Here is a 59,810-nt window from a genome sequence, read left to right as displayed (position 1 = left end):
CACCAGCGGAACACCGTCACACCACATACACACACTCTATACGCCGTACACACCTCACACTCACACATGCAGCCTCTTGCACGGTAGCACCAGCGGTACACCGTCACGAACACGGCGCTGCCAGGATCAGCCGAATGATTCACTGACTGCCGCCATGTTTGTACAGGAGGAGAGCATGCGCAGTTTTAATGTGACCGCCACTATCTGCACAAAGATGGCGGCGGTCTGATTTACTGCGCCTGTGTGAATTCCGCACAGGCGCAGTGAATCATTCGGCAGCAGATGCACAACGTATCTACAGGCAGAAGAAGCCGGTCACGTTAAAGGTTTTCCCACGAACTAAAGTTCATTTAAAAATTGTGTCTGACCGTGTACCAATCATACTATATAGCTCCTGGGCAGGGGAGGAAGCAAAAGACAATACTGACATTACAGCAGGGGATCACAGAGGATTCATTTTATGAGGTAAAATATTTCACTGTTTTTTTAAAAATATTTGACCTCACAAAATGTATCCTCTGCGATCTCTTGCTGTAATGTCAGTATTGTCTTTTGCTTCCTCCCCTGCCCAGGAGACGTGGTATGTTCGGTACACAGTCAGACACAGACAATTTTTAAACGTGAGAAAACCCCTTTAAAAAGCAAATATCAACGCCAACATGGCTCCTCCTAAAAAGTATGCCAATGACAATGAAAGGAAAGCAGCAAAGGCACAATGTTGAAGACACCAACAGGCAAATGAGACTCTTGAAGAGCAACAGCATCGCTGGGACAAAAACAAAGCATATAAGCGTAGGCGCCAAGCACATGAGTCCCCTGATGCAAAAGTTTAAATTATCACATGATGCCATTAGGCAACAACAGTGCTACATGCCTAGCCCCCATCGTGACATTACCGCCCTCCTGATGCGATAGCATCAGGCCTCCATCTAGTATATTAATAATTAAAATGTATATAAACTTTTATATAGCAAGTCGCCATGGACTTCCCCTGACGAAGCTGCTTTGGGCAGCGATGCGCTGGGCAGAGCGGCTCTGGTGAATCTCCACTAGGGAACTATGGTCATATGTATTGGCTATTTATCTTGGGGACCTCATGAGGTACATATGTCTTAAAGGAGTATAATATAGTGAGGCTACCATTGATATCCAGATGGCGACTTGCTATATAAATATATACATTTTAATTATTAATATTTACGGGATCTATTGTGATTGGTAATTTTTGCATTTTATTTTCCTTGTGAGTTTCTGTACTTGTATTTGTGCTATGATTGATAATTATTACCTACTGGAGTGTTATTTTTTTTATATAAGTGGCTGATAATATTTCATTATTAAGGAGATTTCTCGAGATTTTCACCAGTCTGCTCACCACTGTTGTGCATGCCGCTCTACACATGGTTTTGTTTTTAATTGTCGTTTTCGGTCTATTTGGCAATTTTGTATCAATAAAGCCCTTTTTTATGTATGGTATATGTTATGTGTGCACTATTTTTGCGCTCTTTCTTCTTGGTTTTACACATTCTTGTTAGCGCATTGAGCTGCACCCGGCTCTATGGGTCACTATTTCTAGTATATTCTGTGGTGCCCACTATTTCTATTGTATCACAGAACCTTATAGGGCGCGATCTCTGGCACGTCGGTCCACATGGCGCACAATGGAGCATTCCATCAGCCTTGTCTGCGTGTATGCTTTCTGCTATTGGATTAACTTGGCCACTACATGGTCGTTTTTTGAGTGGCATACAAAAACCATTCCTTAGTATTATGACCCTTAGTAATCACCTCACATTGATCAAAGATCTAATAGGATGATGAATTGGTGGTACGTTGTGTTGGAGCAGAAACGCAAATCGCTCAACTAACTCATTTGGACTTTTGCCTCAAAACTTCTTCATTCAGGTGCAAAGATTGTGAACATAGCTACATTATTGGGCAAGAATTATCTTTAATGAGGGATTTATGACCATTTTTAAAGCAATGGACTTGATGGGAATGACTATGTGACAGCAAGCGGCGATGTACGCTCACACTCGCGATGAGGCTCGAATAAGTTGCTCGGAGCAGCACTTGACTCCATTTGGGATGACAGATCTCACCGCAGAAAAAAAGGAAGCAGCTCTGCAGGACTTGATTGTGCACAAGGAAGGATCGGTCTATGGTTCTGAAATAGCTGATTGATCAGAAGTAAACATGACTATGTGTAATTAGTACAAAAAACTTGAACGCATTTTTTTTTTTTATAAACCACTTTTTTCAAATCTGTGGCCACGATTGCTCCAGAACCAGTTGGTCACTTGAGTCTGGCTTGTGCACACATTTTCAGTATAGAAGTGCCTGTGTGAAGATACCTTCAAATAGCAGACAGGAAATTTAAGAGAGGAAATGTAAGGGGTGCTGTCATAATGGACTCCTGGAAACACTATTGCCGGTAGGACTAATTACCCGTTTCCAGGACATTCCTCCTGAAAGCAACATTATGAGGTTGATCACGTTGCTGCCCTGCGGATCTTCTAATTTCTCGTATGGTCTACATAGGTTGTTTAGGACCAGATTCCAGTTCCATGCTGGAACAGAGTTTTTATTGAGCGCCTAAATCGGTCTGTGGCATAATCAAATCTTTCAATCCAAGGAAGACTAACTAGTGGATAATGCAGGAAGGCACTTAAAGCTGAAATCTGTACTTTCAGTTTTAACTTTTTCAAACCCTACTGGAAGAAGTCTAGAATAATTGGAATATCTTGACTTGAGATGTCTGACATTAAGTCTCTGTATTGTGAACAAAACTGTTTCCATATTTTCATATTGCCAATGTTACAGGCCTTCTATTTTTCTGGATAGTGGATATTGCTGGATCAAAAAAAACCCTCGATGTCTCAAGATGTCCTTTTCAGGGTCCAGGCTGATAGCTGTAGCAACTCCACATTGGGATGAAATACTGGCCCCTGGTAGAGATTGTGCCCTTAATGGTAAGAGGGTGGGAATGTCCAGAATCATTTGCTTCAGCAGGGGAAACTAGCTTCTCTTGGGCCAACATTGTACTATGAAGATTACTTTGGCCTGATCCTCTCAATTTTTTCTCAGCATTAATAAAGTGAGAAGGGTGTTGCATTGTATGTTAGGAAAACATCTCCAGAGATCCAAGCTTCAGAGACTGGTAGCTTTGGTAGCAACTCCACATTGGGATGAAATACTGGCCCCTGGAATAGATTGTGCCCTTAATGGTAAGAGGATGGGAATGTCCAGAACCATTTGCTTCAGCAAGGGAAACTAGCTTCTCTTGGGCCAACATTGTACTATGAAGATTACTTTGGCCTGATCCTCTCAATTTTTTCTCAGCACTTCCAGAATTGGAGGAAAAGCATGCACCAAACTCATGTTCCATATCTGGGACAAAGCATCTATTTCCGCTGAGCTGGTTCCTGGATTTAAGGAGAAGAATTTCTGAACTTTTGCATTTTCCCGTGGGGCAAATGGGTTTAACTGCGAGATACCCCAGTGATTGATTATCCGATTAAACTCTTTCCAGTTCAGTACCCATTCTGATGTCTGTACTTCCTTTGTGCTGAGAAAATCTGCAACCCTATTTAGAAACCTCTTCAGGTTTATAGATGAAACTGAAAGGACCATCTTCTCTGCCCAACGAAAGATGTTTGTGGCTAAAGCTTGGAGATGGTGATGTTAACTGCATATTTTTTTCTGGCCTTATATTTCTCATCCCATTTTGCTCTAGATTAAAGCTCTCTTGATGAGTGTAGCAAGGCGTCTACCACATATTTGGTAGACAACTTTCTACACTTATCAGGAGAGCTTTAAACTAGAGCAATATGCGATGGGAAATATATGGCCAGATAAAAATATGCAGCTAATTAATTCTTTTGAGAATCTTGCTATTAGAAGTGGACATAAAGAACAAAAACTTCTGAATTTAAACAGAGGAGCAAGAGAAACCGACTACAAACTAAAATGTGTCTATACAATTGCACAGAGCATGGGAAACAAACAAGGAGAATTGTAGTTGCTAATACAGGAAGAGAGATATGATGTCATAGGCATCATTGAAGCTTGTTGGGGTGATACACATGCTTGGAACACAAACCTTGAAGGCTACAACTTATCTATTAGAAACAGCATTAACGAAGTGAGAAGGGTGTTGCATTGTATGTTAGGAAAACATCTCCAGAGATCCAAGCTTCAGAGACTGGTAGCTTTGTATAAACTGTTTGGGTAAGAATTCAAGAAGAGAAGAACAGAAAGGACACTATTGTAGGTGTTTACTATAGGCCACCTGGACAGACTGAAGATATGGATGAACTTTTTTTTTTCTACATTGGATGTCTCTGTTCTCAAAAAAGTACGACATCATAATCATTAGGTTTAAATTTGTTGGGAATCTCTCAGGCAAAAGTACCGGGTCCATAAAATTCTTATATTCTCTTGCTGACAACTTTATCTTTCGAAAAGGTAGAAGAGAGAACAAGAGGATCTGCAATCTTGGACCTAATTCTTACCGACAGGGAGGAAATGGTCGAGGAAGTCAAGGTGGACGGGAATTTTGGAAGGAGCAATCATAATATCCTCAAATTTTGATTACAAGAGGAAGAAGCGAGGACTCAAACTTTAAGGTTGGACTTCAGAAAGGCAGATTTTAATGGACTCAGAAATAGGGTAGGAAAGGTTCAATGGACAGACATGTCCAAGAATGATGGGAGATTTTGCTAAATGAAATTTTCACTTTGCAATCAGTAACAATCCCGAAAAGAAGGAACAATTGGAAGCATTTAAAGAGACCAGGATGGATGAACACAGAACTTAATCACTTGTTAAAAAGAAAAAAAAGAAATGTATATCAAATTGAAGAGGGAGCATATCTAAAGAATATAATGCTGTCTGCAAGGCAAGCATTAGAAGAGCCAAAGCCAGTAATGAAGTGAGGCTTGCAAGGGAGACCACAAGCAATAAAAAAGGATTTGGGGTTATGACAAAAGCACAAGAAAAGGCAAAGATGCTATAGGATTTTTACATGATGAAAAGGGTGAAGTGCTCAGAAATGATGTTGAGAAGGCCGAACTTTTAAATTCTTATTTTGCACATACGTTCTCTAAGAAAGCAATTTTAACATCAATTGATCTTCATGGTGTTATTGAAGGAATAAAAGTCTATAAATGGAAAGATGGTGTGGGAACACTTAGCTAATTGAAATGAATTTACATCTCCTGGTCCAGATGAATTACATCCTAGGGTACCAAGAAGTATCGTTTCTCCTTGTGGAGAGTGACATGTTAAGCATGTCGAGATGAAAAGACTTAAAGCCGCAATGCTCCTCTGGGAAATATGCAAATTGTCTCTTCAGAGAGGAAGAGGACTAGAACTCTAGTGCCACCAATTGGAAGTAGCAATCCTAACAGTCAATGTCGACCCTTTAACGAGTCTTGTCACATGACTTAGGATAAAAGCCAAACCAGAATCTCAATTTGCAGACACTGTGTTTCGGGGTAGGGTACTGAAAGCGTTAGCAGAGGAAATTGCAGGACTACTGGCCAGAATCTTTGAAAAATCCTGGAGAACAGGATAAGTAACAGAAGATTGGAGAAGGGCAAATGTCCCTATCTTCAAAAACGGAAAGATGGAGCCTGGAAATTACAGGTCAGGGAGCCTTACTTCTATACCAGGAAAGATCTGGGAACAAACTATTAAACAGCATGTATGCAAGTACTTGGATAAGACGACAGTAATTAACCAGAGCCAGCATGGGTTTGTAGCAAACAAGTAATGACACACTAATCTAATTTCCTTCCATGATGGAATCATTGACTGGATGGATCAGGAACATGTTTTACAGTATATCTCGACTTCAGAAAACATTTGATTAAGTATGTCATACTATCCTTATTGAAAAAATGGGATGGGATGGGATTGAAAGCCTGCGGTTAGGTGGATTCATAACTGGCTCAGTGATCACATTCAAAGAGTGGTAATAAATGGTTGCACATCCAATTGGAAGAGTGTTTCATGTGGGTTCCACAGGGTTCTGTCCTGGCCCCAGTGTTGTTAAACATTTTTATAAATGATCTAGATAAGGAAACTAAAGGTAAACTGATCACATTTGCAGACGATGTAAAGCTAGGAGGGATAGCTAACACTGGAGAAGACAGAGAAAAGATTCTGAAGGATCTAGATATGCTTGAACAATGTGCATTGACTAATAAAATGGTATTTAACAGGAAGAAATGCAAGATTCTACATCTGGGCAAGAAAAATGAAAATTACATCTATAGAATGGGAGAAAGAGAACTAAGAAACAGCAAGTGTGAAAAAGACTTGGGTATACTAATAGATCACACACTGCACGTGAGTCAACAGCGTGATGCAGCAGCAAAAAGGGCAAACACAGTTTTAGGATATATTAAGAGAAGCATAGAGTCTAGATCACGTGAAGTAATTATCCCCCTCTACTCCTTGGTCAGACCTCATCTGGAGTACTGGGTCTATTTCTGGGCGCCACATTTTAAAAGCCATTGAAAAACTGGAGCAAGTTCAGAGAAGAGCTACCAGGATGGTGAGCAGACTGCAAAGTATGTCCTATGAGGAATGGTTAAAGGATCTGGGAAAGTTTATCTTTAAAAAAAGGCGAATGTGAAGGGCTGTCAGTGTAGAGGGATCATCATTATTCTCTCTTACGCATGCGAAAAGCGAGAAGCAATGGAATGAAACTGAAAGGAAGAAGATACAGATTAGATTTAGAAAAAACATTTTGACAGTGAGGGCGATCAATTAGTGGAACAGGCGGCCACTAGGTGGTGAGTTCTCCTCCAATAGAAGTCTTCAGAGGCTTTACAGACATCTGTCTGAGATGGTTTAGTGAATCCTGCATTGAGTAGGGAGGTGAACACTGACCCTAGAAGTCCCTTCCAACTTCGTCAAGGGGTAGGAAGGAACTTTGTTCCGAAACGCGCATCGAAGTGTGCACATCTCCAGGACCTGGGGGCACCTTAAGGTACAGATCTCCCTTCTCAATTTTTGCACTATGCACAATGCACTTTGATTATTAGGCTGGGGTCACACATGCGAGTTTTACGGACGTAAGAGCGCAGAAACTACGTCCGTAAAACTCGCATTACATACGGCACAATTATTCTCAATGGGGCTGCTCCTATTAGCCGTATATTACGGTTCAGTATTATACGGCTTTCTACGGCCGTACAAAATCGCAGCATGCTGCGTTTGTCAGCGTACTGCGCAAATAATACGCCAATGAAAGTCTATGGGGGCGCGAAAAATACGGATTCCACACTGACCTGCAGTGTGACTTGCGAGAAATACGCAGCGCTGTTAGTGAAAAGTCGGTAATTCAATTGCCGGCTTTTCATTTCTCCTGCACAAACCCGACAGGATATGAGACAGGGTTACATACAGTAAACCATCTCATATCCCCTTTTTTTTTGCATATTCCACACTACTGTTAGTAGTGTGTATGTGCAAAATTTCAGCGCTGTAGCTGCTGAAATAAAGGGTTAAATGGCGGAAAAAATTGGCGTGGGCTCCCGCGCAATTTTCTCCGCCAGAGTGGTAAAGCCAGTGACTGAGGGCAGATATTAATAGCCAGGAGAGGGTCCATGGTTATTGGCCCCCCCGTGGCTACAAACATCTGCCCCCAGCCACCCCAGAAAAGGCACATCTGGAAGATGCGCCTATTCTGGCACTTGGCCACTCTCTTCCCACTCCCTGTAGCGGTGGGATATGGGGTAATGAAGGGTTAATGCCACCTTGCTATTGTAAGGTGACATTAAGCCAGATTAATAATGGAGAGGCGTCAGTTATGACACCTATCCATTATTAATCCAATTGTAGGAAAGGGTTAAAAAACACACACACACATGATTACAAAGTAGTTTAATGAAATAAACACAGCGGTTGTTGTAATAATTTATTGTTCTCCCATTCCATTTCCAGGACCTCGCTTGGCAACATAATAAACGCACAAGATACATACCTTCTGATGTACTGTCAGGTCCCACGAAGTAATCCATCTGAAGGGGTTAACTAATATTACAGGCAGGAGCCCTGCAAATGCAGCTGTGCTCCGTGCTTGTAATCCCCGGGGAATGAATGAAATGTAGGTCATTGACCTACATTTCCTTCAGTCGCGGTGAGGCGCCCTCTGCTGGATGTCCTCATGAACTGCAGCCTGGGAACTTTTTCCCACGCTCCAGGTCATATGAGGACATCCACCAGGGGGCGCATCACCGCGACTGAAGGAAATGTAGGTCAATGACCTACATTTCATTCATTCCCCGGGGATTACAAGCACGGAGCACAGCTGCATTTGCAGGGCTCCTGCCTGTAATATTAGTTAACCCCTTCAGATGGATTACTTCGTGGGACGAGATCTGACAGCAGAAGGTATGTATCTTGTGCGTTTATTATGTTGCCAAGCGAGGTCCTGGAAATGGAATGGGAGAACAATAAATTATTACAACAACCGCTGTGTTTATTTCATTAAACTACTTTGTAATCATGTGTGTGTGTGTTTTTTAACCCTTTCCTACAATTGGATTAATAATGGATAGGTGTCATAATTGACGCCTCTCCATTATTAATCTGGCTTAATGTCACCTTACAATAGCAAGGTGGCATTAACCCTTCATTACCCCATATCCCACCGCTACACGGGAGTGGGAAGAGAGTGGCCAAGTGCCAGAATAGGCGCATCTTCCAGATGTGCCTTTTCTGGGGTGGCTGGGGGCAGTTGTTTGTAGCCAGGGGGGGCCAATAACCATGGACCCTCTCCTGGCTATTAATATCTGCCCTCAGTCACTGGCTTTACCACTCTGGCGGAGAAAATTGCGCGGGAGCCCACGCCAATTTTTTCCGCCATTTAACCCTTTATTTCAGCAGCTACAGCGCTGAAATTTTGCACATACACACTACTAACATTAGTAATGTGGAATATGCAAAAAAAAAGGGGATATGAGATGGTTTACTGTATGTAATCATGTCTCATATCCTGTCGGGTTTGTGCAGGAGAAATGAAAAGCCGGCAATTGAATTACCGGCTTATCACAGATATCGCGCTGAATGAAATCTAAATACAGAATATATATATATGTGTCTCAATGACATATATATATATATATATATATATATATATATATATATATATATATATATATATATATATATATATATATATATATATACTGTATATATGTTTTCCCTAACATTTGAGCACATAAATCCATTAGATGTCGGTTTTGCAAGCCTGCGCGAAAATCTCGCAGTACGGATGCCATACGGATTACATACGGAGGATGCCATGCGCAAAATACGCTGACACACCCTGACTACGGATCAATATTTTGGGGACATTTCTCCGTATTACGGCCGTAGTACGGATGTATAATACGTGGCGTATTTTCTTACGCCATGTGTGACCCCAGCCTTACACGGAGGTTTGGCTGTTTATCTTGTGACACTGCTGCAGGTTGTCTTCTGCTAAATATATATTTTATTATTTATATTTTTTCTTGAACATTTAACTTTTTTGCAAACATTTTACTTCAGAACCATTTTTTTTATTTTCACAAGTGTAAAAACAGAAATTTAACCATAAATTTTGTTGTGCAATTTTTCCTGAGTACGCCGATACCCCATATGTGGAGGTAAACCACTGTTTGGGCTCATGGCAGAGCTTGGAAGAGAAGGAGCACCGTTTGACTGTTTCAATGCAGAATTGGCTGGAATTGAGATCGGACGCCATGTCGTGTTTCCTGAGCCCCTGATGTGCCTAAACAGTGGAAACCCCCACAAGTGACCCCATTATGGAAACTAGACCCGTAAGGAACTTATCTAGATGTGTGGTGAGCACGTTCAACCCCCAGGTGCTTCACAGAAGTTTATAACGTAGAGCCGTGAAAATAAAAAATCGCATTTGTTTTCACAAAAATGATTTTTTCGCCCACAAATTCTTATTTTCACAAGGGTAACAGGAGAAATTAGACCACAAAACTTGTTGTGCAATTTCTCCTGAGTACGACGATACCCCATATGTGTCCCGGGAAGGAACTAAACACTACAACTCCCAGCACGTCCCAGGAAGGAACTAAACACTACAACTCCCAGCACGTCCCAGGAAGGAACTAAACACTACAACTCCCAGCATGTCCTTGTTCTCTGAGGTGAAGAGAATCCTCGGCTCCATCATTTCTCCTCACAGCACAAGCTCCTCCCCCTCAGGTCACATGGTCACCACAAAGGTCCTTCATCCACCACTGAAAATGTCAGCGCTGAGCTCCGCCCCCTCACGTGACTGGTCGCATGGTGATGACGTCATCACAGGCCCTTCACTCCTAGATGACAAGCTGCAAATCAGTCAGGAAAATCTACAGAGAGAAGAGGTAATGGCGGGAGATACATGGGGGCTGTGGGAGGTCAGCGGTGTGGGGGCACTGGAGATACATGGGGGCTGTGGGAGGTCAGCAGTGTGGGGGGCACTGGAGATACATGGGGGCTGTGGGGGGTCAGCGGTGTGGGGGGCACTGGAGATACATGGAGGCTGTGGGAGGTCAGCGATGTGGGGGGCACTGGAGATACCTGGGGGCTGTGGGAGGTCAGCGGTGTGGGGGGCACTGGAGATACATGGGGGCTGTGGGAGGTCAGCGGTGTGGGGGGCACTGGAGATACATGGGGGCTGTGGGAGGTCAGAGGTGTGGGGGGCACTGGAGATACTGGGGGCTGTGGGAGGTCAGCGATGTGGGGGGCACTGGAGATACATGGGGGCTGTGGGGGGTCAGCGGTGTGGGGGGCACTGGAGATACATGGGGGCTGTGGGAGGTCAGCGGTGTGGGGGGCACTGGAGATACATGGGGGCTGTGGGAGGTCAGCGGTGTGGGGGGCACTGGAGATACATGGGGGCTGTGGGAGGTCAGCGGTGTGGGGGGCACTGGAGATACATGGAGGCTGTGGGAGGTCAGTGGTGTGGGGGGCACTGGAGATACATGGAGGCTGTGGGAGGTCAGCGGTGTGGGGGGCACTGGAGATACATGGAGGCTGTGGGAGGTCAGCGGTGTGGGGGGCACTGGAGATACATGGGAGCTGTGGGGGGTCAGCGGTGTGGGGGGCACTGGAGATACATGGAGGCTGTGGGAGGTCAGCGATGTGGGGGGCACTGGAGATACATGGAGGCTGTGGGAGGTCAGCGGTGTGGGGGGCACTGGAGATACATGGAGGCTGTGGGAGGTCAGCGGTGTGGGGGGCACTGGAGATACATGGAGGCTGTGGGAGGTCAGCGGTGTGGGGGGCACTGGAGATACATGGAGGCTGTGGGAGGTCAGTGGTGTGAGGGGCACTGGAGATACATGGGGGCTGTGGGAGGTCAGCGGTGTGGGGGGCACTGGAGATACATGGGGGCTGTGGGAGGTCAACGATGTGGGGGGCACTGGAGATACATGGGGGCTGTGGGAGGTCAGCGGTGTGGGGGGCACTGGAGATACATGGAAACTGGGAGGTCAGTGGTGTGGGGGGCACTGGATATATATAGAGGCTGTGGGAGGTCAGCGGTGTGGGGGTCACTGGATATATATAGAGGCTGTGGGAGGTCAGCGGTGTGGGGGGCACTGGAGATACATGGGGGCTGTGGGAGGTCAGCGGTGTGGGGGGCACTGGAGATACATGGGGGCTGTGGGAGGTCAGCGGTGTGGGGGGCACTGGAGATACATGGGGGGCTGTGGGAGGTCAGCGGTGTGGGGGGCACTGGAGATACATGGGGGCTGTGGGAGGTCAGCGGTGTGGGGGGCACTGGAGATACATGGGGGCTGTGGGAGGTCAGCGGTGTGGGGGGCACTGGAGATACATGGGGGCTGTGGGAGGTCAGCGGTGTGGGGGGCACTGGAGATACATGGGGGCTGTGGGAGGTCAGCGGTGTGGGGGGCACTGGAGATACATGGGGGCTGTGGGAGGTCAGCGGTGTGGGGGGCACTGGAGATACATGGGGGCTGTGGGAGGACAGCGGTGTGGGGGGCACTGGAGATACATGGGGGCTGTGGGAGGTCAGCGATGTGGGGGGCACTGGAGATACATGGAGGCTGTGGGAGGTCAGTGGTGTGGGGGGCACTGGAGATACATGGAAACTGGGAGGTCAGTGGTGTAAGGGTCACTGGATATATATAGAGGCTGTGGGAGGTCAGCGATGTGGGGGGCACTGGAGATACATGGAGGCTGTGGGAGGTCAGCGGTGTGGGGGGCACTGGAGATACATGGAAACTGGGAGGTCAGTGGTGTAAGGGTCACTGGATATATATAGAGGCTGTGGGAGGTCAGCGGTGTGGGGGGCACTGGAGATACATGGGGGCTGTGGGAGGTCAGCGGTGTGGGGGGCACTGGAGATACATGGGGGCTGTGGGAGGTCAGCGATGTGGGGGCACTGGAGATACATGGGGGCTGTGGGAGGTCAGCGGTGTGGGGGGCACTGGAGATACATGGAGGCTGTGGGAGGTCAGCGGTGTGGGGGGCACTGGAGATACATGGAGGCTGTGGGAGGTCAGTGGTGTGGGGGGCACTGGAGATACATGGGGGCTGTGGGAGGTCAGCGGTGTGGGGGGCACTGGAGATACATGGGGGCTGTGGGAGGTCAGTGGTGTGGGGGCACTGGAGATACATGGAGGCTGTGGGAGGTCAGCGGTGTGGGGGGCACTGGAGATACATGGGGGCTGTGGGAGGTCAGCGGTGTGGGGGGCACTGGAGATACATGGAGGCTGTGGGAGGTCAGCGGTGTGGGGGGCACTGGAGATACATGGGGGCTGTGGGAGGTCAGCGGTGTGGGGGGCACTGGAGATACATGGAGGCTGTGGGAGGTCAGCGGTGTGGGGGGCACTGGAGATACATGGGGGCTGTGGGAGGTCAGCGGTGTGGGGGGCACTGGAGATACATGGGGGCTGTGGGAGGTCAGCGGTGTGGGGGGCACTGGAGATACATGGGGGCTGTGGGAGGTCAGCGGTGTGGGGGGCACTGGACATACATGGGGGCTGTGGGAGGTCAGCGGTGTGGGGGGCACTGGAGATACATGGGGGCTGTGGGAGGTCAGCGGTGTGGGGGGCACTGGAGATACATGGGGGCTGTGGGAGGTCAGCGGTGTGGGGGGCACTGGAGATACATGGGGGCTGTGGGAGGTCAGCGGTGTGGGGGGCACTGGAGATACATGGGGGCTGTGGGGGGGCACTGGAGATACATGGAGGCTGTGGGAGGTCAGCGGTGTGGGGGGCACTGGAGATACATGGAGGCTGTGGGAGGTCAGTGGTGTGGGGGGCACTGGAGATACATGGGGGCTGTGGGAGGTCAGCGGTGTGGGGGGCACTGGAGATACATGGGGCTGTGGGAGGTCAGCGGTGTGGGGGGCACTGGGGATACATGGGGCTGTGGGAGGTCAGCGGTGTGGGGGGCACTGGAGTTACATGGAGGCTGTGGGGGGTCAGCGGTATGGGGGGCACTGGAGATACATGGGGGCTGTGGGAGGTCAGCGGTGTGGGGGGCACTGGAGATACATGGGTGCTGTGGGGGGTCAGCGGTGTGGGGGGCACTGGAGATACATGGGGGCTGTGGGAGGTCAGTGGTGTGGGGGGCACTGGAGATACATGAGGGGTGTGGGGGGCACTGGAGATACATGGGGGCTGTGGGAGGTCAGCGGTGTGGGGGGCACTGGAGATACATGGGGGCTGTGGGAGGTCAGCGGTTTGGGGGCACTGGAGATACAGGGAGGCTGTGGGAGGTCAGTGGTGTGGGGGGCACTGGAGATACATGGGGCTGTGGGAGGTCAGCGGTGTGGGGGGCTGTGGGAGGTCAGCAGTGTGGGGGGCACTGGAGATACATGGGAGCTGTGGGAGGTCAGCGGTGTGGGGGGCACTGGAGATACATGGGGGCTGTGGGAGGTCAGTGGTGTGGGGGGCACTGGAGATACATGGAGGCTGTGGGAGGTCAGTGGTGTGGGGGGCACTGGAGATACATGGGGGCTGTGGGGGGCACTGGAGATACATGGAGGCTGTGGGAGGTCAGCGGTGTGGGGGGCACTGGAGATACATGGGGGCTGTGGGAGGTCAGCGGTGTGGGGGGCACTGGAGATACATGGGGTCTGGGAGGTCAGCGGTGTGGGGGGCACTGGGGATACATGGGGGCTGTGGGAGGTCAGCGGTGTGGGGGGCACTGGAGATACATGGGGGCTGTGGGAGGTCAGCGGTGTGGGGGGCACTGGAGATACATGGAGGCTGTGGGGGGTCAGCGGTGTGGGGGGCACTGGAGATACATGGAGGCTGTGGGAGGTCAGCGGTGTGGGGGGCACTGGAGATACATGGGGGCTGTGGGAGGTCAGCGGTGTGCGGGGCACTGGAGATACATGGAGGCTGTGGGAGGTCAGCGGTGTGGGGGGCACTGGAGATACATGGGGGCTGTGGGAGGTCAGCGGTGTGGGGGGCACTGGAGATACATGGGGGCTGTGGGAGGTCAGTGGTGTGGGGGGCACTGGAGATACATGGAGGCTGTGGGAGGTCAGTGGTGTGGGGGGCACTGGAGATACATGGGGGCTGTGGGGGGCACTGGAGATACATGGGGGGCTGTGGGAGGTCAGCGGTGTGGGGGGCACTGGAGATACATGGGGGCTGTGGGAGGTCAGCGGTGTGGGGGGCACTGGGGATACATGGGGGCTGTGGGAGGACACCGGTGTGGGGGGCACTGGAGATACATGGGGGCTGTGGGAGGTCAGCGGTGTGGGGGGCACTGGAGATACATGGAGGCTGTGGGGGGTCAGCGGTGTGGGGGGCACTAGAGATACATGGAGGCTGTGGGAGGTCAGCGGTGTGGGGGGCACTGGAGATACATGGGGGCTGTGGGAGGTCAGCGGTGTGCGGGGCACTGGAGATACATGGAGGCTGTGGGAGGTCAGCGGTGTGGGGGGCACTGGAGATACATGGGGGCTGTGGGAGGTCAGCGGTGTGGGGGGCACTGGAGATACATGGGGGCTGTGGGGGGTCAGCGGTGTGGGGGGCACTGGAGATACATGGAGGCTGTGGGAGGTCAGCGGTGTGGGGGGCACTGGAGATACATGGAAACTGGGAGGTCAGTGGTGTAAGGGTCACTGGATATATATAGAGGCTGTGGGACGTCAGCGGTGTGGGGGGCACTGGAGATACATGGAGGCTGTGGGAGGTCAGCGGTGTGGGGGGCACTGGAGATACATGGAGGCTGTGGGAGGTCAGCGGTGTGGGGGGCACTGGAGATACATGGGGGCTGTGGGGGGCACTGGAGATACATAGGGGCTGTGAGAGGTCAGCGGTTTGGGGGGCACTGGAGATACATGGAGGCTGTGGGAGGTCAGCGGTGTGGGGGGCACTGGAGATACATAGGGGCTGTGGGAGGTCAGCGGTGTGGGGAGCACTGGAGATACATGGGGCTGTGGGAGGTCAGCGGTGTGGGGGGCACTGGAGATACATGGGGGCTGTGGGAGGTCAGCGGTGTGGGGGGCACTGGAGATACATGGAGGCTGTGGGAGGTCAGTGGTGTGGGGGGCACTGGAGATACATGGGGGCTGTGGGAGGTCAGCGGTGGGGGCACTGGAGATACATGGAGGCTGTGGGAGGTCAGCGGTGTGGGGGGCACTGGAGATACATGGGGGCTGTGGGAGGTCAGCGGTGTGGGGGGCACTGGAGATACATGGAGGCTGTGGGAGGTCAGCGGTGTGGGGGGCACTGGAGATACATGGGGGCTGTGGGAGGTCAGCGGTGGGGGCACTGGAGATACATGGAGGCTGTGGGAGGTCAGCGGTGTGGGGGGCACTGGAGATACATGGGGGCTGTGGGAGGTCAGCGGTGTGGGGGGCACTGGAGATACATGGGGTCTGGGAGGTCAGCGGTGTGGGGGGCACTGGAGATACATGGGGGCTGTGGGAGGTCAGCGGTGGGGGCACTGGAGATACATGGAGGCTGTGGGAGGTCAGCGGTGTGGGGGGCACTGGGGATACATGGGGGCTGTGGGAGGTCAGCGGTGTGGGGGGCACTGGAGATACATGGGGGCTGTGGGAGGTCAGCGGTGTGGGGGGCACTGGAGATACATGGAGGCTGTGGGGGGTCAGCGGTGTGGGGGGTACTGGAGATACATGGAGGCTGTGGGAGGTCAGCGGTGTGGGGGGCACTGGAGATACATGGGGGCTGTGGGAGGTCAGCGGTGTGCGGGGCACTGGAGATACATGGAGGCTGTGGGAGGTCAGCGGTGTGGGGGGCACTGGAGATACATGGGGGCTGTGGGAGGTCAGCGGTGTGGGGGGCACTGGAGATACATGGGGGCTGTGGGAGGTCAGTGGTGTGGGGGGCACTGGAGATACATGGAGGCTGTGGGAGGTCAGTGGTGTGGGGGGCACTGGAGATACATGGGGGCTGTGGGGGGCACTGGAGATACATGGAGGCTGTGGGAGGTCAGCGGTGTGGGGGGCACTGGAGATACATGGGGGCTGTGGGAGGTCAGCGGTGTGGGGGGCACTGGGGATACATGGGGGCTGTGGGGGGGCACTGGAGATACATGGGGGCTGTGGGAGGTCAGCGGTGTGGGGGGCACTGGAGATACATGGAGGCTGTGGGGGGTCAGCGGTGTGGGGGGCACTAGAGATACATGGAGGCTGTGGGAGGTCAGCGGTGTGGGGGGCACTGGAGATACATGGGGGCTGTGGGAGGTCAGCGGTGTGGGGGGCACTGGGGATACATGGGGGCTGTGGGGGGGCACTGGAGATACATGGGGGCTGTGGGAGGTCAGCGGTGTGGGGGGCACTGGAGATACATGGAGGCTGTGGGGGGTCAGCGGTGTGGGGGGCACTAGAGATACATGGAGGCTGTGGGAGGTCAGCGGTGTGGGGGGCACTGGAGATACATGGGGGCTGTGGGAGGTCAGCGGTGTGGGGGGCACTGGAGATACATGGGGGCTGTGGGGGGTCAGCGGTGTGGGGGGCACTGGAGATACATGGAGGCTGTGGGAGGTCATCGGTGTGGGGGCACTGGAGATACATGGGGCCTGTGGGAGGTCAGTGGTGTGGGGGGCACTGGAGATACATGGGGGCTGTGGGGGGTCAGCGGTGTGGGGGGCACTGGAGATACATGGAGGCTGTGGGAGGTCAGCGGTGTGGGGGGCACTGGAGATACATGGAAACTGGGAGGTCAGTGGTGTAAGGGTCACTGGATATATATAGAGGCTGTGGGACGTCAGCGGTGTGGGGGGCACTGGAGATACATGGAGGCTGTGGGAGGTCAGCGGTGTGGGGGGCACTGGAGATACATGGAGGCTGTGGGAGGTCAGCGGTGTGGGGGGCACTGGAGATACATGGGGGCTGTGGGGGGCACTGGAGATACATAGGGGCTGTGAGAGGTCAGCGGTTTGGGGGGCACTGGAGATACATGGAGGCTGTGGGAGGTCAGCGGTGTGGGGGGCACTGGAGATACATAGGGGCTGTGGGAGGTCAGCGGTGTGGGGAGCACTGGAGATACATGGGGCTGTGGGAGGTCAGCGGTGTGGGGGGCACTGGAGATACATGGGGGCTGTGGGAGGTCAGCGGTGTGGGGGGCACTGGAGATACATGGGGGCTGTGGGAGGTCAGCGGTGGGGGCACTGGAGATACATGGAGGCTGTGGGAGGTCAGCGGTGTGGGGGGCACTGGAGATACATGGGGGCTGTGGGAGGTCAGCGGTGTGGGGGGCACTGGAGATACATGGAGGCTGTGGGAGGTTAGCGGTGTGGGGCGCACTGGAGATACATGGAGGCTGTGGGAGGTCAGCGATGTGGAGGATTCTGGGTAATGATGATATTGTCTGTGAGGTTCCTGTAAGGTGTCAGGACGTCGCCGTCTATCTCTCCATGGAGCAGTGGGAGGATCTAGAAGGACACCAGGATCGGTACGAGGACGCCGTGATGGAGTCCGGTCAGCCCCGCACATCTCCAGGTGAGAGGAGACCTGTAGGAGGTGACGTCCTGAGCCCCCGTTATGTCATGTAGGGCAGGATATTCTGTGTAGCAGAATTCATCTTGCAGAGTTTTCTTCAGACGTTCCGTGTTTGATACTTTCCTTAGCGCTCTTTCATATGGTGGACTACACTTTTCTCATACCCCAAGATCAGACAACAGAGCAGGTGGAGGCGTTGGTCTGCTCCTTTCACCCAAATGTACCTTCCAAGTTATCCCCCAAGTACCCTCACTTGTATTCCCTTCCTTTGAGGTCCATGCTGTCAGACTCTACGTCCCCTTCTCCATGCGAGTGGCGGTGGTGTATCGTCCTCCCGGCCCCTCTCATCAGTTCCTGGATCATTTTGCCACCTGGCTTCCACACTTTCTCTCCTGTGACACCCCCACCCTTATCATGGGTGATTTCAACATCCCCATTGCTTCTCACCTTTTATCTCTAACCTCCTCTTTCGGCCTCTTGCAGCATACTAACTCTCCAACGCATGAAGATGGAAACTCCCTCAACTTGGTCTTCTCCCGGCTTTGTTCACTGGATGATTTCACAAACTCCCCTCTCCCGCTATCTGACCACAACCTTCTTCTCTTTGTTTGTCCAACAGGGGCAGTATACAATCAGTAGATTTGGTTTCCAGTACCATCTCTATGCTGACGACACCCAATTATACACCTCTTCTCCTGCTTTCACGCCGACCTTCTTAGAAAACACCAGTGATTGTCTTACCGCTGTCTCTAACATCATGTCCTCTCTCTATCTGAAACTGAACCTGTCAAAAACTGAACTCCTCGTGTTCTCTCCCTCTACTAACCTACCTTTGCCTGACATTGCCATCTCCGTGTGCGGTTCCACCATTACTCCCAAGCAACATGCCCGCTGCCTTTGGGTCATCCTTGATTCCGAGCTTTCATTCACCCCCCACATCCGATCACTGGCTCGCTCTTCTTATCTGCATCTCAAAAACATTTTTAGAATTCGCCCTTTTCTTACTGTCTCACTTATTCATTCGCGTCTGGACTATTGTAACTCTCTACTAATCGGCCTCCCTCTTACCAAACTCTCCCCGCTCCAATCTGTCCTGAATGCTGCTGCCAGGATCATATTCCTCACCAACTGTTACACCGATGCCTCTACCTTGTGCCAGTCATTACACTGGCTACCCATCCACTCCAGAATCCAGTACAAAACTACTACCCTCATCCACAAAGCACTCCATGGCTCAGCACCACCCTACATCTCCTCTCTGGTCTCAGTCTACCACCCTACCCGTGCCCTCCGCTCCGCTAATGACCTAAGGTTAGCATCCTCAATAACCAGAACCTCCCACTCCCGTCTCCAAGACTTTACACGTGCTGCGCCGATTCTTTGGAATGCATTACCTAGGTTAATACGATTAATCCCCAATCCCCACAGTTTTAAGCGTGCCCTAAAAACTCATTTGTTCAGACTGGCCTACCGCCTCAACACATTAACCTAACTATCCCTGGGTGGCCTATTAAAAAAAACAAAAAACAAAAACATGTTCCTCACATCATGTTCTCATACACTTTATGCAGTTAATAGCCTCTGTGTCTGTACTGCTACATACTTAGGCTGATAACTGGTTCATGCAGCTTTACATGAACACCCGAGCCTTACACTATGGCCGGTCCAAATAACTAAAGCAATTGTTACCATCCACCTCTTGTGTCTCCCCTTTTCCTCATAGTTTGTAGCTTGCGAGCAGCAGGGCCCTCATTCCTCCTGGTATCTGTTTTGAACTGTGATTTCTGTTATGCTGTAATGTCTATTGTCTGTACAAGTCCCCTCTATAAGTTGTAAAGCGCTGCGGAATATGTTGGCGCTATATAAATAAAAATTATTATTATTATATTATTATTATTGGCGCCAGTGTTTCCCGACATCCAGGACATCAGATCTCGTACATGGAACGTTTCCGCCCATTTGATCTTTATCTCTGGTCTCTGCGGTTCCAGCACTCGGATCACTGGTTGTGGAGTTATATCTTTTACTGGTTTCCACAATGTATGTGTCCATGTTTGTGGATGTGGTGGAGGAATCTGTAATAGGCAGATGGCTCCAGTGAGAATAGTGCGACCTTGTAGTAAAATCTACCTATTAATGAGCCATTTACAGCACATTGCTCAGCGGCGCAGCATAGACACCAACGCGTTTCAACTTACATCTTAATGACGACAATTTAAGTGGCTCATTAATAGCGATATTTCACTACAAGGTCACAGTTTTCTCCCTGCATCCACCCTGCCTTTATCCTGTTCCTACACGGCTGCTATCTGTGCGAGTCCCGGACCTTAGGAATCCATGCAGCAGCCAGGTGTTTTGTGCTTGTGGTGGAGGAATCGCTACAATGGAGATTTATAGAACCTTTATCCAGAGGTTACAGTACAATGTAAATCAATGGGGGGAAAAAAGCTGTGCTGAAAAATCTACACGGAAAATGCAGCAGATTCATAAAAGGAGCACGTCACTTCTTTGTGCAGATCTGCTGCATTTCTGCACCCAGTCCATAATAGAAATCTGCAGTGGGGGGGAAAAAGGAAGAAATCCGCCCAAAAATCTGCAACGTGTGCACAGACCAAAAAAAGGCGCAGATTCTGACCTGCGTTTTCTGCCAAGAAATGCAGAATTTCCACAGAAAATTCCACAGTCGAATCTGCGACGTGTGCACAGCCTTAGAAGCTGTCCATTGTTATAAGACCCCGATAACCCAGGAACAGGAGGTGATGAGAGAAGTGTGTGATAGACGGATCTCCATGGACTCCACCACTGAGTGTCTGTGTCTCCCCCAGATGGATCCAGAAGCCCCCCGGAGAGCTGTCCCCGTCCTCAGTGTACCCCGGACCCTGCAGAGGAGAATCATCAGGTAGGGGGGGCCGAGCTCTAGTGTCTGGACGGGGTCTTTTGTTCTTGTAGTCGTACTTGTCATAAATTATTGTAATCCTCTAGCAAGTAGGAGCGCACAGACCGTTGGTTAAGTGTAAAAATGTAATATTTAATGGAATGTTACCTAAAATGGTAATAAACAATACAATATAATACACAAAGCGAGACGGAAGAGGCCTCAGCACGGGGAGTGCAGGCCACACATACAGTGCCTTGCAAAAGTATTCAGCCCCCTGGAACATTTCATCCTTTTCCCACATATCATGCCTCAAACATAAAGATTCCAAATGTAACTTTTTGGTGAAGAATTTCAGTTTTTGAATTTCCACAAGGATTTAAAGTAACCAATAAATTTCATTCAACTTCACAATTGTGTTCCACTTGTTGTTGATTCTTCACCAAAAATTTACATTTGGTATCTATATGTTTGAAGCCTGATATGTGGGAAAAGGTTGAAAAGTTCCAGGGGGCTGAATACTTTTGCAAGGCACTGTATAAAGCCATGGAAGTGTTCAATAATGATAAAATGTGGATTCAGATCAATAAAATGTGTCAATTTTAAAGTGCAAGTATTCGTGACCTGTAAAGGAAATGATAGGAAGTTTTCTATTTATTGTGAAATAATTAATTTGAACATTGTTCCGTGCATTTGTATTCAGCCCCCAAGTCAAAACTTTGTAGGACCCCATTTTGCTGCAGTTACTTTTGGGGTCTGTCTCCTGATTTTTTTCATCCAGAGGTGACATTCTGCCTCTTCCTCTTTGCACACTCGCTCGGTCAGATTGGATGGAGACATCTGTGACCAGTAATTTTCACGTCTTGTCACAGATTCTCTGGGATTTGGGTCTGGACGGTGACTGGGCCGCTGACACACAGGAATATGCTCTGACCTAAACCCTCCACTGTGGCTCTGGCAGGATGTTTAGGGTCGATGTCCTGGTGGAAGGTGGACCTACGCCCCAGCCTCAGGTCTTGTGCAGCCTCTAACAGGTTTTCCCCAGGATTGCCCTGTATTTAGCTCCATCCATCTTCCCATCATCTCTGACCAGCTTCCCTGCCCCTGCTGAAGAAAAGTCTCCTCCATGTGTGACGGGGATGATGTGCAGTGTTGGATTTCCAACACAGCATTTTCCATTTAGCCATAAAGTTCTCCTTTGGTCTGCTTTGACCAGAGCCCTTTCTTCCACACGCTCGCTGTGCCCCCTACAATACTTGTGTTGTGGCTTTCTTCTTGCCAGTCTTCTATATAGGCCAGATTTGTGGAGTACACCACTTGGGGCTCACTCACGAGAGCCTATAAATTTTACCAGTGCACTTGGCCCAGTGTTACTCTTTGGGACAGTGCAGATCTGCGATTATTTTCTCATGCAGAATCGGCATGCGAAAACAATGGCAGTATGCGGCGAATGGCTGCGAGAATCTGATCGCACGCACTGTGAAACATCACACTGCACTCAGATGTCACCCAAGTGCAGTGCAATTCCTGCAGATGCCTGTAATGGAGGAGATAGAGAAATTAAATTTTCCTTCTCCTCTGCATCTATGCTACATTTTTCTTACGCCAGAGGGTCAGAGCACGGACGCTCGACTCCCTTTCGCAGCAGAGCTGGAGCTGAGTGTCATTAGCATATCACGTTGGATGCTGTACGCTAGTGTGACTCCAGCCTAATAGTCGTCCTGTGGACACGTTCTCCCACCTGACCTGTGCAGCTCCTCCAGAGTGACCATGGGCCTCTTGGCTGCTTGTCTAATTAGTGCTCTCCTTGCTTGAGACGTCACTTTAGGTGGACGGCCATGTTTCTCAGTCGCCCATGACAGCACTACCAGAGAGAGGGGATCCGCCCTTCTGGGACAGGAAACCTACAGGATAAAAGGGCGGTACATCTCCCCTGCATCAGTTTGGTTTCCTGTCCCTGACGGGGAACCTCCCTGGATACCTGCGTAAAGAGCGACCGACGAGGACCGGGGCCGGCCAGTCCGACTTCTGGCAGCAGGGACGCCCCTGCCACGGCTGGTCCAGTATCCGAAGCCGCCACAGCTCCGACTGATGGGTCCGGTAGTGTGTGCGGGGGGAAGCGCAGCCGCCGCTCTGATGGGAGCCTGGGGCTTCATCATGCTGTGTGAATGCCAGAATCCAAGATGGCGCCGTGTTAAATATGCTTATTTTGCACATTTATTTAAATCAGGACTTAACCAGGTGCGTTATTCTTAAAAGAAAAATGTCGTCATATTCTCATAAAAAAGTATAGTGGTTTATTGATTGTCCATAGAAAAATCACTTTGCAGCAAAAACATAAAACAGATGAAAGTAGTTACGAACAGATTGTCCATGTGTAGAGATCAGCATTGGTTACTCATCTTTCCCAAGTTCGGAATGGAAGCCGTCTCTCTGTGTGAAGTTTGAAGGTCATGATGGCAGCTAACAGCTGTTGTTCCTTCCTTCTCGGACATCCATGGAGAATGAGGGTGAAGATGGGAGGTGACAGTCCCACGTGACAAAAGGCCCCACCACCCTCCTAAGAGGTGTTTATATATGGGTCTACAGACCACGTGTTATCCTGTATATGGAGTGGACTTATGCTCTGAGCTCCTATATACATAAATAGCTTTTGTAACGTCAGCAAGAAGCAATATGCTCGGTACAGGATAATTCAATAATTAATATTTAACACGCCGCACCGGAAGTAGTAATGGAACTTCCGGTTCAGGGGCGCCGCTCTGAGTGACTGCACCAAGATGGCGCTGCCCCGGAACCGGAATACTCCATTTCCGGGTTGCTGGCTGCGGGCATGCGCAGTAAGAAGAAAAGAGAAGAAAAAAAAATGGACGCTTCCTCTTTCGTCAGCCACAGGTGAAGGGGGTTAATAGCGTTTATATGGAGAAGGCGACGGAGGCTCCTGGCTGCAGGCTGCTCGACGGTAATACCATGGAGGACAGCGACCAGCAGCTCCATCCGCCGCTGCCGCAGCAGCAACAACAGCGCCGTCGGCAGAAATCGGACGTTCAGGAAAAACGGATTTCTGCAGGCAACCGAAGCTCTCGGTTTGATAGCCGTTCCACTCAGCGCAGTAAAAGCTCCAGTGTGGTAAATCAGCTGCCTCCCACGGATGCTTCTCAGGCGACCCCTCCTCCAGAACTGGTACCTGTGGCTGCGTCAGATTGGTGAGTGATCTTCGTGAAAGTTCACCTTTTGTAATTAGGGTTCCCCTTCTCTATTTATCTTAGGCAAGGAAGAGAACGGGGAAGATGAAGCATAGAACCTGCCCCCTATGTGAAAAAGCTTTGTCACAGACGTGGGATAAAAAGCTATGTGGGTCTTGTATAGAACGAGTCCTCTGTGAGGAGACCCCAAACTTTGCCTCCGAATTACGGTCCGTAATTAAATCGGAAGTTGAGACTGCGTTTAATTCCTTTAAAGTGGGAAGACTACTAAAAAAACAACCTATTTTCCCTGCGGATTCTGACCCTTCCTATTCTGGGAGTAAGAGCTCAGATTCGCATGACTCCTCATCCTCTTCTTCGGATAACGAGAGTGGAGGTCGTCATTGTTTCCCCCTAGAGGAGGTCGATGGCCTTGTTAAGGCGATAAGATCTACAATGGGGGTTCTGGACCCCCGTCCTGACAAAACTGTTCAGGACATTGTTTGGGGGACTATCTCAAAGGAAGCGTAAAGTATTCCCCCTTAACGAAAATATACAGGCATTAATTAAAAAGGAGTGGGAGAAACCGGAAAGGAAAAACGCATCTGTCCCCTCTATTAAAAGGAAGTACCCCTTTGAAGATGAGGCTTCTGCTACATGGGATAAAGCCCCCAAACTAGACGTTGCGGTGGCTAAAGCCTCAAAAAAGTTTGCCTTACCGTTCAAGGACATGGGAACCCTGAAAGACCTTCTCGATAAGAGGGCAGATACCTTTCTCAAAGGGGCCTGGGAGTCAGCAGGGGGTTGCTTAAGGCCTACCATAGCGGCAGCTTGCACGTCACGGTCTCTAATAATCTGGGTGGATAACCTAGAAAAACAGCTCAGAGATGGGGTCCCGAGAAATAAAATCTTAGAGTCTATCCCTATGATTAGAGGAGCTACGGCGTTCCTGGCGGATTCTTCGGCTGACTCAATTAAATTGACATCTACATCCGCAGCCCTTTCAAATGCAGCACGTAGAACCTTGTGGCTGAAAACCTGGCCAGGGGACCTGCAAACTAAACAGAAACTTTGTTCCATCCCGTGTGAGGGCAAATTCCTCTTTGGAGAAACTCTGGATGATATCCTGCAAAAAGCGGGCGATAAAAAGAAAGGGTTTCCCGTCCTTGCCCCAACATATAATAAGCGGCCCTTTCGGAACAGAAAATTTTTTAAAAGGAGACCACCAAGAGAACAAACCCGATGAGATGACGGGAGAAGGAAGGATAGAGGGTTCCTTTTTGGTAACTCCCCTCGCGATAAAAAAAAACCCTCCAAGTGACATCTCTCCCAGGATGGGAGGGAGATTATCTCAATTCCTCCCGGCCTGGGAGAAAATTTCGTCCAGCCCTTGGATTATAAATCTAATACGGGAAGGGCTTCACATAAACTTTCTATCCTTACCCCCAAGGAACTATGTGGTAACACCGCTGAGGTCGTCTCCCCTACAGCAAGAAGCCCTGGAGCTAGAAATCATAAAACTACTAAACAAATCTGTCATCCAAGAGGTCCCCCCTCTGGAGAGGGGAAAGGGATTTTATTCTCCATTGTTTCTGGTGCCCAAACCAGACGGAACCTTCCGAACCGTAATAAACTTACGGAAGTTGAATACCTATGTAAAAAAACAGAGGTTCAAAATGGAGTCAGTAAAGTCAACGATAAAAAATCTGTTTCCAAACTGTTTTATGATAATATGCATCGCTGAGATCTAGAACTATCACGTCCCCATCCACAAGTCCTCTCAGAAATTCCTCAGACTGGCGGTAGTCATGAAGGGACAGACAAGGGAATACCAATACAGGGCTCTTCCCTTTGGCATATCAATTGCCCCTCGCGTCTTCACCAAACTGATAGCGGAGATGATGGCGCATCTGAGAGAGGAAAATGTCTTGATTATTCCATATCTAGACGACTTTTTGATTGTGAGCAATTCGGCCGAACTCTGCTGCCAGCAATGCGACAGAGTCATAGACGTTTTAAAAAAATTGGGATGGTTAGTGAACCTCCAAAAGTCGAAGCTGGAACCAGCCAGGGTTCAAGAATTTTTGGGTCTCATCTTAGACTCAAATTCTCAAATGTGTCTCCTTCCACACGAGAAAAAACAAAAGATAATCCACTTAGTATCGGAAGCGCGTGCGAACCCTACCATGACCCTAAGGAAGGCGATGTCACTACTGGGGTCCCTCTCTGATTGCCTTCCAGCAGTTCAGTGGGCGCAGCTCCACACAAGACCCCTCCAGTGGGACGTCTTAAAAAACCAGAAACTACTGGGAGGGCGGTTAGAAGGTTGCATGACTCTAGATTTGCCTACTATTCGTTCCCTAGCCTGGTGGTTAAATCCCAGCAACTTGTCAAAGGGAGTTCCTTGGGTGATAGAGTCATCTCAGATAGTCACTACAGACGCAAGTCCCACAGGGTGGGGGGCTCACCTAGACAACAAAGTTACTCAGGGGTTATGGACAAATCAGGAGCTCGTGTCTTCCTCAAATAAAAAAGAACTGAGAGCGGTAAAACATGTCTTACTGTACTTTCTAAACGAGTTACAAGGTCACCATGTCCGAGGATTCTCGGACAACAGAGTAGTGGTAGCTTACTTAAACCACCAGGGGGGAACCAGATCCCAAACCTTAATGAAAACCACCTCCGAAATTTTCAGCCTGGTTCAAAACAACTTTCTTTCCCTATCGGCCCTACACATAAAGGGGGTAGAAAACCAGAAAGCGGATTTCTTGAGTCGTACCCAATTAAAACAGGGAGAGTGGTCTCTAAATCAGGGGATTTTCAACAAAATCACATATCTATGGGGAGTCCCTGTGATAGACCTCTCTGCCAACTCTCACAACAGGAAGGTGGAAGCCTTCTGCTCCCTGGACTCTGGGGGGAACCCCCAGGCTGTGGATGCATTCACAATTCCCTGGACACAAACACTGGCATATGCGTTTCCCCCCACCATTCTCATTCCAGCAGTCCTGCGGAAGGTCAGGCAGGACAGATCCAGACTCATCCTAATAGCCCCATCTGGTCCAGGAGAGCCTGGTTCTCATGGCTGAGGATGCTATCAATCACCGATCCCTGGGTCCTTCCGGATCTTCCGGACCTCTTATCTCCGGGACCGGTGTTCCACCCCCAGTCAGAGAATTTACATCTGACAGCATGGTATTTGAGAGGTCACTATTGAGGGAAAGAGGGTTTTCTGACAAACTAGTGTCCACTCTAATGAAAAGTAGAAAACCTGTGACCACAAAAATTTATGGTAAAACCTGGAAAAAGTTTCTATCATCCTTGGGGGTAAGATTGCAGGACGGGGTCCCAATCACTGAAATACTAGAGTTTTTACAAAAAGGGTTAGACCTAGGCCTTTCAGTAAGTACATTAAATGTACAAATAGCAGCTCTGGGAGCCCTATACTGTGAAAACATAGCCGCCAACCCTTGGGTAGTACGATTCGTCAGAGCAGCCGCAAGGTCTAAACCTATAACTGTACGGAGGGTACCATCTTGGGATTTGAACTTAGTATTGTCAGCCCTCACAGAATCCCCGTTCGAGCCTTTAGAATCTCTCCCTCTTAAGATTCTTTCACTTAAAACGGCCCTCCTAATAGCCCTGACTTCGGCCCGTAGAATAAGTGACCTCCAAGCCCTGTCCGCAAACCCTCCATTTACACAAATCCTGGATGATAGAGTTATACTAAAAACAGACCCTGCCTATTTGCCAAAAGTTGCATCCTCATTTCATAGATCTCAGGAAATAATACTTCCTTCTTTTTGTCCAGACCCTAGAAATAAGAAGGAAGAGAAATTCCACACACTAGATGTGAAACGGTGTCTAGCCCAATACCTTAAAATCACCCAGCAGCATAGGAAGGAAGGGTCTCTTTTTATCTGCTTCCAGGGGCCTAGAAAAGGACTCAAAGCTTCTAAAGGCACTATTGCTCGATGGGTGACAGACGCAATAGCCTTGGCGTACTCATCCACCGGAAACGCTGTTCCAGAGGGACTGAAGGCCCACTCTACGAGGGCTATGGCGACCTCCTGGGCCGAAAGGTCGGAGGTACCATTAGATCAAATCTGTAAAGCGGCCACCTGGTCATCACCTTCAACCTTTTTCAGACACTACCGCTTAGACCTAGCCTCTTCATCTGACCTGACCTTCGGAAGAAGGGTTCTGCAGGCTGTGGTCCCTCCCTAAGCAATATCTCTGAAATTCTCTCTGATAGTGCTGTCATGGGCGACTGAGAAAGTCATCGTTACTCACCGATAACGGTGTTTCTCAGAGCCCATGACAGCACCTGCTTATTCCCCCCTCATCACGTGTGCGGTGAGCACATTATTTTGTGTAAAGTGGTTTTCCATATAGACACGGTGTTCACTTGTTATGAGATACGTTAAATTGTATATTTTTTTTGTTGTTGTGACTAACCTGGAGGACCTCCGATGCTCTGTAAACAAAACTGATGCTGGGGAGAGGTACCGCCCTTTTATCCTGTAGGTTTCCTGTCCCTGAAGGGCGGATCCCCTCTCTGGTAGTGCTCTCATGGGCTCTGAGAAACACCGTTATCGGTGAGTAACTGACTTTTGGTCGGTTTGCAGTTGTGCCATACTCCTTCCATTTTTGGATGATGCATTGAATCGTGCGTCATGAGATCTTCAGCGCTTGAGCTATTTCCTATAACCTAATCGTGCTTTACTCTTTTCCCTAACTTTATCCCTGACCTGTCTGTTGGGCTCCTTGGTTTTCGTTTTGCTGTGTTCACAGAACAGTTAGGCCGGCGTCACACTGGCGAGTTTTACGGACGTAAGATCGCAGAAATTACGTCCGTAAAACTCGCATTACAAACGGCACAATTATTCTCAATGGGGCTGCTCCTATTAGCTGTATATTACGGTTCAGTATTATACGGCTTTCTACGGCCGTACAAAATCGCAGCATGCTGCGTTTGTCAGCGTATTGCGCAAAAAATTTGCCAATGAAAGTCTATGGGGGCGAGAAAAATACGGATTACACACGGACCAGCAGTGTGACTTGCGAGAAATACGCAGCGGTGTTAGTGAAACGTCGGTAATTCAATTGCCGGCTTTTCATTTCTCCTTCCCATACCCGACAGGATATGAGACATGATTACATACAGTAAACCATCTCATATCCCCTTTTTTTTTTGCATATTCCACACTACTAATGTTAGTAGTGTTTATGTGCAAAATTTCAGCGCTGTAGCTGCTAAAATAAAGGGTTAAATGGCGGAAAAAATTGGCATGGGCTCCCGCGCAATTTTCTCCGCCAGAATGGTAAAGCCAGTGACTGAGGGCAGATATTAATAGCCAGGAGAGGGTCCATGGTTATTGGGCCCCCCCCGTGGCTAAAAACATCTGCCCCCAGCCACCCCAGAAAAGGCACATCTGTAAGATGCGCCTATTCTGGCACTTGGCCACTCTCTTCCCACTCCCTGTAGCGGTGGGATATGGGGTAATGAAGGGTTAATGCCACCTTGCTATTGTAAGGTGACATTAAGCCAGATTAACCCCTTCCCGACCCATGACGCCTATGCGGCGTCATGGAATGATCGCATCCCTGCAGATCGGGTGAAAGGGTTAATTCCTATTTTACCCGATCTGCAGGGAGAGGGGGAGTTGTACTTCAGCCTAGGGGGGGTGGCTTTGCCCCCACGTGGCTACGATCGCTCTGATTGGCTGTTGAAAGTGCAACAGCCAATCAGAGCAATTTGCAATATTTCACCTATGAAAATGGTGAAATATTGCAATCCAGCCATGGCCGATGCTGCAATAGCATCTGCCATGGCTGGAAATCATGTTCTGGCCCCCCCCCCCACCGCCCCCGATCTCCTCCCCAGTCCTCCGTTCTGTCCGGTACCCCCCTCCGTCCCCCTGTTCGCTCCCCCGTGCTCCTGTCCGCTCCCCCGTGCTCCTGTCCGCTCCCCCCGTCCTCCGATCCCCCCCCCCCCTGTGCTCCGATCCACCCCCCCACCACCCCCTCATACTTACCGATCCTCCCGAAGTCGGTCCGTCTTCTCCCTGGGCGCCGCCATCTTCCAAGATGGCGGGCGCATGCTCAGTGCGCCCGCCGAATCTGCAGGCTGGCAGATTCGTTACAGGTACATTTTGATCGCTGTGGTAGGTTCTACCACAGCGATCAAAATAAAAAAATAATAAATAAACTCCCCCCTTTATCACCCCATAGGTAGGGACAATAATAAAATAAAGAAAATATTTTTTTTTCTTTTTCCACTAGGGTTAGGGTTAGAACTAGGGTTAGAACTAGAGTTAGGGGTAGGGTTAGGGTTACGGGTAGGGTTAGGGTTAGGGGTAGGGTTATGGCATGTGCACACAGAGCGGATCGGCCGCGGATCCGCAACGGATCGGCCGCGGATCCGCAGCGGATCGGCCGCGGATCCGCAGCGGATTGGCAGCGGATCGGCCGCGGATCCGCAGCGGATCGGCCGCGGATCCGCAGCGGATTGGCAGCGGATCGGCCGCGGATCCGCAGCGGATCGGCAGCGGATCGGCCGCGGATCCGCAGCGGATTGGCCGCGGATCCGCAGCGGATCGGCCGCGGATCCGCAGCGGATCGGCCGCGAATCCGCAGCGGATCGGCAGCGGATTGGCCGCGGATCTGCAGCGGATTGGCAGCGGATTGGCCGCGGATCCGCAGCGGATTGGCCGCGGATCCGCAGCGGATTGGCCGCTGCGAATTCGAAGCAGTTTTCCATCAGGTTTACAGTACCATGTACACCTAAGGAAAACCAAATCCGCTGTGCCCATGGTGCGGAAAATTCCGTGCAGAAACGCTGCATTGTATTTTCCGCAGCATGTCAATTCTTTGTGCGGATTCCGCAGCGTTTTACACCTGTTCCTCAATAGGAATCCGCAGGTGAAATCCGCACAAAAAAACACTGGAAATCTGCTGTAAATCCGCAGGCAAAACGCAGTGCCTTTTACCTGCAGATTTTTCAAAAATCGTGCGGAAAAATCTCACACGAATCCGCAACGTGGGCACATGGCCTTAGGGTTAGGGTTGGAATTAGAGTTAGGGTTGGAATTAGGGCTAGGGTTTGAAATAGGGTTAAGATTAGGCTTGTGGTTAGGGTTACGGATAGGGTTAGGGGTGTGTTGGGGTTAGAGTTGTGGTTAGGGTTGGGATTAGGGTTACGGTTGGGATTAGGGTTAGGATTAGGGTTGGAATTAGGGTTACGGTTGTGTTGCGGTTAGGGTTGTGGTTAGGGGTGTGTTGGGGTTAGGGTTGTGATTAGGGTTATGGCTACAGTTGGGATTAGGATTAGGGGTGTGTTGGGGTTAGTGTTGAAGTTAGAATTGAGGGGTTTCCACTGTTTAGGCACATCAGGGGTCTCCAAACGCAACATGGCGCCACCATTGATTCCAGCCAATCTTGCGTTCAAAAAGTCAAATGGTGCTCCCGCCCTTCCAAGCCCCGACGTGCGCCCAAACAGTGGTTTACCCCCACATTTGGGGTACCAGCGTACTCAGGACAAACTGGGCAACAACTGTTGGGGTCCAATTTCTCCTGTTACCCTTGCAAAAATAAAAAATTACTTGCTAAAACATAATTTTTGAGGAAAGAACAATTATTTTTTATTTTCACGGCTCTGCGTTATAAACTTCTGTGAAGCACTTGGGGGTTGAAAGTGCTCACCACACATCTAGATAAGTTCCTTCGGGGGTCTAGTTTCCAAAATGGGGTCACTTGTGGGGTGTTTCTACTGTTTAGGCACATCAGGGGCTCTGCAAATGCAATGTGACGCCCGCAGACCATTCCATCAAAGTCTGCATTTCAAATGTCACTACTTCCCTTCCGAGCCCTGACGTGTGCCCAAACAGTGATTTACCCCCACATATGGGGTATCAGCGTACTCACAACAAACTGGGCAACAAATATTGGGGTCCAAATTCTCCTGTTACCCTTGTGAAAATAAAAAATTGCTTGCTAAAACATCTTTTTTTGAGGAAAGAAAAATGATTTTTTATTTTCACGGCTCTGCGTTGTAAACTTCTGTGAAGCACTTGGGGGTTGAACGTGCTCACCACACATCTAGATAAGTTCCTTGGAGGGTCTAGTTTCCAAAATGGGGTCACTTGTGGGGGGTTTCTACTGTTTAGGCATATCAGGGGCTCTGCAAACGTAACATGATGCCCGCAGACCATTCCATCAAAGTCTGCATTCCAAAACGTCACTACTTCCCTTCCGAGCCCCGGTATGTACCCAAACAGTGGTTTACCCCCACATATGGGGTATCAGCGTACTCAGGAGAAACTGGACAACAACTTTTGGGGTCCAATTTCTCCTATTACCCTTGGGAAAATAAAAAATTGTGGGCTAAAAAATCATTTTTGAGAAAAGAAAAATTATTTTTTATTTTCATGGCTCTGCGTTATAAACTTCTGTGAAGCACTTGGGGGTTCAAAGTGCTCACCACACATCTAGATTAGTTCCTTGGGAGGTCTAGTTTCCAAAATGGGGTCACTTGTGGGGGAGCTCCAATGTTTAGGCACACGGGGGCTCTCCAAACGCGACATGGTGTCCGCTAAAGATTGGAGCCAATTTTTCATTGAAAAAGTCAAATGGCGCTCCTTCCCTTCCGAGCCCTGCCGTGCGCCCAAACAGTGGTTTACCCCCACATATGAGGTATCAGCGTACTCAGGACAAATTGGACAACAACGTCCGTGGTCCAGTTTCTCCTTTTACCCTTGGAAAAATAAAAAAATTTTCGCTAAAATATCATTTTTGTGACTAAAAAGTTAAATGTTCATTTTTTACTTCCATGTTGCTTCTGCTGCTGTGAAACACCTGAAGGGTTAATAAACTTCTTGAATGTGGTTTTGAGCACCTTGAGGGGTGCAGTTTTTAGAATGGTGTCACTTTTGGGTATTTTCAGCCATATAGAACCCTCAAACTGACTTCAAATGTGAGGTGGTCCCTAAAAAAAATGGTTTTGTAAATTTTGTTGTAAAAATGAGAAATCACTGGTCAAATTTTAACCCTTATAACTTCCTAGCAAAAAAAAAATTTGTTTCCAAAATTGTGCTGATGTAAAGTAGACATGTGGGAAATGTTATTTATTAACTATTTTGTGTCACATAACTCTCTGGTTTACCAGAATAAAAATTCAAAATGTGAAAATTGCGAAATTTTCAAAATTTTTGCCAAATTTCCGTTTTTTTCACAAATAAACTCAGAAATTATCAACCTAAATTTACCACTAACATGAAGCCCAATATGTCACGAAAAAACAATCTCAGAATCGCTAGGATCCGTTGAAGCGTTCCTGAGTTATTACCTCATAAAGGGACACTGGTCAGAATTGCAAAAAACGGCAAGGTCATGAAGGGGTTAATAATGGAGAGGCGTCAATTATGACACCTATCCATTATTAATCCAATTGTTTGAAAGGGTTAAAAAAACACACACACATGATTAAAAAGGATTTTAATGAAATAAACACAGCGGTTGTTTTAATAATTTATTGCTCTCTCAATCCATTTGGAGGCCCTCGCTTGGCAAAACAATAAACACACAATATACATACCTTCTGATGAACTGTCACGTCCCACGAGGTAATCCATCTGAAGGGGTTAACTAATATTACAGGCACGAGCTGCGATAAACCACTCGCTCGTGCCTGTAATCCCCGGGTGCTGAAAGGAAAGCTGGATCTGTACTTACATTGAGTCGCGGTGATGCGCCCCTGCTGGATGTTCTCATGAACTGCAGCCTGGGAACTTTTTCCCACGCTCCAGGTCATATGAGGACATCCACCAGGGGGCGCATCACCGCGACTGAAGGAAATGTAGGTCAATGACCTACATTTCATTCATTCGCCGGGGATTACAGGCACGGAGCACAGCTGCGTTAGCAGGGCTCCTGCTTGTAAATTATTTTAACCCCTTCAGATGGATTACATCGTGGGACGTGACGGTTCAGCTGAGGGTATGTATCTTGTGCGTTTATTATTTTGCCAAGCGAGGGCCTGGAAATGGATTGAGAGAGCAATAAATTATTACAACAACCGCTGTGTTTATTTCATTAAAATACTTTTAAATCATGTGTGTGTGTGTTTTTTAACCCTTTCAAACAATTGGATTAATAATGGATAGGTGACATAATTGACGCCTCTCCATTATTAATCTGGCTTAATGTCACCTTACAATAGCAAGGTGGCATTAACCCTTCATTACCCCATATCCCACCGCTACAGGGAGTGGGAAGAGAGTGGCCAAGTGCCAGAATAGGCGCATCTTCCAGATGTGCCTTTTCTGGGGTGGCTGGGGGCAGATGTCTGTAGCCAGGGGGGGCAATAACCATGGACCCTCTCCTGGCTATTAATATCTGCCCCCAGTCACTGGCTTTACCACTCTGGCGGAGAAAATTGCGCGGGAGCCCACGCCAATTTTTTCCGCCATTTAACCCTTTATTTTAGCAGCTACAGCGCCCAAATTTTGCACATACACACTACTAACATTAGTAGTGTGGAATATGCAAAAAAAAAGGGGATATGAGATGGTTTACTGTATGTAATCATGTCTCATATCCTGTCGGGTTTGTGCAGGAGAAATGAAAAGCCGGCAATTGAATTACCGGCTGTTCACAGATATCGCGCTGAATGAAATCTAAATACAGAATATATATATAGGTGTCTCAAATATATATATATATATATATATATATATAAATATATATATATATATATATATATATATATATATATATATATATATATATATATATATATATATATATATATATATATATATATATATATATATACTGTATATATGTTTTCCCGAACATTTGAGCACATAAATCCACATAAATAGATGTCGGTTTTGCAAGCCTGCGAGAAAATCTCGCAGTACGGATGCCATACGGAGGATGCCATGCGCAAAATACGCTGACACACCCTGCCTACGGGTCACTATTTTGGGAACATTTCTCCGTATTTCGGCCGTAGTATGGACGTATAATACGTGGCGTATTGTCTTACGCCAAGTGTGACGCCGGCCTTAAAGTGATAATAAGAAGAAATCACACCCAGGTGGACTCCATGTATGAATTATGTGGCTTCTGGAGGCGATTGGTCCCTCAGGATTTCATTAAGGGGTATCAGACTACAGGGGGCCGAATACTAATGCATCTCACAATTCTCAGCTTTATATTTTTAAAATGTTTAGAAAACCCTGCATCATTTCCTTTACACTTCACAAATACTTGCTGCTTTGAGGTGGACATTATGTTTCTGGCCCCCATTGCCGAGTGTCCATTAGTTGGGGTCTCGGTCCTGCTCAGCCCTTAGCCACATTTGCATAATTTGACATATGGTAAGGTTTTAATAACAGAGTGGAATAGCTTTTACGTTTTTTTTTTTTTTTTTTAATCAAAATGATGTTGCTAAGTATTGAACTATGTGCGTGTAGCATGAGAAAAAGTGGAAAAGTTCACAGGGTGTAAATACTTTTTCAAGACACTATACGGTGGGTACGGAATTTTTTCACTCTTTGTTTCATTGCAGCCATTTGGTAAATTAAAAAAAGTTCACTTTTTTTTCTCATTAATGTGCACTCTGCACCCCATCTTGACTGAAAAAAAAACAGAAATGTAGAAATTTTTGCAAATTTATTAAAAAAGAAAAACTGAAACATCACATGGTCATAAGTCTTCAGACCCTTTGCTCAGACACTCATATGTAAATCCCATGCTGTCCATTTCCTTGTGATCCATGAGATGGTTCTACTCCTTCATTGGAGTCCAGCTGTGTGTAATTAAACTGATAGGACTTGATTTGGAAGGCGCACACCTGTCTATATAAGACCTCACAGCTCACAGTGCATGTCAGACCAAATGAGAATCATGAGGTCAAAGGAACTGGCCAAGGAGCTCAGAGACAGAATTGTGGCAAGGCACAGATCAGGCCAAGGGTACAACAGAATTTCTGCAGTACTCAAGGTTCCTAAGAGCACAGTGGCCTCCATAATCCATAAATAGAAGACGTTTGGGACCAATAGAAGTCTTCCTAGACCTGGCCGTCCACCCAAACTGAGCAATCGTGGGAGAAGAGCCTTGGTGAGAGAGGTAAAGAAGAACCCCAAGATCACTGTGGCTGAGCTCCAGAGATGCAGTAGGGAGATGAGAGAAAGTTCCACAAAGTCAGCTATCACTGCAGCTCTCCACCAGTCGGGCCTTTATGGCAGAGTGGCCGGACGGAAGCCTCTCCTCAGTGCATGACATATGAAAGTCACATAGAGTTTGCTACAAAACACATGAAGGACTCACAGACTATGAGAAATAAGATTCTCTGGTCTGATGAGATGAAGATAGACCTTTTTGGTGATAATTCTAAGCAGTATGTGTGGAGAAAACCAGGCACTGCTCATCACCTGCCCAATACAAGCCCAACAGTGAAGCATGGTGGTGGCTGCATCATGCTATGGGGGTGTTTATCAGCTGCAGGGACAGGACGACTGGTTGTCATTGAAGGAAACACGAATGCGGCCAAGTACAGAGATATCCTGGATGAAAACCTCTTCCCGAGTGCTCTGGACCTCAGACTTGGCCGAAGATTCACCTTCCAACAAGACAATGACCCTAAGCACACAGCTAAAATAACAAAGGAGCGGCTTCAGAACAATTCTGTGACCATTCTTGACCGGCCCAGCCAGAGCCCTGACCTAAACCCAACTGAGCATCTCTGGAGAGACCTGAAAATGGCGTCCACCAACGTTCACCATCCAACCTGACGGAACTGGAGAGGATCTGCAAGGAAGAATGGCCGAGGATCCCCAAATCCAGGTGTGAAAAACTTGTTGCATCATTCCCAAGAAGACTCATGGTTGTACTAGCTCAAAAGGTGCTTCTACCCAATACATGTGTTTCTTATTTTGCTTTATTATTGTATTGTTAACATTGTTACCTATGACTGTTGTGTTTGAAACTGTAAAGCGCTGCGGAACATGTTGGCGCTATATAAATAAAGATTATTATTATTATTATTATTATTAATACTGAGCAAAGGGGCTGAAGACTTATGGCCATGGGACAGTTCAGTTTTTTTCTTTTTTTAAAAATTTGCAAAAATTTCTACATTTGTTTTTTTCAGTCAAGATGGGGTGCAGAGTGTACAATAATGAGAAAAAATGAACTTTTTTGAATTTACCAAATTTGTGCATTGAAACAAAGTGAAAAAATTTAAAGGGGTCTGAATACTTTCCGTACCCACTGTATATTTTGTATTTATAAGGAAGAAAAATGTCATAGATTGAGACGATACCAATAATGCATAGTGTAGGAAAAAAAATTGGGGGGTGGAGGTAGAGGATTCAGTCATTGGGGATGTGACAGTGGTGGGGGTGACTAAGTGGCTACCTGCTTTCATTAGAGCCTCTGATGGTGTGGAGAGGCTTGGCCATCAGGGTAGCGCCAGGTGCCAATCCAGAGCAGTCTGCAGACCCCCAGCAGCTGACTTAAGGGGTCGAAGGTAGAACACAAGGTACAGACAGGCAAGGCACAAACGTGGTCAGGCAGCTCAGGGTCAGAGTACAAAGCCGAGGTCAGGAGGTCAGGAACCCAGAGACCAGACAAGATGATTAAACAAGCTGGGTCGGTAACATGAGGTCGGACCAATACAACACCTTGACAGAGCTCTATAGCAAATGACAAGAGGAGCTAAGCTCAGGCAAGGAGTGGAGGGAGGACCTGCCTAATATACCACCGGCTGGTAGGGGATAGGCCAGGGAAGCAGAACTCTGCAGGACACAGTGATTATCAATTCCTGCAGAGTCTGGCCGTGCCTCCCTATAGCCAGGAGTGGACTCTCCGCAATAGGAGGTGGTAGTATCGCTGGAAAGGTCTGCAAGAGGCAGCCAAGCGAGATGGTGAGACCCTGGGAGGAGCAGAGCGGTGCAGCGCTTACAAGGCATGTCCATCACCGGTGTGACAAAGGTGATAATGTGATTACCTGTTTTGGGTAAATAGATGTCCATTTGTCTTTAACATTTTGTAGCAATGAAGTTGTGATAAGTGAAACTCAGCCAAAAACAAATCCTTTATAGAAGGGGGTGACACGTACTTACAGTCCTCTTCCATTACACTTATGCTGATCTGTTAGATTTCTCCATCTCGCTGCCATATTGTACTGACGTGTTACACCTGGTGCAGCAGGAGGAAGATCTGACTGTTATAACAGTGGAGGTTAAAGAAGAAGCCGATGAGGTGATGATTGATCCACCGAGTATGAGCGAAGGGAAAGAAGGAATTCCTGATGATCACTCCGCAGGTAGGGAATACTGAACTTGGAAAGTGAACTCCTTTCATACATGTGTTTTAAAGAGCAATGAAAACATTTTCTCGATTGCATATACAAGTAATAGTTTTGTTTTTTGTTGTTTTTTTGCGTGATACGTGGGGCTTCACTTTTTATGTGACTGTCATGCGTTTTTTTTTTTCTTTAATGACCATATGGGACCACTAATATATGTCTGAAAACTTGTTTCCCCCTCTGTAACAAATATATTTATATATTAGAAATTTTTGTTTTGTAGTTTTATGGGGGCGAGGCTCCTAACAGCGATTTGAATTGACAGTGGCATTTTTACTCTATAACTTTACACGGTGTGCCTGGAGGTTTAAAGTCTTTTGTTGGTCTGGAGCAGTTAAAGGAGTTGTTCACTTTGGGACACCCCCTTTTATTATTTGTCTTAGTGTGCTGTATAAATAAAAAAAACAAACGTATGCTTACCGCCTCGATCAGCACTGTGTCTTCGCTCTGTGCTGTGTCCCCTGTGTCACATTACAGCTGCAGACAATCGGCAGCTGAAGCCTTCACAACTGTGTCTGAGCAGAATAGTGTTTCTTTTGCTCAGACGTACAGTGCCTTGCAAAAGTATTTGGCCCCCTGGAACTTTTCAATCTTTTCCCACATATCATTCTTCAAACATAAAGATACCAAATGTAAATTTTTGGTGATTAATCAACAACAAGTGGAACACAATTGTCAAGTTGAACGGAATTTATTGGTTATTTTAAATTTTTGTGGAAATTCAAAAACTGAAAAGTGGGGCGTGCAATATTATTCGGACCCTTTACTTTCAGGACAGCAAACTCCCTCCAGAAGTTCATTGTGGATCTCTGAATGATCCAATGTTGTCCTAAATGCCTAATGATGATAAATATAATCCACCTGTGTGTAATCAAGTCTCCGTATAAATGCACCTGCTCTGCGATAGTCTCAGGGTTCTGTTTGAAGCACAGAGAGCATCATAAAGACCAAGGAACACACAAGGAGCACTGTGCAAGCGATCATATTGAAATGGAAGGAGTATCATACCACTGCAAATCTACCAAGACCCGGCCGTCCCTCTAACCTTTCATCTCAAACAAGGAGAAGACTGATCAGAGATGCAGCCAAGAGGCCCATGATCACTCTGGATGGACTGCAGAGATCTACAGCTGAGGTGGGACAGTCTGTCCATAGGAAAACAATCTGTCGTACACTGCACAAATCTGGCCTTTATGGAAGAGTGGCAAGAAGAAAGCCATTTCTCAAAGATATCCATAAAAAGTGTTGTTTAAAGTTTACAACAAGCCACCTGGGAGACAAATGTGGAAGAAGGTGCTCTGGTCAGATGAAACCAAAATCAAACTTTTTGGCAACACTGCCAAATGATATGTTTGGTGTAAAGGCAACACAGCTCATTACCCTGAACACACCATCCCCACTGTCAAACGTGGTGGCAGCATCATGGTTTGGGCCTGCTTTTCTTCAGCAGGGACAGGGAAGATTCTTAAAATTGATGGGAAGATGGATGGAGCCAAATACAGGACCATTCTTGAAGAAAACCTGTTGGAGTCTGCAAAAGACCTGAGACTGGGACGGAGATTTGTCTTCCAACAAGACAATGATCCCAAACATAAAGCAAAATGTACAATGGAATGGTTCACAAATAAACGTATCCAGGTGTTAGAATGGCCAAGTCAAAGTCCAGACCTCAATCCAATCGAGAATCTGTGGAAAAAGCTGAAAACTGCTGTTCACAAACGATCTCCATCAAACCTCACTGAGCTCGAGCTGTTTGCCAAGGAAGAATGGGCAAGAATTTCAGTCTCTCCATGTACAAAACTGATAGACAAACCCCAAGAGACTTGTAATCGCAGCAAAAGGTGGCGCAACAAAGTATTAAGTTAAAGGGGCTGAATAATATTGCACGCCCCACTTTTCAGTTTTTGAATTTCCACAAAAATTTAAAATAACCAATAAATTTTGTTCAACTTCACAATTGTGTTCTACATGTTGTTGATTCTTCACCAAAATTTACATTTGGTATCTTTATGTTTGAAGCATGATATGTGGGAAAAGGTTGAAAAGTTCCAGGGGGCCGAATGCTTTCGCAAGGCACTGTAATTTTGAAGGCTGCTGTCAATCAGCTGTCTCTTGAATGCTTGCAGCGGTCACAAGACTGGCAAAGGATAACATGGCTCAGATTGGAAGAGAAGCGCTAGTTTGGTAGGTAAGTATATATTTTACGCCATATATTGAGGGAATTAATAAGTGGTTGTCCAGTAATGATCCCCATAATATGATTGTTTATATGTTTGTCTGTTTTATGGTTTAAACAGATTTGACAAATATATCTTTAATCTTAACAGAAATCTCCAGTAGGATTTCGGAGGAAATCGTTGTGTTATCGCTAAATTATAAAGAAGATGAAGATATCAATCAGCCTTCCCCAGGAGCAAACCTCGTACATCCAGGACTTCACAGTACAGAGATTTCCTCTAATAATGAAGAACCTAGAATTGTCACAGGGCAGAAACTGTACAGGTGCTCAAAATGTCGGAGATGCTTTACAGATAAATCACATCTTCTTATACATGAGCAAAGTCACACAGAAAAGAATCCATATTCATGTGCTGAATGTGGAAAGCCCTTTACAAATAGAACAAGTCTTGTTATACATGAGAGAAGCCACACAGGGGAGAAGCCATTTCCCTGTTTGGTATGTGGGAAATGTTTTATAACGAAATCAGATCTCGTTAGACATGAGAGAATTCATACAGGTGAGAAGCCGTATTCATGTTCTGAATGTGGTATATGTTTTCTAAATAAATTTAATCTGGTCACACATCAGAAAATTCACACAGGAGAAAAACCATATTCATGTTCTGAATGTGGTAAGTGTTTTATCAAGAAGTCAAATCTTATTACACATCATAAAATCCACACAGGAGAGAAGCCATATTCATGTTCAGAATGTGGGAAGAGCTATAAAGATAAAACAAGTCTTATTTCACATGGAAGAATTCACACAGGAGAAAAGCCGTATTCATGTTCAGAATGTGGGATGTGCTTTAAAGACAGAACAAACCTTAGTATACATGAAAGAAGCCACACAGGAGAAAAGCCGTTTCCATGTTCCATATGTGGAAGACGTTTTGTATATCATTCAAGTCTTTCCGTACATGAGAGAACGCATACAGGAGAGAAGCCATATTCATGTACTGAATGTGGGAAGTTTTTTGCAACAAAATCAATTCTTCTTAATCATCAGAAAATTCACACAAGAGAGAAGCCAAATTCATGTTCAGAATGTGGAAAATGTTTTAAAAATAAACGTAATCTTATTACACATCAGAAAATTCACACTGGAGAGAGGCCATATTCATGTCCACTATGTGGGAAATGTTTTAATGAAAAGTCCCGTCTTGTTTCTCACAACAGAATTCATTCAGGAGCGAAGCCATATTCATGTTCAGAATGTGGAAAATGCTTTACAGATAGAACTAGACTTAGAATACATGAGAGAAGCCACACAGCAGAGAAGCCATATTCCTGTTCACTATGTGGAAAATGTTTTGTAAGTAAATCAAATCTTGTTGGTCATGAGAGAACACACACCGGAGAGAAGCCGTACTCCTGTTCACTTTGTAGGAAATGTTTTACAAGTAAACAAAATCTTGTTAGACATGAAAGAAGTCACAAAGGAGAGAAACCGTATTCATGCTCACTATGTGGAGAATGCTTTACAGATAAATCGAGTCTCGTTATACATGAGAGAATTCACACAGGAGACAAGCCGTATTCATGTTCAGTGTGTGAAAAATGCTTTAAAGATAGCTCAGGTCTTAGCAAGCATCAAAAAAGTCACACAGTAGAATAGCCGCTTTGATCTATGTGTGGAAATGTTTTTCAAATAAATTTTTACTTTTCCAGAATTGACATTGATAAGAAACTGTATTCTTTTTGGGATTGGGGAAATGCTATAAGCAAAAGCTACTTTTGAAGAATTAGTCTCGATCTTCCAAATACCCAAACTATAATCACCTGACGTCAGCTGTGACCAGGATTCTCGGAGAAAATTGTTTTGGCTGAAAAGAAGAGCCTTGTTTACTTTTGTAAGCACTGAGGTTGAAATAACCCTACCACGGGGGGCGTGGCCAGCTGCTGACGGAGCAAGACGTGCGGCCATTAAGCTCCTCTGCTGGCCATTAATATCGGACTTAATCCTCACTTATTTACAGCCCATCTGCCGTTTATAACACATTGGGGCAACCCCACGGTGACTGGGAATCTGCTGGGCCCATTTGCTCCCAGCGACGGACTGTCATTTTCTGGATTGGGCCCCGAGGCCTACATGTGGGCCTTGGTCCTGCTGGACAGAGCACCTCCCAGCTAGGAGCGTGCCGAGCGGTGCTCCTGAATAGAGTGCTGAGCTCGCCTCCCCCTGTGAGCGAAGCGGCTAATCGACGGGAGTGCGGACGAGTGTAGCGGGACCCGAGCTGCGTGTCGGAGGAAGGTGAGGGGACTGACGGAGAAGAGGAGCCCGGATACCCAGTCGCCCCACCCCCCAGCCACCGAACCCACCGCGGCCGCTGCGACCGGAAGATCGACCGGCGAGGACGCGAGACCGTGCTGGTCTATAACCTGCTCCGGAGGATTTGGCCGCAGGCGTGCGACGTTGCTAGGAGCCGCTGCTGGCCCCTTCGTCCCGGCTCGTTCCGCCCGCCTGCTTTCTGCTGCCGCTGGCGTACATAAGAGCCGCGAGTTCTGTGCCTGGCCCCGCTGGTTGAATCCCGATCCTGACTCCGGAGATATAGAGGTGAGGAGTGAGGGCGGGACGGAGCCGGAGAGTTAGAACTCTTATATCGGAAAAGCGCGGGAGTTTTCGTGCCGGCGCCATATTGGAGCCGATCCTGCCACAGAGAGGAAGCCCTGCCATTGCTACTCTATAGCAGCCCAGTATCCAGTGCTATTGGGGGTTAATAACAAGAAAGTGCTCCCACGTGGACAATAAATCAGCTGTACCCATAATGCTCTCTTGCTCATAACTTGAGGGTACACTAAATTTTAGAGGATCAGTGCTGGGTCTGACGGAGCTCCCCTGCATTGTGGCACCGAATGTTCAATTTGAGTATTAACTTGCACGCATCCAACTCTGCTTCATCCTATTGATTTCAGCAGGTAAAGAGCTAAGGAAAAAAGTCACAGCTCACCTCTGCCATCTTCTGGTGAAATATAGAAATTGCTACTAGTATTTTCTCTTTACAATCTACAACGTTATTCTGATGCCTAATATCTATCTGCCCTGATAATTGGATTTAACAAGGCATTTTGTCGCTTTCTTCTCAGATCTTAGAGCGACACCTAGTGGCCACTCGAAAGCATATTCTCAATCTCATTACATTATGTAAATAGTTGTTCTCCTTCATGTCCAAGTTGTGATCGTCGCACTTCACGTTAACACGCAGACTCACAATGGTTAAATCACAGAAAGAACGTGAAAAGTCAGCAAATAAAACCATGGCAGACGATCAGAAAAAAGGTGCTCTTGACTCATATTTGAAAAAGAAAAATGAGGTTTCTCAAACCCCTACTAGGCGATCTCTCAAAAAAGCAATTTCATCCGAGAACATTGATGAATCTGACCCTAGTGAGGCGGACTCTGACAGCGACTCAACTACAGGAGACATTGCCCCTATCTCTAGAGCCTTCATGAGAAAACAGATGGCCCAAAACATGAAGCCACTCATGGAGGAAGTCTCAGGTATGCGCTCAGACCTCCAACATCTTGGCCACAGAGTCGAGTTCCTTGAATCTGCAAATGTCGATATGGTGGAGGCTGTTACTTGCCTAAAAGAACAAGCTCTTAAGCAGCAACAACATCTGAACACAGCACTACTAGCCATGGAAGACCAAGAAAACAGAAGTAGGAGAAAGAACATCAGGATTAGAGGGGTCCCAGAATCCTTCGCCCGAGAAGCACTAGACAAGGTGGCTAAAGAAATATTCATTAACCTTCTGGGACCAGAGAGAGCCTCCAAAGTTACAATTGAAAGGATCCATCATGCTCTAAGGCCTAAACCAAAACCTGAAGAATCTCCTAGAGACATCATATGTGGGCTGCTCAGCTTTGTGGATACAGCCGCGATCCTGGCAAGCGCTAGAGAACAAGACAAAATACTACATGAAAACTCACAAATACAGCTTTTCCAGGACTTAGCCCCCTCCACTTTAACAAAAAGACGAATTCTCAAACCCCTCCTTGCAGCCCTGAAGGCCAAAAACTTGTCATATAAATGGCTATTCCCATTTGGCCTCGCAGTAAACATCGCCAGTCGTCAAATTACGATCCGTACCCCAGAGGACCTTCAAAAAGCCTGGGAAACCCTAGATATTTCACCATTGAACATACCATCCTGGATGCCAATTGACTCCGACTGGAACCTACCTCCAATGAAAAAACCCTCAGATTGGTCGCAAAGGAAGAAATATAATTCGCCTAAAGTGAAGAAACAAGACCCTAAGAAACACCCACCATGAAACCTTATTCCTCTTCTGGCCCTTCATCTGATACATTAGAGTAGTTGTTTGGATTGTTTAGATTTGATGTTTCTTCAGACAACTACCTCTGCCTTATTTTTTTTGGATTTCTATCGTTAAATCACTAGATTGTACTTTTATATAGCTATAGAACAGATCACAACTTGGACTAACCCTCGCCTATGTCTGGGTATTCTTCCCCCCCCCCCCCCCCTGCGATGGGCGAGAATTTAAATGTATATAGTTTGTTATTCATGTTTTTCCCCTCTTCTCCCAGGTACCGTGATGGGATAATCTTCTCCTCAAGACATGATGAGCGCAAATAGTAAGGTGAGCCCCGGGTCCATCACAGTTGCCTCCTTTAATGTCAAAGGCCTTAATACACCGGCAAAAAGGAACCAAATTCTTAATCTCCTAAAAAAACAAAAAACCCAAGTAGCATTCCTCCAGGAAACTCACTTTAAAAGCGGCAGGACACCCAACACCTCCTTCTCCCCATATCCAACGTGGTTCAATAGCTGCAACTCTTCTGCGTCCAAGGGTGTCAGCATAGCACTAAAAAAAGGCTTACCGTTTTCGCCCAAAGATACATTGAGTGATCATGAAGGGAGATACATCTTTGTTAAGGGACACTTAGCTAACACCCTGGTCACATTCGCTAACCTCTATGCACCAAATAAACACCAGGTTCAGTGGATATCGAAAACATTGGAGGTTTTACAACTTTTCACTGAGGGATTATTAATTATAGGGGGAGATTTTAACATTACCTTAAATCCAGAGATTGACTCCTCAAGCGGCCTATCCTTTGTTTCAAAAAAACTAAGGCGTAATCTCCTGAACAAACTATCCACTCTACATCTCATTGACCCATGGCGTATATTTCACCCTACCACTAAAGACTTCACCTTCTTCTCCTCCCCTCACTCATCCTACCATCGTATTGACCTCCTTTTGACACAATCGAGATCCTTAAAGTTAATTAAGTCAGCTAGTATTGGCTTAATCACAATCTCAGATCACGCACCGATCTTCATAGACATTGTCATCGACACCTTACCCCATGCAGCATCATCTTGGAGACTTAACGAATCCCTATTAGATAACCCACAAAACTTAGAGAAAACAAAGTACGCACTTTCACGATACTTTTTAGAAAATATCACAGATGGGTCAATAACACCTAACATATGGGAGGCCCACAAAGCGGTACTCCGAGGAGAATTCATTTCAATCGGAGCCCATGAAAAAAAACAAAGAGATAAAGAGATGATGTCTCTTCTTCACCAAATCGCAACCACGGAGCGCCTACATAAAAAAACTGGCACGCAGGATCTTCAACGGGACTTAGTCGACCTCCGCGTCAGATTAAAAAACTTGCTTAATGTCAAATCGGCTAAGATTTTCATGCATTGTAAACATCGATTTTATATGCACGGGAACAAAAATAGTAAGCTGACCTCCCACCTTCTCAAAAAACAGAAGGAGAGCAAATTTATAAAGCATGTATACAACGATCTGAACGCGAAGGTCGACAGATCCGAGGATATTGCTGAGGCGTTTAGACGCTATTATCAATCCCTCTACAACTTAGAGTCCCCCGAGTCTATGAAAGACTGTATAGCTGCGACAGGCAAGATCCATGATTTCTTGGCGCCTCTCTCCCTCCCAAAGGTTCAATCCAAAGACCATGCAGCTCTTCTGTCTCAAGTTACCAGCCAAGAAATTAGCGACACCTTACAAAATATGGCGACTAATAAAACTCCGGGCCCAGATGGCTTCCCACTGTCATACTATAAAAAAATTTCGGACCCACTCCTACCGCATTTGACTTCCCTGTTTAACTCCTTTCTAGCAGGAATACCCCCATCCAGACAGACTTTAGAAGCACACATATCAGTTATCCCCAAAGAGGGGAGAGATGGCGGTCAGTGCAGCAACTATCGCCCAATATCTCTATTGAACTCTGATCTAAAGCTATGGGCTAAAATCCTTGCATCCAGGATCAATAGTGTCCTTGATTCCCTGATACACCCTGACCAAGTGGGTTTCGTCAGAGGTCGTGAAGGGAAGGACAACACATTAAAAATCCTTTTAGCCATTTCACATGCCAGACGCTCCGGAATCCCGTTGGCTCTACTATCAACTGACGCCGAGAAGGCCTTCGACAGAGTCAGCTGGCACTATATGGTATGCACTCTGAAGAAGTTTGACTTCCCACAACCTCTTATTGATGCCATCATGACTCTGTATTCAACTCCAACCGCTAGAGTTAGTCAACGGGCTACTTTCGGATTCTTTTGGGATAGGAAATGGGACCAGGCAGGGCTGCCCTCTCTCCCCAATGCTCTTTGTGTTGGTTATGGAAACGCTAATACAGAAAATAAGACAAGAAGAATCAATAAGGGGTCTAACCGAAGATCACATAGAATTTAAAACAGCTGCTTTCGCCGACGACCTTATGATCTTGATCTCAAACCCTAAATCCGCATTCCCCTCTATTTCAAATCTTCTCGAGGAGTTTGGAGTTGTCTCCAACTTCAAAGTAAATATGCACAAGTCAGAAGTTATGAACGTCTCACTACCAGACGAGGTCGCCCTACATCTCAAAAGGTCTACCCCCTTCAATTGGCTTACAGATAAATTGAAATACCTAGGTGTCTTTCTCACTGCAAACCCCTACACTCTATACAAACACAATTTTGAGCCCCTCCTGGACAACCTTCAAACACTCCTACAAACCTATGACTTACCATACATTTCATGGATTGGGAGGATAAACATAATCAAATCGTACATCCTTCCAAGGATATTCTATCCAATGAACATGATTCCTATACCTCTCCCCAATACTTTCTTCACATCAATCAATAAAATAGTCAAAAGATATGTCTGGAAGGGTAAAAGACCTAGACTCCCATTCAAAATCCTCTCACTCCCGAAAAAGAAAGGGGGTCTTGGACTTCCACACTTTGAGAGTTACTATCGGGCAATCCACTTGGCCAGGTGGATATCTCTGACCAAACCCAGACTTTCCCATAAAACACCTAGCCTTGAACTCTTACTACTGGGAAGAGGGGCTGAAAAATACCTCTGGACCTCAGCCGTCCCCCCGAAAAATTCCCTTGAAGAAACAACTAGTAAAACACTGTCCATTAGGAGGAAACTGATCCCAAATAACTGGCCATACTGTCTCTTTCTTGATAGCATGCCTCTGGGGGTCGTACCTTGGCTCATTGATCCAAAATATGTAGATGCATTTGACCTTTGGGACTCATTACCGAATCTCCCAGTTTCTCATTTGCTTTCTAATCAAATCAACTGTATAAACAGTTGGCCATGTGAAGCCAGGAAGCGTCCCCGAGACTTCATGCAAGTACACCACGTTCAACACATCATGTCCAAACTAAGGTCAAACATCCAACACAACCCAGATTGGCTTTGGTTCGAACTTATACTAAAACTTAATCCCACACCCCCTAAATTAATATCCAAACTATACCATAATTTAATTTCCCCAAACACTAATTTCAAACCCTTATACCTATCCTCCTGGGAGTCTGAGTTGGGCATTTCTCTCTCCAATAAGGAATCAAATCAAATTTTAGGACACTCACACGGGTTCTCAAGATGTGTCCTGTTACAGTAGAACGCTTTTAAAGTCTTATCCAGATGGTATAGAACCCCCGAATCACTCTATCACCTGGGCCTCTCAGACTCTCCTCTTTGTTGGAGATGCATGAAGTCAAAGGGCTCACTATCACACATATTCTGGTCATGCCCAGATATCACAAAATTCTGGAAAGACGTTTGCGTTCGACTCCGCCAATTGGGATTGATAACTCACAACCTAACACCCCAAGAAACTCTACTGTCACTTCCCACGAAGTCATACAAACCGAAAAAACATGACCACCTCCCTCTTCTAATAGCCGCAGCCAAACACTTGATCTCATTGCACTGGAGACAAAAGAACCCCCCTCATATTGATGAATGGACCAAAAAAGTTCAGGACATTTGTAGGATGGAGGAGTTGTCCAGCTGGGACTCTCATTCCCACGATAAATTCTTTCGGACATGGTTACCATGGCAGATGTTAAATAATCCTTCTTCGCTGCCTTCCACTAGTTGTTCTTCTTAGCTATACAAAATTGTTCCCCTGTGAACTCATCGAGTTTATTGACAATGCACTGTGGTGGACCCGGGCACTATTCGCTCATCTGGTTACTTTAGTTTCACTTAAATATTCTCTATGGCACTCTGCTACAGATGGTCGGAACTACCTGACTAATTTCTGCTGGTTTTAGGGAGTAGTGTGCCGTCCTCTCCAGACGAATGACCTGTACTCAAAAATCTCTACATCGACCACTATCTCCCCTCCGGTATTCCCCCCCCCCCCCCCCCTCCTCTCTTCTCCCCCAGTTTTTGTTGTTCTTGAGTCACATGTTATGTGTTACTATTTTGTTCTTAGCCTTTTGGGTTGCACAACCCGAACCTCGTGACCTAAAATTGCCACCAATATTTTATGCAAATAACTATAGTTATGGTCACCTCGATATTAATATGCAGTTGTATGGTACGTTTTATTCCATTCAGAATTATGTAACACGATGTCTGTGTTTCATGTGTACCATTTTGTTTGTTCATGTAATTTGAAAATTTGAAAATTAAAAATTAAAAAAAAAAAAAAGAAATAACCCTACCACCCTTACTTATTGCTATATTTTTTTTTTTTACTCCCTTATATTGCACCATTAATTTCACATCGCTGTACAGACGTTGTCATTACTTTCCCCATTTGGGGCTCACAATTTCAATTCAATGTGGGAAGAAACTGCAGCACTGATAGAAAACCCAGGCAAACCTGGGGAGAACATACAAACTCTTTGCAGATGTTGTCCTTGGTGGAATTGTAACCCAAGACCCCAGCACTGCAAGCAACAATGCTAACCACGGAGTCACCCTGCTGTAATCGTAATTCATCTACTTTGCAGGAGAATCTAGAGTTGACAGTAAAAAAGTAAGGAATTGGAAGCAAAATATGACGTGTAATAAGGCCATTGCCAAACAATCGATAATCCATGATATGTTAAAAGGTTGGCGTTTATTTGACAACACATTTCGGAGTTGATTTAACACTTTCACCGGGTATCAACAGGAAACAACCATTGATCTTTTATGCTAGACAGCAGAGACATAATATTGCTATCACATCCCCCTATTCAGCTGTATATTAATACCTTCAATCTTTTCAGCAATACATATACTGTTAAAAGATTTTCATAAAAAGGTTCTATATAAAAATAACCAAAAATGTATATCTACAATATACAGCCCTTATTAGAGTTTTAGCACTCATCCGACTCCAGTCGTCAATACAATTACACAATTGCCTGACGATTGATGAGACCACGGCTGCTTTCACTACTAGGCCGGATATTGGGGAGCGTACAGTATATATATTGTAACACGCTAGGAGCATTGTAGGACGCCATGGTCGTGACATAGATGGAAACAGTCCATATAAAGGAAACGTGGGGCTTTAATTTTCAGCCAAAATGCAGCAAACAATAAAGCCTCCAAAAATGCGTTGCCCAGGTAGGCGCTAACAATACATCATATTTTTGACTCCTGCTTATAGGGATGTGCGTGGGGCTTGTCTCTCCAGAAACTCAGTGTCTAGCACATTTAACCGCAGTGCAGAAACACAATATCAGTCTGGAGACTGTGTGTCTCTGAAGGTTTTCCTTCAGCCTTTTCTGTGTCTATAATGAGACAACCTCTCTAAGCCGCCAGCTAAGCCCGTACTGGAGTAGGAGTGAAGATTCCCACTATCAAATCCTACTCATCACTCCAATAAAAACCGTCCCGGAACTACCATGAATAAAACGGGTCAGCACCTAAGCATCAACCAGTACTACCCGGCTTTTAAGATCTCGCCTAGCTTAACTTCCCTGGAGAGTTATATACTCTGCCCAGTTTCCTCGCTGTCGGCCGCCTACATATCCCCCACCTCTTCTCCAGACCAAATGTCTGGGCATTTTGGGTCATCAAACAATAAATTCTAGAAAAATGGTTTGCGTTTTCCTGGTCTATGTTCTATGTCGAAATAAACATTTTGCAGCAAGAGAAACCACCTTGTCACCCTAGTATTTTTTTTTTTTTATTCTGTTTCATCCACATCTGCGGGGCATGATCTCACACAAATGTAAATCTCCTACCCAAAAGGTAGTACTTCAGATTCCAGTGCCCACTTTACAGCTAAGTAGTCATGCTTTACGATGGCTCTTCTCCAGTTAGTGCTTGCAGTTCTGGTCAGAAAAGTCTTTACCCAGATGTTTGCATATCTACAAGAATTCAGCTGGAAAAAAAACCTTCTTGTGGAATCTTCATACCTGCCTCCTACGGTCGAATTGAAGCCGTATATCTACATGTGAATACTGATATATACCGAGGCACTGGAGAAATGATGTCTCAAGCACCCTACACTCTAGCTATGGAGTCAGAAGGTTTGATCAAGCTCCTGCCAATTACAATCCCCAGGTACTTGACCTCCTCAGGCCTTAAGGCACATTTTTCTGGATTTATTGTGAGACTTGCCCCACATCCCCACATGATCACATCCCCAGTCTGCATTGACGACAACCACATCATCTAGGTGAGCTGCTGGGTAACTCTTTATGTAGCCTCAAAATTAAATCCATCAATCTCTGAAAGGTTGTGGTCCCTCTTTGTAGATCAAATGGTAGTTTCTTGTATTGGTACAAACCCTCTGGGGTCGAAAAAGCGTTTTTTTACCTTGGCCCACTTTGGTAAAGGAATTTTCCAATAACCCTTGGTAAGATCAAGAGTTGTTATGTATCTGGCATTACGAAGTTTGTCAATTAATTTGTCTGCCCTGGGCATGGAATATGGATCAAATGTAGAGATTTCATTTAACCCCTTAGTGACGGAGCCACATTTTTGAAATCTGACCAGTGTCTCTTTATGTGGTAATAACTCTGGAACCCTTCAACAAATCCAAGTGATTTTAAGATTGTTTTTTCGCGATACATTATACTTGATAATGGTAAATTTTGGTCAATATGTTTTGTGTTTATTTATAAAAAATTTGAGAAAAATGTTTAACAAATTTGCAATTTTCAAACTCTGAATGATTGTCCCTTTAATCCAGATGGTCATACCACAGCAAACCATTAATAAATAATATTTCTCTCATGTCTGCTTTACATCAGCATCATTTATAAAATGTTTTTTTATTAGCATTATAGGAGGTTTAAAAATGTAGCAGTAATTTTTCATTTTTTCAAGGAAATTTACAAAATTTGTTTTAGCGACCTATCCATGTTTGAATTGACTTTAGGGGTCCCATATACTGGGAAACCCCCAAAAGTGATACCATTTTATAAACAGTACCCCATGACATATTGAAAACTGCTGTCAGGTAGTTTATTAACCCTTCAGGTGATTTTCAGGAATTAATGCAAAGTGGCATGACAAAAATGACAATGTGTATTTTTACCGCCTTAATGCCGCTAACTTCTCAACAGGTTACAACAGCCGTCAGACTCTGAGGCCGCTATTTGGCCATGAATTACCATCGCAACCATCAGGACCACACAATCATGATCTGAGGGCACCAATTGGGATAAAGAGGAAGCCCCCACACTCTGTTAACTATTTATATGATGTAGTCACTACTGACAGCAGCATCTAAGGGGTTAAACAGATTTGGGCGGTGCAATCACTGATCATGGCTGATACAGCAAGTTGTCAGCTATAGTGGACAACCGACAGCTGCTGGATGGTTACCTGTATGTGGAGGCTATTCTCTCATATCTCAGGTCAGTTAAAAGACGAATTGGCTGTCATTGCAAAACCTCCAGGTCCTGTTGGGGGGAGATCATAAAATGTTTGAGTTGGGAGGGACCTCCAGGGTCATGGTGTCCGACCCCCCCTGCTCAATGCAGTTTTCACTAAACCATCTCAGACAGATGTCTGTCCAGCCTCTGTTTGAATTCGTCCAATGAAGGAGAACTCGCCGCCTGTTCCACTCATTGATCATCCTCACTGTCACATTTTTTTTCTAATATCAAATCTTTATCTTCTCCGTTTCAGTTTCCATCCATTGCTTCTTGTGTTTCCATGTGCAAATGAGAATAATGATGATCCCGCTACAATGTGACAGCCCTTCAGATATTTGAAGACCGCTAATAAGTCTCCTCTCAGTCTTCTTTGCAGCTAAACATTCCCAGATTCTTTAACCGTTCCTTGTAGGACATACTTTGCAGTCCGCTCACCATCCTTCTATGAACTTGCTACAGTTTTTCAATGTCTTTTTTTAAATGTGGAGCCCAGAACTGGACACTGTATTCCAGATGAGGTCTGACCAAGGAGGAGTAGAGGGGGATAATTACTTCACGTGATCTAGACTCTATGCTTCTCTTAATACATCCGAGAACTATGTTTTCCTATTTTGCTGCTGCATCACACTGCTGACTCCTGTGCAGTCTGTGATCTATTAGTATACCTAGGTCTTTTTCACACTTGCTGTTACTTAGTTCTATTCCTCCCATTCTGTAGATGTAATTTTTGTTTTGCTTGCCCATATGTAGAATCTTACATTTCTGCTTGATAAATACCATTCTATTAGTCACTGCCATTGTTCAAGCTTATCTAGATCCATCTGAATCCTTTCTCTGTCTTCTGTGTTAGCTATCCCTCCTAGCTTTGCATTGTCTGCAAATTTCATCAGTTTACCTTCAGTTCCCTTATGCAGATCATTTATAAAAATGTTGATGTGAATACTTTTCTGCCCAATGATGACAGAAGATTACAAATAGATTAATCTTGCCTGAAGAAGGAGCCACTGTGCTCTGAAAGCTTGCAAACATACTGTTTTCTGGTTAGCCAATAAAGGTATCACTCCTAGAATACTTCTGTCGTCATTGGGCAGAAAAGTATTCACATCGATTTTTCTGGCTTACACGGTACCACAACACAATTTGTTATTGTACATCATAAAATGTTGAACAACACTAGGGCCAGGACAGAGCTTTGTGGTACCCCTGTGAAGGGACAAATTAAGAAAGATTCTCCATTTTGTGTGTTTGACTCCATTTTCTTGTTGCTTAAAGATAAGTTCTGTTATTTAATTAGGTAAAAGGTTACAGCTGCCATGAAGTAACTTTATCTTGTTGTTCACAAGCCTGTTATTCAACTAGGCTATTTATTATTATTATTATTATTATTTATTGTTATAGCGCCATTTATTCCATGGCGCTTTACATGTGAGGAGGGGTATACATAATAAAAACAAGTACAATAATGTTAAACAATACAAGTCACGACTGGTACAGGAGGAGAGAGGACCCTGCCCGCGAAGGCTCACAATCTACAAGGGATGGGTGAGAATACAGTAGGTGAGGTTAGAGCTGGTCATGCAGCGGTTTGGTTGATCGGTGGTTACTGCAGGTTGTAGGCTTCTCGGAAGAGGTGAGTCTTCAGATTCTTTTTGAAGATTTTGATGGTAGGCGAGAGTCTGATGTGTTGTGGTAGAGGGTTCCAGAGTAGGGGTGATACGCGAGAGAAATCTTGTATACGATTGTGGGAAGAGGAGATAAGAGGGGAGTAGAGAAGGAGATCTTGTGAGGATCGGAGGTTGCGTGTGGGTAAGTACCGGGAGAAGAGGTCACAGATGTATGGAGGAGACAGGTTGTGGGTGGCTTTGTACGTCATGGTTAGGGTTTTGTACTGGAGTCTCTGGGCAATGGGGAGCCAATGAAGGGATTGACAGAGGGGAGAGGCCGGAGAATAGCGGGGGGACAGGTGGATTAGTCGGGCAGCAGAGTTTAGAATAGATTGGAGGGGTGCGAGCGTGTTAGAGGGGAGGCCACAGAGCAGGAGGTTGCAGTAGTCAAGGCAAGAGATGATGAGGGCATGGACTAGGGTTTTTGCAGATTCTTGGTTGAGGAATGAACGGATTCGTGAAATATTTTTGAGTTGAAGTCGGCAGGAAGTGGAAAGGGCTTGGATATGTGGTTTGAAGGAGAGATCAGCATCAAGGATTACCCCGAGGCAGCGAGCTTGTGGGACTTGGGAGAGTGGGCAGCCATTTACTATAATGGATAGGTTTGTTGGGGGGGTCGCATGAGATGGGGGAAAGATGATGAATTCTGTTTTGTCCACGTTAAGTTTGAGAAATCTAGCGGAGAAAAAGGATGAAATAGTGGACAGACATTGAGGCTATGGTTCATAATTGGTATAAAGACCTTGAGTCTTCTGACTCGAGCCAGATAATAGATTCGGGGGTGTATCGCTATACAAGACTGAGGCACCTGTTAGAAAAACACATACTATGCCAAGAAGATATGACCATATATGTAGTTTCCGGTTTTTCTGTATACTCATGGGTATATTTTTAGGTCACTGTCTCCTCCAGGGTGCCAGACACCTCACAGAAGAAAGAAAAATAGCCATCAGCTCCCTTCCTTTTCCAAAAGATGAGACTGAACTCCACCGTTTTCTTGGACTATGTACTTATTGTCGTCAGTGGATACCGGACGCATCCCGCATAATGCAACCTTTCTACAATGCCCTGGAAGACGGTTTAAGATGTGCTGATGAGTTTGGCAGATTCCACATGCTGTTACTACGGAAGATACTGTAGTGCACGGAGCTGCACTCCCCCCCCCTCACTGTCAGCACAAGAAGTAGAACTTCAGGCTCTGTCTACTGCATGTGTTCTGGCCAAAGACAGGCGGGCTAATATATATACGGACTCACAGCATGCATTTGGTATTGTTCATGATTTTGGAGCCCTATGGGCCAATCGAGGGTTTATTACCACCGCTGGGACTCCAGTGAAGAATGCTGAAGCTGTTAAAACCCTCATGGACTCAATCAAATTACCTACCCAGGTGGCCATTATCAAAGTTAAGGTGCACGATTCTAGGAACAGTCCACACACCACACTGTTGGTAACGCCTTTGCGGATTTGGAAGCAAAAGCTGTTGCTTTCCTACCGGTTGAACCGACCATATCAACTATGGTGACCACACGCTCTTAGCGTAAACAGTTACAAGAAACACTGACTCTACAGGAACCTGATGATCTACGCCAGACTGAGGTTTTCTGTCGGACCCCGCGAGACCGCTTAATGACGATGCAGAGAATGTCTCCAAAGGAAGAAGTGAAGCGGTGGAAGGCTGATGGAGCATGTATGGACAATGGTCTCTGGAAAAAGGACCAACTTGTGTGTCTCCTTAAGCGGATGTACCCTGCTATTGCCACGTGGGCACATGGGCCCACACATCGAGGAAAAAAATGTACAAAAATTCTACTGGGCTCCAGGTATTTCTACAGTCCTGACTAGGGTTGAGCGAAACGGGTCGATCATTTTCAAAAGTCGCCGACTTTTGGCTAAGTCGGCGTCTCATGAAACCCGATCCGACCCCTGTGCTTGTCGGCCATGCGGTACGCGACTTTCGCGCCAAAGTCGCGTTTCAATGACGCGAAAAGCGCCATTTCTCAGCCAATGAAGGTGAACGCAGAGTGTGGGCAGCGTGATGACATAGATCCTGGTCCCCACCATCTTAGAGAAGGGCATTGCAGTGATTGGCTTGCTGTCTGCGGCGTCACAGGGGCTATAAAGGGGCGTTCCCGCCGACCGCCATCTCACTGCTGCTGATCTGAGCTTAGGGAGAGGTTGCTGCCGCTTCGTCAGAAGCAGGGAGAGCGTTAGGCAGGGTCCACTAACCACCAAACCGCTTGTGCTGTAGCGATTTCCACTGTCCAACACCACCTTCGGTGTGCAGGGACTGTGGAAGCTATTTTTTTTTTCCTCAGCGCTGTAGCTCATTGGGCTGCCCTAGAAGGCTCCGTGATAGCTGTATTGCTGTGTGTACGCCACTGTGGAAACCAACTGCTTTTTTCAAAGCACATATCCTCTTGTTCCTTCCTTTCTGCACAGCTATCTTTTTTGTTTGTCCACACTTTTTATTTAATTTGTGCATCAGTCCACTCCTATTGCTGCCTGCCATACCTGGCTTAGATTACTGCAGGGAGATAGTAATTGTAGGACAGTCCCTGTTTTTTTTTTTTGTTTTTTTTTTTGTGGGAGATTAAGATTGGCATTTCTGCTACAGTGCCATCCCTGTGTGTGCCATCTCTCACTGAGTGGGCCATAGAAAGCCTATTTATTTTTTCCGTGATTTGTGTTCTAAATTCTACCTCAACACAAAAACACTACATCAATCAGTGGGAGAAAAATATTCGCCTCAGTCAGGGCTTGTGTGCCACTGCTGTGTGTGCTATCTCTCATTCAGTGGGCTATAGAAAGCCTATTTATTTATTTATTTTTTTTCTTATTATTTGGTTTCTAAAGTCTCCCTGAAAAAAAAAAAAACATAAAAAAACAGTGGGAGAGTAATATTGCCCTTTCAGCTTGTGCGCCAGTCTTGACTCCTGGGTGTGCCACCTCTCTCTCTCTAATTGTGGGCCATAGAAAGCCTTTTTTTTGTTGTTTTTTTTTTTGTTTTTTTTTTAATATTATTTGGTTTCTAAAGTCTCCCTGAGAAAAAAAAAAAAATAAATTAGGTGGGAGATTAATATTGACATTAGTGCTTGAGTGACAGTCCTGCGTGTGTGTCATCTCTGTGATTTTGTGCCACAGAAAACAGAGTGTGTAACATTGTGCCTGATTTTCCTTGTGGTCTCACCAACCTGTTAAGGGATATTGAAATCATACTGAAGTTATAGCTCACCGTGTAAGTTGTTTGACAGCAACAAATAAAGTTACTTTGGTTAAGATTTTAAAACAATGAGGAAGTCTGGTGCAAGAGGTCGTCGTGGGCGTTCATTGTCAGCTGGTAATGATGGTAGTGGTAGTGGAGCATCAGGTGGTCGTGGGGATAAAAATATTCCACCTAAGTCTGGAGCTGTGGAGCCAGTTTCGTCGTCAGGCTACACAAGGCCTCGAACGCTCTCTTTTCTGGGAGTAGGAAAACCGCTTTTAAAGGCGGAGCAGCAACAGCAAGTTTTGGCTTACATTGCAGACTCAGCCTCTAGCTCTTTTGCCTCCTCTTCCGAAACTGGTAAATGTAAAAGCAGCGCGTCGCTTGTGGATGTTCACGGTCAGGGACAAGTCGCTTCCTTGTCCTCCTCAGCAAAAACTACAACAAGAGAGAAGGATGCAGCAGGCGACACAACGGGTCACTCCATGGAGCTCTTTACACATACCGTCCCTGGCTTAGAAAGTGAAACATTTAACAGGCCATGCCCATTACAAGTAGATTCTGACATGGAGTGCACTGATGCACAGCCACAGCCAGAGGACTATGCTGCTCCTTTGACTCAGACCACCACATTGCCCTCTCAGGGTACAGATCCACAATCAGACCCTGATGAGACTATGTTGCCCCGCCACGAACGCTATACCACCGACCGACACAGTGACACAGACGAAGTTGCACACGAGCTCGAAGAGGAGGTAATAGATGACCCAGTTATTGACCCCGATTGGCAGCCATTGGGGGAACAGGGTGCAGGCGGCAGTAGTTCAGAAGCGGAGGTGGAGGAGGGGCCGCAGCAGGCATCAACATCGCAACAGGTTCCATCTGCCGGGCCCGTATCTGGCCCAAAACGCGTGTCAAAGCCAAAACCTGTTGGAGGACAGCGTGGCCATCCGGTTAAAGCTCAGTCTGCAATCCCTGAAAAGGGATCCGAGTCTAGGAAGAGTGCAGTCTGGCATTTTTTTAAACAACATCCAACTGATCAGCGCAAAGTCATCTGTCAAAAATGTTCAACTAGCTTAAGCAGAGGTCAGAATCTGAAAAGTCTAAATACTAGTTGCATGCATAGACACTTAACCACCATGCATTTTCAAGCCTGGACTAACTACCAAACGTCCCTTAAGGTTGTAGCACCCTCGGCCAATGAAGCTAGTCAGCAACGCAACATCCCTTCCGTCACTGTAAGGCCACCATTTTCCGCACCACCGGCAGTATCTGTGCAGGTTTCTTTGCCAGCCAAAAGCAGTCAGGGTCAGGGAACCACCAGTTTTGTAGGAGGAAATATTGCATCTAGGGCACCGGCGGAAACAATACCGTCTCCAACCGTCTCTCAGTCTGCCATGTACACCGGCACACCCGAAAGTTCCACGATCTCCAGCTCTCCAGTCCAGCTCACCCTACATGAGACTCTGGTTAGAAAAAGGAAGTACTTATCCTCGCATCCGCGTACACAGGGTTTTAACGCCCACATAGCTAGACTAATCTCGTTAGAGATGATGCCCTACCGGTTAGTTGAAAGCGAAGCTTTCAAAGCCCTGATGGAGTACGCTGAACCACGATACGAGCTACCCAGTCGACACTTTTTTTCCAGAAAAGCCATCCCAGCCCTGCACCAGCATGTTAAACAGCGCATCGTCCATGCACTCAGGCAATCTGTGAGTACAAAGGTGCACCTGACTACAGATGCATGGACCAGTAGGCATGGCCAGGGACGTTATGTGTCCATCACGGCACACTGGGTGAATGTGGTGGATGCAGGGTCCACAGGCGACATCAATTTAGGGACAGTTGTGCCTAGCCCACGGTCTAGGAAACAGTTGGCTGTAGGCGTTCGCACCCCCTCCTCCTCCTCCTCCTCGTCCTCCTGCAGAAGCTACAGCTCTTCCACAGAACGCAGTCTGCCAACCACTCCATCGGCAGATGACACTGTTGCACACCAGTTGTCCCATTATGGGCCAGCTACTGCCAAGCGTCAGCAGGCTGTATTGGCTATGAAGTGTTTGGGCGACAACAGACACACCGCGGAAGTTCTGTCCGAGTTCTTGCAACAAGAAACGCAGTCGTGGCTGGGCACAGTAGATCTTGAGGCAGGCAAGGTAGTGAGTGATAACGGAAG

General features: G+C 46.8%; 1 protein-coding gene across 3 annotated transcripts; it reads left to right on the top strand.

Moving 5' to 3' along the window:
- The first annotated feature begins 10,288 nt into the window (after positions 1–10,288).
- LOC143783124 (uncharacterized) lies at positions 10,289–42,250 on the top strand. 3 transcript variants are annotated; one of them, XM_077271414.1, is made up of 5 exons: positions 10,289–10,400; positions 17,845–17,968; positions 20,794–20,867; positions 38,246–38,363; positions 40,733–42,250. In XM_077271414.1, exons 2-5 carry the CDS (start codon positions 17,884–17,886, stop codon positions 42,241–42,243), a joined length of 1,788 nt encoding a protein of 595 aa, XP_077127529.1. In that variant the 5' UTR covers positions 10,289–10,400; positions 17,845–17,883; the 3' UTR covers positions 42,244–42,250. The 3 variants fall into 3 exon arrangements, with proteins under 3 accessions (XP_077127529.1, XP_077127528.1, XP_077127527.1); XM_077271413.1 differs by lacking the exon at positions 10,289–10,400 and having other exon boundaries at positions 17,684–17,968; positions 38,249–38,363; XM_077271412.1 differs by lacking the exon at positions 10,289–10,400 and having other exon boundaries at positions 17,685–17,968.
- Positions 42,251–59,810: the final 17,560 nt, after the last annotated feature.

The sequence above is a fragment of the Ranitomeya variabilis genome, chromosome 6 (assembly GCF_051348905.1).
Source record: "Ranitomeya variabilis isolate aRanVar5 chromosome 6, aRanVar5.hap1, whole genome shotgun sequence".
Classification (NCBI taxonomy): domain Eukaryota; kingdom Metazoa; phylum Chordata; class Amphibia; order Anura; family Dendrobatidae; genus Ranitomeya; species Ranitomeya variabilis.
Note: the sequence above shows the minus strand (reverse complement) of the source record. Positions and strands in the feature narration are given on the sequence as shown.

Excerpts from the sequence above, each read along its gene's own strand:
- LOC143783124 (XM_077271412.1), top strand. The coding sequence starts at position 17,806 with ATGTGGAGGATTCTGGGTAATGATGATATTGTCTGTGAGGTTCCTGTA. Across the intron at positions 20,868-38,245 it reads CTGCAGAGGAGAATCATCAG|CAGGAGGAAGATCTGACTGT; the intron begins GTAGGGGGGGCC and ends CACCTGGTGCAG. Across the intron at positions 38,364-40,732 it reads TCCTGATGATCACTCCGCAG|AAATCTCCAGTAGGATTTCG; the intron begins GTAGGGAATACT and ends TAATCTTAACAG.